This window comes from Taudactylus pleione, unplaced genomic scaffold (genome assembly GCF_031769625.1).
Source record: "Taudactylus pleione unplaced genomic scaffold, aTauple2 ptg000079l, whole genome shotgun sequence".
In the NCBI taxonomy this organism is placed as follows: Eukaryota; Metazoa; Chordata; class Amphibia; order Anura; family Myobatrachidae; genus Taudactylus; species Taudactylus pleione.
The window spans coordinates 3,685,571-3,757,659 of record NW_028284481.1 but is presented as its reverse complement, the minus strand read 5'-3'; the positions used below and the strand labels follow the sequence as shown (position 1 = coordinate 3,757,659).

The following is a 72,089-nucleotide window of genomic DNA, read 5'->3' as shown; positions in this document are numbered from 1 at the left end:
TGGACCTGTGATGACATTTGGTCTTGGTGTCTCTCCGACCCAGGCACGGATAACAAGGAGGAACAAGGAAGACACTTGTACTGGGCCCTGAGATTTTGAGGGCCTTTGGCTACTTAGGAATCTCAGGAGTACAGTTCATGTATTCCCCTTGCCTGTGCTGCTACTGTATTCAGCAGGGCACAGGCAAAAAGAGGAGCCCGCCATCCAGAACAATCAAGTTTTTCTTGTGTCGGCACAGTGTGCGTGACATCATGACGTCACGCAGCTGGATCAGAAAAGACAGGAGTGGAGCCACCCACAAAGAGGAGCAGCAGACAGCAGGAAGTAAGAGTGGGAATAAAAGTGGGCTGGAGAGACAGGGCAGGTTAGGTCAGGGGGAGGGGGCTGGAGATGAAGTGACATAGAGTGGGGATACAGCTGAAGACACAGGGCTTGGGAGACACAAGGGGAAGTGCTGGACAGAAAGGATGATGGAGCTGAGATACACTGGGGATGATGTTGAATGAGACAGGGGGGAATGAGACTGCGAGACATGGGGAGGTGAGGCTAAGAGACATGGGGGCGGGAGGATGAGGCTGAGAGTCACAGGGTAGTGAGGCTGAGAGCCACAAAGGGGGAGGGGGTGAAGCTGATAGACAGGGGTAGGGATTAAGCTGAGAGACAAAGGGGAGGGAATGAGGCTAAGAGACACAGGGGGGATGAGGCTAAGAGAGACAGAGGAGTTGAGTGGACGGCTGGAGATGGAGATAAAGGGATGTGAGGCTGGAGAGACATGGCAGGGATGGTGCTGGAGGGACATAGACAAGGATGAGGCTGGAGAGAGAGGTGTTGAGGCTGGAGCAACACAGGAGGAATGAATCAATGGCTGACTGGCCTGTACCTACCAGGGAGGGATGATGAGCCCCAAAAACATGAGTGTTCCCAGACCCCAAGATTTCTGTTGCCATCTCTGCTCAGACCTGTGAGCATTTAGAGGGCTCCAGGAAGGCACCCTCTCCATTTTCTCTGAGAGTCCTGTGTCCTATGCTTCAGAGTCCCTTCTCTCTTGTTATGTGTCTCTGGTATTATGGACATCATTCAGAGTCGGTCGTAAGCAGCCGCTCGGTCGTACCCAGCGATGTTCGCATAACAGCGCATGCGTAAAATTCGCAATGCACGTGTGCAAACTAGCTATTGCAATCGGAAATTTGTCTCTCCTTCAACTTGGCCAGGTCGTTAGTTTGAGTGACAGGATGAGGCATTTGTGGGTGGTAACAGGGGAAGGTGCTTGTGAACGGTGGAGTGGAGATCCGAACGCAGGCATGCCTGACTATGCAAACGGCGTTTTATGGGAGTGCATAATTAACAAAGTAGTGTCATGGCACATGTGACATGGGAGGTTTTTACACTGACTTGATCGTAGTGCTTAAGAGAGGGTATGGTCAACCTTAAGCTCTACGACCAGCTCCGATGGTTCCCGATGGTCTCGATTAATCCTTATATGCCCGGAGATGATGAGTATTGCGAACGAGAAGGGGGCGTGTTTTTAGTCTTACGGCCGCATCCTCCCCTCGCTCATCCAGCTAACGATCCCATCTTAACGACGCAACTGGCGAGTGCTTCATTTGCATATCCGGCCCCTTTTCCCTTACGACCGAGCGGCCGCAACGACTGACTCTGAATGAGGTCCTATGTCCTCAGCAGCTGAATGCAGTCGCTGCAGGATTGTGATCTTAAAAGATTCATCTAAATGTTGATCAATAACATGAGCTGCAACAATAATAATTTTAATTATTTTCTGTTAATAAGGTTAAAGGGGAATTCAGTTCAGTATGATGTGATGCCAGACCGCACCGTGCTGTCTGGCAATGTTACAGTATGCAAACTTTGCTAACTTTCCTGTGCACCCCTATAGGATAAAAAGTTGAGCAAATGTGCAGATAACTCTAACAACGATCCATGTAGCACACAGAATGACATGTCGTTGAATGGTTTTACAGCCGCATACATCTCACTTAAGGTGCCCATCCACTAGACGATTAAATTGAGCGATTGAACAATATCGTTAATTAATCGTTCGCAAATCATTTAGAAAAGGTCTAAAACGACCAGCGATGCGCGCTCCTGCTGGTCGCTTAGACATCTATTATCGGGCAAACATGTTGGTCAATCTGACGATAACGTCAAGTTCAGCATGTTAGATGATTGATTGTGCCTACTCTGAACTACTGCTCGTTTAGTGTAGGCACATCACAGACTATCCAAGATTTTCCCAAGGATAAACCAATATGTTGGTTTATAATAATTTAAATCTATAAATTCTTTTTTGCTTCAATGCCAGATACACTACTAGTGCGGACTCACTCTTCCTCTTCTCTCTCATCACAGACTGACAAACGACTGCACGATTACAATGTCATAATCGTGCAGTCGTTTTCATGTCTTCTAGTGGATGGGCACCTTTACAAAGATCACCATGTCCACTCCAACCTTCTCTGGTCCTCCAGAAGCCATTGTAACTCATGTTGTTCTAGAAAAATGTTTTAAACAGCACAGACCAGACTTCAGCAGGCAGGCCAGGAAGCGAGGAAATGTCACTGATGGTCCTGTGCTCTGGTGTCTTATACCTGTCCATGTGATGTCATAATGGATGACCCGCACCTGACCATAGTGACATCACTGCAGCCGAGCTGGAGGAAATCAGCCACTGAGTATCCATATTTCCATGAATGGGGCTGACTATTGCTGTGGACTAGTCAGATATATAATTTGATCCAATTTTGCAAAAACACCCTCAAGGGTTTTGGTTTTTGATACAGATAAAAATCGACAAAAACAGCTAAAATGTCCTGATCCAAAACCCGTTCGGTTTTCAAATCCGAGTTCCGAACTGGAAACAGATCCGAACCGGGACTAGGTTCAAACCTGGTCATAGAAGTGAATCCGAACCTCAACCCTGAACTGCTCGGAACCCCTAAATTTGGGTGTGATTGGATTTCAGAAATCCGGACCTGCACATCTCTAATCCAAACTACAGTCACTACATATAGGCAATGAGGCACCGGAATCTCATAGGTGCATTTGTGACAAATAGGAGAAGCGCAGTTTTCATGCCCAAGATAAATGTGGCACATGCTGGGTGTCATTATATTACTCAGTCTCACATGCTGCTAAATATAAGTGACACAAACAGATGGGATAATTAATGACCCAGTATAAGAGATCAACTTGCCTGTTTATCATTAAAGAAATCCTGAAAACATGACCTGTTGATGGCACTTGAGGACTGGAGTTGTGATCCCCTGATGTAATCACTAGTCTCCGGCTCCAGTCCTAGGATTCTCAGACAGGCCAGGTATTAGGGAGATCCTGCATGAGCACAGGTGTGTCAGTCACATGGTCCCCTAATGATCCATGTATGACTATATAAAGGTGCTCCTAGAGCCCTGGTTATTGGTGCAGGCTGAGCTCTGTATTCTGTGGGCACTGAGTTAAGGAAGAGAGGTCACAGGATGGTTCTGTCAGACAGAGAGAAGGCTGCTATGGACTCTCTGTTTGAGAAGGTTGCCCTTAAATCTGAGGAGTTGGGGTGTGAGGCTATGGACAGGTGAGACATCTGTAGGGTTCTATGTCCTGGTTTTTAATCTTTGTTCCTCTCTTTTTAGCTAACATGTACTACTATCTTTTTATTATTATTTCAATGACTAAGGGGTCTTTTTAACTAACAGCAGAAAAGGGGGGAGACACTAAAGGCAATGAATTCCTGTACGTACCACTTCTCTATGTACTAAAGGGATTTTCTCTGCCTGCGAGTGCCAAGTGCAGGCTATGACATAACGTTGCACCTGGATCACTTAGTGCTGCCACAGATGCTTATAGCAGCGCTAAGTGTCCCAGGTGTTACTAAGGGGAGAGGTCACTTACTGTCGGGTGTTTTCTAAAGTGCTGGTTTTGACTCCTGTAGTTGCCGGTATCTGCTTCTCATTGTTTTCATGTTTGTTAAAGAGGTGTAGATAGTGAGTCACACAGGGCTGTCAGGGGAAAGGGGGTCTCGGCAGTTACCGCCAAGGGGGTGACTTAATGGTCACACTCCTTGGCAGGTCTAGTTTTATATTTATATATTTTTGCAACTGCTGTGGTAGCCTGCTCCTGATTTGCAGTGGTAATAGGTGAAGCAGGAGCTGCTGTTTCTCAGAGAAATGGGGATGCCTATCAGTGTAGTTACAACTGATGTCAATTTAGCAAGTGGCCATTGATGGTCACTAACTATGCAAAAGAGAACTGATTTCACCAACCGATGGTCATCCCTATCCTTTGAATTACTGGCCCATGAGCAATCAAATCCTGGGCCGGGGCTTCATGGGTGTTGGGGGGAAGAGCTATTTTCAATGTTCCTGCACCAAGAAAATCAGGATATGCTTTACCATTGATGTGAAACAATCAGGTTCTCACCTAACAATGGTAAAGGCATTCAACATCTGCCATAAACCATCGATGAATCGTTGATGGAAATCCCTACAAAGAAAAGCACCACCTTTAGTACATAGACCCCTAAGAGTAATAGTATCAGACTCTGGTCGTCTTACAGCTGTGCACAATTACATAAAATGTTCTCCATCTGGAGCAAGATGGGTCCTACAAATCTGTGTAGCCGGAAACCTGTCACCCAGAGAATAAGGGCCATAGTGTCCCCTGTATGTATAACCCATCACAAGTTCCTGCAGTCATATGGTGTCACTAACCTGTCTCTTCTGGGTGCCTCTCAGTCTATGTGGTGGGATCTCTCTATGGGCAGTAACTGGAACCTACACTCTGTAATCTGGGCATCTTCTACCTGTACTAGTTACATGTGACTGGCTCAGAAGTGTTAATTTAGCTAAGAACGAAGTTTTGGGAATGGTACAAGAATTTGGGGTCTATTTACTAAGCTTTGCTAGGCGATAAAGTGAACAGATAAGGGACCAGCCAATCGGATCCTAACTGAACAGATAAGGTACCAGCTGGTTGGCTGGTACCTTATCTCCTAACAAAGCTTAGTAGTTAGACCCCCTGGTCTCTAAAATTCTATTTAAAATATAAATATCTGCATGGGGTAAGTGATGACTATGATGTACATGCCCTATAACTTCTGATTTGCTAAACTCTTGCACATGTTGTAAATGGCTACATACTCTGTGATGTGGCTATAATATAGGGATGTGCGCCGGACCATTTTTGCCGGATTTGGATTTGGTTCTAATTCGTCGTCCGGATTTGGATTTGGATTTGCCAAACTGCGGTGACTGGCTTTGGATTTGGATTTGGATTTGGATTTTTTTACAAAAATTTACAAAAAAAGCTAAAATCACATAAATTGGTCTTTTTTTTCTTCCTAGAGTATTATTAACCTCAATAACATTAATTTCCAGTCAATTTAGACCATATCACAGCTTATAATATTGTTTTCAACATTATTGGCCAAAGGTTGCAGTGAGCTGACTGGTTACTAAGCGACAAAGCAGCGGCACAACGACACCACAGTATAAAGCACATCTATGACACATTGCCACACAGCAGTGGCAGAAATGAAAAGTAGTGCACACACCCAGTGGGGTACGGCCAGCAGAGTCACAGTACTTGTTTACAAAGTGGGCTACGGCCCTAGGAGTCACAGTGCACAATCTTATTAGCATTACACCGCACATAGGGCCTGATTCACATTACACCATAAAGTAGTGTCTCTTATTTATGTTACGACACACAGTAGTGCCCCTTTTACACAATGCCCACAGTAGTGACCCTTTTACACAATGCCCACAGTAGCGGTGTCCCTTACACAATGTCCCCCAGCAGTGGTGCCCCCTATGCAGTCCCCTTAGTAGTAGGGTCCACTATGCAGTGCCCCCATTAGAATGCCCCCCATTAGCAGGCCCCCCCCAGTAGTATGCCCCCCCCCAGTAGTATGCCCCCCCCCAGTAGTATGCCCCCCCCCCAGTAGTATGCGCCCCCCCCAGTAGTATGGCCCCCCCCCAGTAGTATGGCCCCCCCCCAGTAGTATGGCCCCCCCCCAGTAGTATGGCCCCCCCCCAGTAGTATGCCCCCCCCCCAGTAGTATGCCCCCCCCCCAGTAGTATGGCCCCCCCCCAGTAGTATGGCCCCCCCCCAGTAGTATGGCCCCCCCCAGTAGTATGGCCCCCCCCCAGTAGTATGGCCCCCCCCCAGTAGTATGGCCCCCCCCCCAGTAGTATGGCCCCCCCCCAGTAGTATGGCCCCCCCCCAGTAGTATGGCCCCCCCCCAGTAGTATGGCCCCCCCCCAGTAGTATGGCCCCCCCCCAGTAGTGCGGCCCCCCCCCAGTAGTATGCCCCCCCCCCAGTAGCAGGCCCCTCTGTAGTATGGCCCCCCCCAGTAGCAGACCCCCCCCAGTAGTGCAGACCCCCCCCAGTAGCACCCCCGGACCTTTGACAAGTAAAAAAATAAAAAAAATAACACTTACCTGATTCCCCGCTCCCGCGCCGTCCGCTCTGTCACACGCTGAGGAGGGAGCCGGAAGACGGAGCTCATGTGTGAGCTCCAGCCGGCTCCCTCCGTGCAGCAGCCAATGAGAGTCTGTGTGACTCTCATTGGCTGCTGTAACAAACACACAGCTGCCGCTGGCGGCTGTGTGTCTGTGTCTGTGTAGGGCAGAGCGCTATCACTGCGCTCTGCCCTACACGCGAGGAGACCTGATGTCGGATTCTCTAGTGAGAATCCGACATCAGGCGGCCACCGTTCGGCCCCGAACGGGGATCCGAGTCAGGCGGTGAACACCCGAACAGGGTTCGGGTGGACTCGGATCCCCAATGTTCGGAGCGGTTCGGATTCCACAGAATCCGAACCGCTCATCTCTACTATAATATGTCTATGGAATGTGCTGGTCTCTCCCATGACCTATTCAGTACAGCCAAGACTAGGAAGCCTTGGAGAAAGTACCAACCAATCAGTTACTAGCTGCCATGTTACAGGCTGTGGTTGAAAAATGACAGTTGGGAGCTGATCTCTCTACTTTATCCCTCTACAAGATTAGTACATCTACCTCTAGGTGTATTCAAGGGCTCCATGGAGGGGGAAACTGTAACCATGGTGATCGGTAACAGTGCACTTTGTATATTATCTTGATGTAGCCTCTATCTCTCCTGAATCTCCTACTTCCGCTAAGACATACTTGCCTAGTCTCCCAGGAGGCTCCAGATTTTTCGGGTAACCCCCTGCACCCAGGAGTAGTAGACAGATCTCCCACTTCCGAGTGACATGGGTGGATGTGGAGATTCCCCCAAGAAATGTGCGGGTCTGTAGGGAGGTGGCAGGGCTAAATGACGTAAATTTTAGCCATGCTCCCTCCGCAAAACACACCTGCGAATCCGGGGTTATCCTGTAAAGGGGGTGGGGCCTAATGATGGCTATAGTCTGACCCCCTCCCCCAAAAGAGTAGTTGATCCCCTCTGGCTGTAAGTATGATTATAGATCGTATCCAGGGTTTCCAAAGTCAACTCGTAAGTACCACCAGCAGGTCACAATGTAAGGGTTTCTCTATGGTTATATTGGTGATCTAGCAAAATATATATATATATATATTTTTTTTTTTTTGTAACCTGTGTATAATTTTAACAGATGACCTGTGGGTACTCAGATGGCTCTTAAATGCCTGATCTGATCACTAGTCTTATGCTCCAATCCTAGGAGTTCTCAGACAGGCCAGGTTGGAGGGATATCCTGCATGAGCCCAGTTGTTGGTCACATGGTCCCCCTAATAACCCATATGTGCTTGCATAAAGGTGTTCTAGGGTAACAGGATGGGTCTGTCAGTTACATGGACTCTGAGAATATGTCTGCTAACTCTTCGTAATTAGGGTGTGAGGCCATGGACAGGTGAGACCCCAATAGTGCTGTCATGGTTTCCACACTACAGCCCCACTTCCCTAGCTGTAATCTGTAACTGACAACTTCTCTCATGATCAGACGTTTAGTGCAGACAATACAATAACTGATAATGAGTTACTGCTGCACCTTTTACTTAATGACAAATTTGTAGCAGCGTTATGATGTTTAACCTATAAGTTGGAGTTTTAGTCATGATGATTTCTACTAAAAGAATAGACTCCAATGGATGTGCTATCCTGTCTGTAATGGGACTTCAACAGGCAGCTGCATTGTCTTATCCATAGAGAATGTAGATATATTGTACTCCCTTCCAGGTGATGGCAGCATCAGGGAGTCTCTCCCTTTTTGGGGTGTTTATTGCTTAGTGTACTTTCAAGTCTCGTGTGGTTTCAGCCTTTCATATTACACATTCTTAAGCAGCATACACACTTAATATGCTCCGTGAGCGATATCATTGAAGTGTTTTTTACTGAACTGCCGGCCTCAATGTTGGGAACGACATTGAGCATACACAATGAACGATATTGTTAATATCGTTCAGTGACTGCATCCTCCCTCATCCCCGAACATGCACAACCTGACCATATCATCAGGTGATGAAAGAAATCATTAACAATATCTTGCATACACACTGGACAATATTGAGCACTATTAACGATATTATTATTCAATTGATCGCTAGTGTGTATGAGCCTTTTTTTATCCAACTAGAATCGTTCAACCCAAAGTTTACTGAAATGTTCCATTTGTACAACCCATCCCTGATTCTCCAGGATGTGATGCATGACTTCTAACGATACATGACTAATCTGTATATTCTGTCTTTAATAGATTTAGTACATGGTGGTTTCACTTTTTAATATACTGTAATATTTTATCTGGGCCTCTTGTACAGTTTAGCTGTGATGGCACATGCATATATCTGCAGACTTTATCCCTGTATAATGGCATATGCCCATCTTATAATACATACAGTCCCCATCAGAGGTGACATATTGCTGAGGACACTGCACAGAATAGAATGACTAGTACAGCACCATGTGTGACAGTCATATATAATGTGTAATGGATCAGCTCTCATTTGGAGAACAGCATCATTACTCTATGTAAGAATAGGAGGTGCAGCACCTCACACCTCAGTCTTAGGCTGTCTCTTCCCATAAATCAGGGGCTGTAAGGATTTACATTCTGGCTTTATGTAACCTCTACAATGTAACTACTGATCTTCTCTCAGACTCTTCCAGAACCACCCTGAGACCAAGTCCCATTTCGGTGACAATGACCTGAGTCCTGGCTCCAAGTATCTACACACCCAAGGAGGGAAGATCATTGGTGCCTGTGTAGAAGCCCTGAAGAACCTGGGAGACCTTGCAGGGAACCTGTCCAGCCTCCGAGACATGCACACAAACAAGCTGAAACTGACTGTACATACAATCAAGGTGAGCATGTGACCTGTGTAATATGCAAAGGAAAGTTGCCTGTATAGGAAGCCTGATAGATGTGATTACCAGGTCTGCTACACATTCATATACTTATTACTGCACAGTGCAGCTTGGGGTTCTCATTAATATGCAACAGGAATTCTATCCCCCCCAATATGTACCTGGACCCAGTAAAGCTGTCAGCAACCCTGGCTTTTCCTAACTGGATATTGGTACTTTTAAGTGATTAGAAACTCAATACTTAATGCTCTGAATTCACTTTACCTCCATAAGGAGGCATCAGTGGTTCTGATGAGTATCTCAGTGAGCTCATGTGACCAGTCTGGTATGATACATTATATGGTAAACTATAGATGTGAATCGGCAATGAAAGCTTTAGTGTCTTATGCTGGTTACTTCCTACAGATCACTTTGCATCTGAGTGGGTACTTGCAATGTTACTTGCCCTACAAGCAGGTAAGTCGCTAAATATAGTGATCAAGTCTTCAATTAAACTCAGAGCCGCTTGTCCAGGCTTCATTGTAGGGGTTCAGTAGAGGGGACCTGTTGCCTTCAGAGCATGGAGACTGTTAGATTGGCATTAGTCTTCCACTAATATAGGTAATTTGTTGTCTTTAAGGTAGCAGACTTTTTACTTGTCAGAGGAATAAGTAAGCTTTGTCACATATGTCCCTGATCACTGGGGAGGTAAGCAGCTATGGTTAACACATTGGTTAATCTATGTGCTTTCATGATGGGCTATGTCCTATCCTGAATTGCTGCATTATCTGGATCATTCTGCCACCTTCCCCCCTCACCACAACATACTGTACACATGGCTTAAGGTATGGATAACAATGATACAGTAGGTGTCTTCATGCACAATGAAGACAATCATTGGTATGGGCCCCTTAGTCCAATTATTTGAACAGAATCACAATATTTCTGTATGTGCAGCACAATATGTTCATGGATGGCTTTATACTAAATGGAGCTAATACTCTTCTTCTCCCCAGCTGATGTGTGACTGCCTCCTAGAGGTCATTGTCAAACACTTCCCTGATGCAGACCGGGTGGCCTGTGACAAGTTCCTCAGTGCAGTTGCTGCTAACCTGATCTCCAGCTAGAGGGAAGAGGAGGAATGGTCTGCTGTATCCAGAATGTGAGGTCTTCAATAACATGGCTCCTGTCACCATGGTGTCTAACCACCTGCATGATGCTTGAAGCCGACACAAGGCTGAGCATTATGAAGATCATGTTTTGTACTGAAATGGTTACATGTGTCCTGGTAAATAAAAAAAATATCTAAGCTGCTGACCTCCTCCTTGTATAGATGTGACTATGAGAACTCCACAACACACTGATGCAACTAATTTGTTTTGGGCTAAGCGGCCAGATTACTTCTGGATTTACAATGTATGAATAGCGTAGACTCAGGAGCCTATTTATAACGGGCCCCTGGGTCCAGATTGGCTCACACCACACACCCTGCACCCGTACTTGCCTTTCCGAAGTCCCACATCGGGTGCCTCAGCCCTGCACAGGAAAATGGCAACCGCAACAATTTTCCTAGCATTTCGCACATGCGCAGGGAGGAAACCGCAGGTAGACTCTGGGCACAGACTAATGCCCACGGTCTACTGCTGCTGTGGTCAGTCTGCTGCTGGCCTCCAGGGGGAGTGGGAATGCACACAGGGCCCCTCTCAATACACCCATATAGACATACTGTATATGCTGATGCGATTATTGTTCTGACCCCACTGTCAGCCATGCTTTACAATGATCCACTCTTCAGATGGTACCAGTAACCTGTAGACTTTCAAGGACACTGCAGTCTCTTCGAAGTGCCCTGATCAGCTGCAGGTGTAATGCTGACAGATCTTACAGCTTTCCATCATACAGTATGTAGGGATGACTCTTCATGGAATTAATGTGGGGTGGGGGCCTCCTCTCTAGGCTTCACATAAGATACTTGAAGTTGCTATAAGCAAATTGTTTTTTTTTTTTTTTTACATTGAGTAATAAAGTACAAGTCTAAGAGGTCAATACTTACAAGCCAGCCTCTGCCACCATCCAAAACATGGGGGTTGGCGCACATCTTATAAAAGCTGAGGCTGCATGAACAAGGGTATTGGAACATTTTGTATGGAGTTAGGTAAAGGATGCTGGCAACACTTTGCCAATGAAGATTAAGGGGCCTACTTATCGAAGACCATATGGCCTCCGATTTTGCTGTGAGGGATACTTAAGTATCCAACTCACAGCGGGGGAAACGTGATACCGGAGCAATTCATCATTGCTCCAGTGAGGGGCCAACTGCTCCGAAAAGTGGTGTCCGTATGGTTAGTATCATCACTACTTCTGTAGCTACGTTACTTACCTGCTCCCTTTCGTCCCGGCTACATATGCGTGACCTCGGGCCACGCATGCACAAAGCTGCCGGGGAGGTAGTGAAGAGGCGGCTGAGGGATTCGCTCGGATCCCTCTTCGCATCCCTGGAACTCCTTCCCGTAGGAAGGAGCGGGGATCCGAGTCTTTGGAGTATGATGAATAGCCCGCTACCTTGAATATGCGGAAACTAGCATTTCCGCATGGTTATTACGGGACAATTTATTGTTTGAATAGGCCCAAAGCCTTTTTGGCTGCTTAATACATCTCCATTTCATTTAATGTGGCTATCAAGCCTTGAATAGAGATAGTGGAGAAGTTGCTGAAAATAATCAATGGCATAGGACTCACTTCAAAGATTGTGCTAAGTAAATGACCCAAGCTGATTGCTTTGGGCAACTTCTCTTTATATCTCCAAGTCTTGATGCAACTCCCCCATATTGAGAAGTGCTGATTAGAATTAAGAGCGCTAGCATTAACCAACATGTCTATAGTGACATAACTGTCCTGGCTAACCATAATGTGAATTGGGGATACTGTGTGGGATGTGTACTGGCAGCCATGCAAAGGGTACTGCTTTGTCTCATAAACTAAAACAGGAAATTACTATGGGCCATAACGTGAGCTAGGGCACTACTATGGTACAGAAAATGAACGAGTGCATTAGTATGGGACATAAATTGAACAACTGCTGGGGAGAGTTATCTCTAGAAGCATTGGGACCCACAAAGGTAAGGCTATGTTCCTGGCCACATTTATAATTGAATAAATAGGCCCCTTGGTCCTACTGTGTGTGTATATAGGGATCAAATTTATTATGTCAGGTCCACTTTATATTGTAGGTATAATACAATGGAAGTATCAAGCAAAAGGATAGAATATTGCTGCTAAAGCGAATTGTGCAAGGCCAGAGGTTCCCAGATGAGGTACTGTACTAATTAAGTAACTTGTGGTCAAGGATATCCATAAAACCTTGGCTGTTGGAGTCTTGAAAACAGAGTTTGACAACCTCAGAGTTCTGTCACCCTGTAGTCTACCTATGTGATAAACATATAATGCAGTGACCCATACAATATATAGAGCATTAGTGTCTGCTACCTAATGCAGAGGGCACCAGTGACCACTCTATAATATAGAAGGCATCAGTATGTTCTACACTTTCCTGTGTACTTGGCTATAAAGATGCTGAAATATAGCACAAAAATATTGAAATTGCTGCCTGCCCTAAATGCAGAAATATAGCGCTACTCAATTAAAATAAATTGGACCAATGGCGCTAGATCATAGAGGCCAGAGGTTCCCAAACTGTCCCCAAGACACCCTAATGGTTCAGGTTTTAAGGATATCCATAGTTGAGTACAGATGGTTAAATCAAGACTGAGGTACTAATTGTCACCTGTGCCCAAGCATGGCTATCCTTAAAACCTGGACCAGTAGGGTGCTTGAGGACAGAGTTTGGGAAACTCTGATGGAGGCAAAAAGATAACAATTTACATTTATTAAAGTCCCATATAATGTATAACTGTTTGAACTTGACAATGTACTTGTAGGATGCTGTGTCACTAGACACCATACTGTATGCAGCAATGATAAAGTAGAGGTACAGTAATCCCAATGTTAAAACAATCTGTAGCATAGCCAGTAATCCAAGCACCAATATACTGTATTCATATTAAAGTAAGATGCAGTGAGCTATACAAAGGGGTGTAACTATACCTAGGGGGTTCCATAGCAAAATTTTCACAGGCCTTCCTAGGTCCCTTTTCCACCTTGGTCCGTGGCCCCACCCTCCTCTTCTCGACTTGCCTGCTCCGTGGCCACGCTGCGCAGGGCAGCCAGACCACCTCGCCCGGGCGGCTCCATCTCTCCTCCCTGATGCTGGAAGGAGGTGGCCACGGAGCGGCTAGGAAGTAAAACTGCTTTTATACCTAAAGTCCGGGTCTGATCTGGAGGTTGGAACAGGGTTCCAAACCGGACCAGACCCAGAATTCAGCCAGTGACGACCCAGGATACTCCGGAGTCGGCGCCGTTTACACCGGAGCCAGGTCTGCAGTGACCCTGTTCTTCCGGAGTGGAAGTGGATGCTTGGCGATGACGTCCTCGCCGAACGCCACTGAAGCTGGCCAATTGGCAGGCATGTGGCGCGCTCCAGGTAATCATGACCTGGATTGCGCCGTTTACACTGAAACCAACCAAATAAACCTCCCAAACTAATCTACCTAGCAACAGTTAACCAAAATTCTAACCAATTACAAAAAACTAAGGACTCTTAAATAGTCTTAAGCTTATTCAGCTCTCGTCTAAACATGCTCATAATATCGTTATCGATGCCCGAGTGACCTTGAATGCTCAATCAGAATCGGTTCAGTAGTTCCGGAGACGATCATCATCCTCCACTATTTGTACCAGCCGCTGACCAACCACAAATAATGTCTTTCTAAGTCTGAGTCTTTCTCCTCGGTCTGCATGTGTTCACACTTGACTAAACATGTCCTCTACACAGTATACACGTACTTTCCTGCTCTCTCTGAGAGAGTCCCCTACACTCCTAGAAGAGTAGGCACTCCTACTGCATCCTGCACACTTCCTAGTGAAGTGGGGAGAATAACACCAGGTAGGTGTGAGGAGGGGGTAAGGCCTAGTGACACCATTGTATGATAATGATGTCATTTAGAACTGTCCCCTATTAAAATTTGTGCCATTTGACGCCAGGGGAAGGAACCTAAAGATGCGTATAGTCCTTTGCCCCCATCACCGCCCACCTGCATCTCCTCCCCCGGGCTTCTCCCAGAGAGGAAACTACAAAAGTAAGCAATTATGGGCATACATAATATTCCCCCTTATATCCCTGTTCACCTCCATACATTCACATATATATATATATATATATATATATATATGACCAAACGTGCCTACTCTCCCGGGACTGTTGGAAGCCTCCCGAAAATCGTGTGCCACTCCCGACACCCCGCAAGAGTAGTCAAGTCCCCCAAAATGGCCGCTGGCCCCCCCCCCTGTGAAAGTGGGGGGTCCGGGGATGCGATGACGTGAGTTGCGCTGAATCGTGTCACTGTAGTCCCGCCCCTTGCTTTTTAATGCCGGTAATATTGGCATTATAAAGCGGAGCCACAATGACGCAATTGCGCTGACATGCCCCCCGCTCCGCCTACTTAAACTGCCCCCACCCTTTCTGGCAGCCCTCTCCCGGATGGGGAGTCCAGAGAGTGGGTAAGTATGAATGACTGAGTATAGGACCTGATACAGGGATGTACGTAATGACGATATTTACGCAGTTGTGCGAGTATTGTGTGTCTAAGTGGCACTGCACTTGCGTCACGGTACATTGCCATAGTCGCAGGCAACAACTTTATACTTGCAGTGTGATTGGCAGTCGAGAAGCGTTTTGGGGGAGGTAGCGGAGAGTGGCAGCAAAGAACGCAGTCACATGCTGCATCTGCGATCCCGTACGCAGTAAAAGTGGCTCCAGCATCTCATTTTGCGCCGCCATTCTGAGCAGCCATTGGGTTACTCAGAGCTGCGATAATCGAAGGATCTGTGAGTGATGCTGCGTCTGTGTACGCAGTTGCTTGGATTTGCAAAGACGCCTGCGGGCATCTCAGTACAATACTCGGCATCTGCAACAATTGCATTTCTTTGCACAGCCGCTGCGTTGGCATTAGCGCCCATCCCTGAATCAGGCCCATAGTGAAAATTAGTACAGGAGCAAATCTTTCCTGTAGCTCGGTAATAAACGCTGGTCCTGATTCCGAGCCACATGCAGCGCACAGTTGGCCGATGTCTTAAGTCTGCGTTTGCGTCCCGATTGTTAGAGCTCAGAGATGCAGAACAGAATTGGACGCACGATCTGTGGAATTCAGTGGGCGTTCCTGGAAGGTGGCTAGGCAGATGCGGGCACATGGTAGGTACTGTATGTCGCTGTAAGTGGCTGCGTCATAAGATGCACAGCCGCTCACACAGGAGGCCATGGTGCAAGTTTTCGATGGAGCCTCCGATGGTGCGTCTAAAGACACACCTAGACGCGCCACCGCAAGATGCTGCAAGTGGGTGTCTCGGGATGTATAAAATCGGCTGCGGCACCAGCATAAAGACTCAGCCACATCTGTGCTACTCAGTCACAGCCCCTAAGTGTTTTCTATGTGGACAAAGCCCTGCATGTATAATGTAGGATCAGCTCTGGCACATGACCGCTGCCGCATATGAAAAGCTGGAATTAGTCACATAAGCCGAATACCCAAAGTATTTATACTAAAAAAAAAGAACAACACGAGCAGCCAAACTGTACAACAGCACTTTCCTATATAATACTGTATACCAGCAGCTCTATCATAATTGACGACTGGGGCCGATTCAGCACCAGACCCAGTCAATTGATTTTGGGACTGTGCATCTGCCGGTGCCACGGTGAGCATGTCTAGAGATGGGGCTGCGGCTCCGATGGCAATGCCCTGCTAGCTGCAGCTTCATTGACAGACTGCAGTCATTTTGGGGCGCAGATGGGGAGAGTTTCAAAAAACGGGGAGTGTGTCAGTCTTATTTTCTGGGTGTGCTGAAGCCAGTGGCTGCGTCCTCGGACGCAGTTTCCGTGGCCCCGGCAGTGTGGTTTTGCCGGACATCCTGAGTAAACTGAGGGTTACCAAGAGGTTCAATGCTTCGGGCCCACGATCGCAATGTCAATCCGATGCTTCTCTGATCCACTGCTGTGTCTTCAGACATAGCAGTGTATCAGAGAGGCCGGCAGGAGGAGACTTTGAACACAAAATGCCTCCTACGGCTTTTGCATAATTTTGCACGTGGCATTTGCCTCCCCCTCTAAATCAGGTCCTCCATCAATGTCCCTGGGAGGTCTTCAAGATGGGTGGTGCAAGGGAACTGGGGAGAACTTTGGTGCAACAATGTCGCGATTCACCATGAATGACGTCATCAACCCCCCGTGATTGTGCATGCTCCAGGTGACAGGTCTACTAAATTGGATTAGTCGTCCCGGCATTCCAGCAGGGCAGGCAAGTACAGTTCTATTGAAGCCTGCAAACTTTCCTTCCACCAATTGTAGCTGACTGTAATGATCAGGAAAAGTTTCATATTGTCCACATTCGCGACTGCCCCTTCCTCCGCCATCCCTCGGCAACATAAACTGAAATCCAAACTTCTTTTCTCCTGCTTTACTGGGCCACCCGGCAGTGATATAGCGGCCTCCGACTGCCGACATCACATGATCTTGAGCCCCACAGCGCTGTGACATTGTCATTATGGATGGTATGTGAAACTGAAATATAATGAACCACTAAAAGGGGGAAAGAAGAGAAGTTAATGTTACTGGTGGGGATCTGTTGGTTGGGGGGGTGTCAAAGAGGTTAATTTTGAGGCTAATACTGTGGAATCTATAGTCCATAAGGGGTGGGAGCTAAAGCAACAATGGGCACATGAAAAAGACCACTTTTTGGGCTGTGCTTGGATGCAGAGAGGTTGACCAATCAGCTTCTTGCTTGTATTAGCCTCATTAGTCAGGGTCCTTATCATTGATCTTGTTGCCAGACCTCTTAGTAATCTAGCTGTGATATTGGTCCCCTTCCCGGGCTCCCCTCTGGGACGATCAGATTTAAGTCCCGGAAGTTCTTGTGTTAAACGAAGAAATGGCGGTTTCTGTAGAGTTTTTGAAGCCGGTCCTGGCATTGTGGTCTGCATGTGTGTATATGAACATTTGTGCATGCATGTGGCACCTGGCGTGACCACTGCAATGTTCCCAGGTGGTGGACCGGGTAGGCCTTGTATAACAGCTACACAGAGACTGACAATTTGTGCCTGATTCCGAGGTGGATGCAGTTGCAGCCATTACTTTGTCTTTATGTCGCATTCGATCATCTTCCTACTGAGACGCCCACCGGCTCCTGTGCTCATCCGTCGCCATGTGTATTAACAGGCACCATCGGTCACTCCATTGGAGATTGCGCCAGCAGTATATGGAGGTGATCCTGCACATTTCACTTAGCAATATGTTTTTAGTGTGGGGATCTCCATCGGTCCTAGATTAAGTGTAAATTATCTCTTCAGACACTTTACATTGGCCTTCTGAATATATCCGGCCTGATACAGGACCATCTTAACGTACAGTATAGTACTCTAGGCAGCTACCAAGGGCCCCATGAGTCTAAGGGGCTTCAAGCGGGGAGGTGGGCAGGGCCGAGAGGCATCCACATGGAGTGTGTTCACTCCATCTATAGGGAGACAGGGAAACAAGCTCCCCAGCCACTCTGATTAAGGGGGGGAGGGGACACAGACTTCCTCTCCCAGGGAGACCCCATACTTTAATCACCGCTGCAGTGGGAGAGCGAGGTGGGGTCCATAATCCTCGCTTTACATCAGGTTGTTTTTTTTTATGTTTAAACATTTATTGGTACTTTAAACAAAATCAATCTAAAGGTTTAATTGTATTGACCATTTACATTGCTATGAATGGGTGGGTAGGGTGCAATGCTCCGCCCAGGGCCTACAATGCTGTTAAGATGGCCGTGGCCTGGTATGCATGCATCTGGTGTGATTACTACAGTTAACGATGAGTCAGAGAATGATACATGTGTTTTATCCATATGAGTTCTGGTATATTATCAGCCTGCATTTAACCGATTCTCCGTTTCTTGTTACTTTGATACTTTTCCTTGATGCCATTGGTGTTTGTGACATTAGCTTATTCCTTATGTTGGCATCAGGTGTCTGAGGGAAGCGCTGTGAGGTTCTGCCAGCGGTGAACATACAGTATCATATGTTGTACTGTTGCAGTCTAATGTATAAACCCTAGCCGCCTGCGTGTGAATAGAATTTCCAGGCATGTTGCAATGTATGTGGACCTATTGCTGGGTGTATTACATGTGCACCAAAAGCTGCGCTACCATATTTGTCCGCCAGATACCAGCGGTCGGGATGCCGCTGGTCAGAGTACCGACAGCGGCATCTCGACACCCATAAGGAACAAGGTAAGCCTAACCCCTACCCTTAACCCAAACCCTCCCTCCCCGGTGCCTAAACCTAACCTCCCCCTCCCCGCACCCTAAACCTAACACTCCCCCCTAGTGCCTAACCCCAGCTCTTCCCCTAATGCCTAACTCTAACCCCGCACCCTAACCTTAAGCCTCCCCCTAACCCCCGATACTTACCTTCGAGATGCCAGCGGTCGGGATTCTGGTGCCGGGATCCCGACGCTGTCAGGATTTTGGAATCCGTGTTTTGCCCGTCGGCATGCCGGGATGCTGGCTACATCCCTTTGAAATGGCTGCAGAACAGGGGTGTGACCGGGAGGATCACTGAGACCCTGCAAATTAACGTCATCAGATACTTTTTGATCCTCCCACTCCCATTCCCTACAGTGGTCAGACAGTCCTGTGAGACTAAGCAGATGAAAGGGGTAGAGCTACAACATTCCGCTACTACATCCCTGGTTGGTGGCATTGCTGCTATAAACTGTATTTTTGGGCGTGTTAAATTCTCATCACTAATGGATATTTAATAATAGTATACTTAGGGCCCGATTCAGACCCACTCACAAGCGGGTCAATGGTTGGCCAGTGTGCACGCGCGGCATGCGCAATGCGCGTACACGAGTCCCGGAGCGAATGAGAACCGCACGCTACAGGGCTCACTACAAAACGGGACTGCTGTTGATGTTGATCGACAGCTCACCCCATTTTGTAGGCGGGGAGGGGGGGGTGGCTGGACAAACGGAGGCATTCCCGAAGGAACGCCTGCCGTTTGTGGGCGGCCCTACTGACATCTTTCGTGATGTTAGTAGTGAACTTCCTGCTCTATTAGAAGCTCACTGGGGCTTGTGGGAACCGAGACCCCACAGCTATGCGAGCGGCCTGGAAGCGGATTTAAAAAAAAAAAAAAAAAATCTGCCCTGATTCAGCAAATAGCGAGCGCCTATGAATCAGGCCCTTAGTCAGTATTGAAAGACGGATATTTCTAGGGAGTGATTTTTAAAACTGGGATCATCTCATCACATTTAGCAGCTATTGGTGATTTATAGGTTCTGTAAAATACTGAAATAGATTCACAAAGTTTGGATTAGATTATATCTCCAGTATCGGTCACCAGGGGAGATGTGAGGGGGGTGATGTGTACACAGTACCCTGACACATGCCAGTCGGAGGCCCCAGGCCTACCAGAGGAGAAGAGCTGGGCACGGCCATCTCAACATACCTTGGCCATGCTCCCCTATGTACCAGCTTTCTAAGTATCTCATGGCGGCTGTGTCAGAGATGAACTATAGTCCCTCAGCCTAGGTGAGTCTGGTGATTACTGCTGTAATATTATTGTCATCTAATGACCAATTGCGGGCCTGGTTAGTATTTGTAAACCCATCTGTTCCTCTCACGTTTTGGCTGCAAAACAGATTATGCACCTTAGTTGTCTGAAAGCATATCCCTGCTACCAAATGGCGGTGCACTGACCTAGCTTTTTTCAATGTTCCTCTGTTACTGAGTCTTACATGACCCTGACCTTGCGTTGGACTCATTGACTCAAGACCTTGAACCGGACTCCGAGAGTGAGCTGTCTGCTCTGACCTTGGTCAGTAACCACCTCTCTCTAGTCAGCAGTCCCCTGACCTCTGTGCATTGTGAGGAACAGGGTTCTCATTAGACATAGCACCCGGGCGCCAATTACTGGGGGCATAGTGGGTTCCCGTCTGGCATGTTCCCTAACAAAATTTTATTTCTTTCTCTCTACATGAATAATTGAACAGCCACATTGATCACTTGAACTATGATCCATTTAGTAACCTATCAGAAACTAGAGGGACCCAGGACTAGAAATGTATTGAAATAATAATTATTCATCATCATCAATGGGCACTTGTACCTTCATATACAGGATACAAACAAATACACGTGGAACAGGGCCGGCTCGAGGCATGTTCAACCAATGCGTAGTCAGGGCCGAAACTAGGATATCTGTCACCCAGTGCAAGGCAGCAATTTTGCGCCCTCTCCCTTCCTGTACCTGAAGTTTGTCCTTGCTCGTCCATGCGGACGGCTGGCATAAACTCACTGTCAATGAGCATAAAACCCCCTGGCCAGTAAGGACCTCTAGCATTTGTCTCCTCTTTGGCGGTGGCCATTTTTGGATGGAGCCCCCAAGCCACCTTGAGTCAACTTTTTTCACCCCCTGCAATCTGGCACCCGGTGCACATGCACCTCTAGCCCCCCCCTAGTTGCGGCCCTGGCGTAGTGCACCCCTCCCAACCATTCCCAATTTCAGCGGGACAGTCCAGTTTCCGGGCACTGCCCACCTGTTCCACCTGTTTGGCACCTCCACCGCTGCAGCTGTGTGGCGGTGACAGCCCCGAAGAAGAGGAATGGATACCACGAGCATGCGCACAGCATCCATTCAGTGCAGGAAGAGGGCTGGGGGCAGCCCAGCTACTGACGTAGTGCTGGGCTCGCCCTCAGCCTGATGTTAACGGGAGACAAGCCATACGGGCACGCCCCCAAATAACGTAATTTAGGGGGTGTGGCCTATGGTAATTAGGTCACCCCCCCATTTTTGGTCGCGCACAGCTTTGCGACAAGGTACCGTCCTGCACAGGGCACGGCTCCCCCTAGAGCCGGCCCTGACCTGGAAATGGGCATATTAAAGCATACGCCTAACTCTGTATAGTCCGTACTTCTCCAATAGACCAGCAATAAAATCTAAATACTACATGATAATAAAAATCCAATCATATTTAGATTTTAAATATCTTTGCAAATATATGCAACAAAGATCTCTGGATTTCTGTTATCATGTAGTTTTCAAATTTTATTGCTGATCTATTGCAGTGTACTGGGGGAGTCTAGATTATTATATCACAGGCTGTGTTTGAAAAATGACAGTTAGGAGCTGATTGGCTGGTATCTTATCACCGTTCACTTTATCTCCTAACACAGCTTAGTAAAAGACCCCTAGGTAATGTATATGACAAACGTAGACAAGTATTAAAAATCAGCCAATATCCACATTACATATAGGTAGAACAGAATAGTCCAAGAGGCCCTTTTGAATTTTGGTCTATTCTACCATATATGTTATTGATCACTTGTCCTAAAACTCTATGGCCTTCTTCAGCTAAAGCCAATAATGCATTGTGTCCATACGGCCTTGAAGTGCCATCCTGGAGCGGTCTATTTCCATGTACAAGACCCTGTGGTGAGGTGTACGTGGTCCGAGTAGCGTTCTCGTTCAGTATTTCCGGGATCAGTTGAGTGATAAAACAGATTAGCAGTCATTTGTGATACAGACAACAATCAGAAATGGGCATTACATACTTGGCATTCCAACTGGTGATTTTAGATTTCAGCTACTTATACCTCATGACCAATTAACATAATAATGGCTGAAAGTAAGACCCAGCATGGATTTGGCACGTATTCCCAGTGATCATTAACCAAAGTAAATAGCATTTAGCCCCAATCCAGACCAGATTATAAGGATCTCACTTAATGAGGTCTTGCGTCACTCACAAAGTTTAGCTTGCCCGGTGCTATATATAAGGACCTGACTGCCAGTTAGATCGAGAAACTGCTGCAAGGGACAGAGACTTCAGACTTCCAGAAAACAAGATGGTGCTTTCTGACAGTGAGAAGTCCGCCATCACTTCCCTGTGGGGGAAGATCGCTCCAGAAGCCAATAAACTGGGGGCAGAGGCTATGGAAAGGTAATAACAGGAGTACCGTATGGGGGCAGATAACCAACTGGGACTGAGGTTATGGGCAGATGGTAAACCAGGCAAGGAACTAATTGGACCTTAAAGACTATGGGCAGATAATGGGGCATGTTGTCCATGGCAACCAGTCAGTTTATAGCTATCATTTTATATCTACAAGCTGATTGATTGCTAAGGGCATCTTCTTCACTTGTCCTCTTACGCAGGTTTGATACACCTACAGTACCCCACGTTACTTATAGTGAAGTTAAATAGACTAGTAGGGGGTTTGTTAGTGTTATCGGCAGGTGAAAATAGAGGTACTTAAGCTACAGATGTGGCCGCGCTCATCTATTCTGCGATGCCATGACTAGCGTGCCATAAACTTCAATGACTTTAAGCACCATAAACTTCAATGAGATAATCGCCGACTGCAAGTGCTCGGAGCCTGGCGAATGCTGCGCTTTGCTGCAATGCGTGCGCACCTGCGGGTGCATTGCAGCAAAGATGAGGCTGGCTAAATCTCTATGCGTTTAATTTGAATGGAATGCAATGAAATATTTTATTTTTCACATATTACTGTTACAATATTATAGTAAAAAATAAGTAATTGCTTATTAAGTTATTTATATAGTGCACACATATTAATTATATTTCAAAAGAAAAACCTGAACTAGATATTTTTCAGCTTATCCACTTTGCTCCTTACGGGGTCTATTTACTAAGCCTTGAAAGGAGATAAAGTGAACGGAAATAAAGTACCAGCCAATCGGCTCCTAACTGAGATGTCACAGGCTGTGGCCCGTATTCAATTAGAAATGAAAAGCCGAGATCCGCGACTTTTTTTGCATGTCGAAAAAGTATCGCCATATTCAATCCCATTCGATTTTCGCATACGTGGAAACGAATAGGTGGAGAAAAGAAGTGCAAAATTTTTGTTTGGGGGTGCAAAGGTGGGGAAACCACTCAGAAGCCTTGGAACAGCCCCCCAAAGGACAACTGTGTAAAAAGAGTACTTTCAATTTGGGGGCGAAAAAGTGCAAATGAGGTTCTGGGGGTGCACTAAGAACGGGTCAAGTGTTTTGGGGATTACAGGTGCATTTTGGGGGGAACAATTTCACTATTTAAAAGGTCACTTTAGAGACATTTAAAGATGCTTGCACCCATTTTCAGGTACCCCAAATTTGACAGGACTACTTATTTTTACCCAAAATACAGCTTTATGCTATTCTTCACCACTTGTGCAAATACGCTAAATAGTGGCAATTGTGCGAACTCAAGTACCCCAATCAGTTTTATTAGGGCTAATCGGGCACTACTACACTGTTCCCCAAAAGTTTCTGCAGCTTATTGGGGGATTTAGGCTGATTTCCCCAATCCTGACACCACTTTTCACGTCTTTTGACTTCACGTGTCTCCGTTTTTTCCGTACTTTGGAATTAAATACGGCGAATATCGGAGGTGCGCACGATAAGTTTCCGCAGCTAAAGTAGGAGAAAACTCCGGCAGGCGAAATTGTATCGCGGGGGTGCGAACCTAATTGAATACCGCCCTGTGTTTGAAAAAAATGTCAGTTAGGAGCTGGTTGGTTGGTACTTTATACTTTATCTCCATCCAAGGCTTAGTAAATAGACCCCATGTATCAACCAGTAAAAAGCCTGGAGAAGTGGACCAGGGGAAAAGTTGCCCATAGCAACCAATCAGCTTTGAAGTAATATTTATCAAGTACAGTCTATAAAATAATATGCAAGAGCTGTTTGGTTGCTATGGGCAACTTCTCCACGCTTTGCACTGCTAGATACATAAACCCCTTATTGCCCTTTTCCACCTTCCTTCTTTATTGCACTAAATTCAAAACAAAAAAGATTATTGTTACTTATTGGTTACAATGAAGCGGTTGCTTGAACTGATTCTAGCAATTCTGCAGTTCCCCGGCATGGCGCTAGCAGTGAATGTGTCATCAGGCCCCTCATACTATAAAGGAGGCCGTTCCTCTTAAACATTAGCTGCATGTTCCCGAACTATGTAGTATGAAATGTCTGTGGCTCATTTCATCATGTTTGTCAGGCTGTTGTGGCGTTTGCAACCTTGCGACTCTTTCAACCTTGCAGTCAGGGGCGTCTTAAGAGAGGAGGGGGTCCGTGTGCACTCCCCGTGCGGGTCCCCCTCCTCTCTCCCCAGTGGCCGGCAGCCGACTGATGCGGCTGGCCAGCCACTGGAGCATTAGTAGACTCCAGGCACTAGAGTGTACACTGAGCCTACTGCGCATGTGCAGAACACCGGAAAAAATGGCCGCGGCGGCCTTTTTCCGGTGAGCTGAGCAGCGCTGACACCCAACGCGGGACCACAGACCGGTAAGTTTAAAAGTAATATGGGTGCAGGGTGTGCGGTGCGGGGGCCCCTGTGCCCCACACACACTGCACCCATTATAGATACGCCACTGCTTGCAGTATGTGAAATCTGTCCTGACCTTAGGAAGTCACGATCTATGGACAGTGGTTATGATCAGCCCATTTTTTTTAAAGAGGCAATAATTTAAAAGGCAAAACTAACGTGGTTTTGCCTTTCCCAATGAGTGCTGGAATCCTGCCCGTGGCGGCAAGTTATTACATATTGCCCCATATGTTCTGTTTCCATGTATGATTTAACTTTTTTTTTACAGCACTGAGGTTGTGAGTTCGATTCCCACTACGGCTCTGTGTGTAGTTTGTATATACTCTCCCTGTGTTTGCGTGGGTTTCCTCCCACACTCCAAAAATACACTGATAGGTGAATTGTCTCCCAACAAAAATTAACCCTAGTATGTGCGTGTACACGTGGACCTCTTTGTCAGACTGTATTCTGGGCCTGATGCAAAGGTGGACGCAATTGGCCGATGTTTTCAGTCTGCGCATGAGTCCAAGACACAGATCACATGGAGAGAGGCAATTTCGGTGGGTGTTTCTGGGTTCCATCTCCCATAAAGACAGTCGCAGTTGCGAAATTTGCCTGAAATGCTTTCACTTCTCAATCTCCTGATAAGACAGTTATTTCTGTAACTGGAATTGGAAGTGACCCACTGTATGTGTTAATCCAAGGCTCTTCCAGAACCATCCAGAGACAAAGTCTTTCTTCAGCCGCTTTGATCTGACTCCTGGCTCTAACGATATCTTGACTCAAGGAGGAAAAATCATCAATGGCGTTGGAGAAGCCGCCAAGAACCTTGACAACCTGTCCAAGTACCAAGACCTCCACACCAACAAGCTGAAGGTCAACATGAACCACATGAAGGTGAGGGACAAACATTTCCCAGCACTATTCTTCTGTGCAAATGTCAGATATCTAGCGAAGAGCAGTGACGTCCCTCCTAACCAGTGAATCACTGACACCATTGTGCATCTAATGATCATTGATAAATAGAGCTGGACATGTCCGGTCTTCTGTGACAAGTCCAGTCTATGCGCGTGACCGAGCTTTTTTCATACACCCACATACAAAGCAAGATTTCATTTTGCCAGACAAGAGTATTTAATTTAGATTTTAATGGTGGATATGGAAAATGTAGGTGTGTCCTCTGTTTAATAAGTGGACACAGTAGTTTTTCCCCCACAAATAGATTTTACTTAATGGGGCACAGGGCCGCAACTAGGGTAGTGCGACCAGTGCCATGGCAGTGATATTTTCATTTTTCATTAAATTATCCCGGTTATGTATAATGAGGAACTCGCAGGGACAGCGGTTGCGGTAACCGCTGTCCCTGCGAGTTATATCCCCGGCATTTAGGAGAAGACTTTCACAGTAGTAAAAGACTTCTCCATGGGAAGCTGTCACTGCGCATGCGCACAGCGTCAGCTTCCGGAGCCGACCGTGGGCTGTGGGGGAGAGATCGAAAGATCTCTCTCTTGTTCCTGGAGCCCCCATAGACTTACAGTAGCTTACACTATCTGAAGATGGTGTATACTACAGTACCAGGGCTAAACTCCGAAAAACTTTGCTTTTTGGAGTTTAGTACAAATGGATCAGATCGTAGTCCCCAGTGAAATCTCCTGCATTGTGCTTTTAGTACATGGGAACAATACAGAGGCCCCCATTTATCAATGATATTAAACACCAGTGCAATTTTTCGTTTAGTATCACGGTGATACTAATGAAAAATGTACTGGTATTTACCAATACTTACCCCTCTGGCGACGTCCAGCGAAGTCCTCATCATCGGCGAGGTCCTCTGCTGGGCTGCTGGCTGCCTAATGCTGCCAGCGACGGGGCTCCGGTGTTATGCGCGTGCGCGACGGTCCATCTACGCATGTCCATGACACGGGGACCTGGCAGTGCCTGACAGCTGGAAAGGCACCGCCGGGTCTCTATTGCAGGCTATGGGGCCCGCATCGCTCTCACCATGTAAAAGATGGCGAGCGCGATGCTTGACAAACCGCTGTTTGTGAAATCCAGAAACCTGGCATAACCCCTTTAGCGAGCGCTAAAGGGGTTAGGCATCGTTGATAAATGGGGGCCACAAAATTATGTAGAAACTGCAGTTTCTGCATAATTTTATGTAAAAAGTAGCTTGATACATATGCCCCTTAGTCATAATCATGCAGAAACTCCATGTATAATGGGGCAGAGGCTAAATAAGCCCCTCACTTATGTATATTATTTATATCACTAACATAGTCTTTGAAATATACAGTATAGAGGCCTTATTAGATCTTTGAGATTTTAAGGTCACATCAATACCTATGCTTATCATGACAATACCGATTTTAGTAATGACCCAGTTCACCTACAGTATCTGAGATTCCTTTCATAGCCCCATGAAAACCCTGTACCTACTGTATGCCAGGGCTTTCTCTACCAGTCTGGCGCTGCCAGCTTTGTAAAATGTGTATGTGCACAGTTCTTTTACCCAGCGGGTGCAAAGAAGAACCCCTCCATTGCCGGGTACAGGTAACATTGCCAGTTGTTAAAGTACACAATACCGCAGTCCCCATCCCAGGCTATGAAGATGCAGTAAATTATGGGAATACAGGAACTGCAGTGATCTCTCGCTCTCATGTCCCTATTGTTAAATAAGCAAAGGAAGCGAGGAACCATTTTCTCAGCAAAAGTAGCCATATATAGGGGCCTATTCATCATACCTAAAATATCGAGGGAGGAAATTAGGTTTAGAACTCGCATGGAGTTCTACCTAATTACCGGGGGAATTAATCATTCCTCCTCCCTATAACTATCTATTCCGAAAAGCTGTCATTTTTGCGATGACCGCTTTTCAGGAAATAGATAGTTATCCCTGCCTACACTAACTTACCGCAGCTGGAAACAGTGCTGCGCATGCGCTGTTACATCTGTAAAACCAGTGCATGCACAGCACTGCCTACACATGCGGTAAGTTTGTGTGCGCCCCCCGTCTCGCACGTACCTTGCCCGCTGCAGCGCCTCCAGCTCCGTCCTGCTGGTCTGTCATGTGGTCTCCCAGCAGCACACAGTGCAGTTTAGAAAAAAAATAAATAAATAATTTCTAAACTTTATTGTGTTCTGCTGGTAGAACACAATGTCAGCATTGCAGACGGAGCCAGAGGACACATCAGAGCGCCGGAGGAAGACGCCGTGGGACCTGCACAGCTGGAAGCAGGTAAGTCTGTCCTGCTATTCGCCACCTCACAGTGGCGAATAGTAACTCCATCAAATTCCAAAAATACATAATTTTCGGAGTTTGATGAATACCATAATTTCCATATCCCCATACTAATGTACTAATGTATGGGGAGTGTGGAAATTAACGCAGGGGAGCTTAGCAAGGAGATATCAGTGTTATCTCCTGTGCTAAGTGGCTTCATGAATACTAAAATAACGTTATTTAAGGAAAATGTCCTTAAAAACGTTATTTTAGTGTTGATGAATAGGCCCCATAGTGTTATCAGTGCTCCGTAAATAGACCCTCGGGATTTTAAGATCTACTGGGCCTGATTTAGGGGTACACACGGTCGCCGCTGCGGCTGAATCTTTTTGCGGACCTGCAGTGGGGATAATATGCAAATTTAAAACTTCCCCTCATGTGCTAGCGTGGATTAAAACGTGGAAGCGGTGAGACGCCCATTTTTAGCGTTGCTGCACGGTGTAACACCCCCGATGATTCAAGACACTCCACCATTGGTGCACCATCAACATTTGCACCGGTTCTATACAGGCGCCGTGCCTCCTAATGAACATGGCCCTCTGCGCTTGTGCTTCTGGGAATGCAGCCGATGTCACCGACGAGCGCGCAATACTCCCATAACACGCCCATGCGCTGGATTTTTCTTTTGGTGTTTACTTCAGGCCACCTCCCAGTTGCCGCCCATGGTTTCCCCTCGCCATTTCTGATACCAGCGGTCCCCGTAAGCAACAGCGCAGTTGTGCGCTGTAGGAGGGGTTGCCAGAATATTTGGCGCATGCGCAGTATCAGGTAATCGCTCAACTACGAGAACACTGGTATTGCGTGCACCCTTGAAATCTGCCTACTGGCAGGTAAGTGGCAGACACTCACACACTTTTTTTTTATTTGACCTTATGGTATATTTGCCAGTCTGCCTGTTGATAGAATCATGTTGTATTGAGCGCGCCATGCCATGCTGTCAGGTGTGATGGGTACTCCCCTCTGTCTGCTCCTCTCCCCAGCTGATGAGCGTCTGCATCCAGGAGGTCTTAGCCGCGCACTTCCCTGGTGAATTCGTGCAGCCTGCGTGGGAGAAATTCCTGGGCGAGGTTGGTGCCGTCCTGACGTCTTCCTAATGGCTGAAGAGCAGAAGCTGACTGCCATGTGCCCCCATGTGAACGTAGCTCCCGTATCTCCAGTATGACTCTCGCAACCTGCTCAGGAATGGTGATCCTACAGCGTGACCCCCCGCCTGGGGCAGTTCGAAGACTCTGGGGCCCCTGAGCAAAAAATATGTGGGGCCCCATCTAGCACTGTCACTAAAGGACATTTTCTCTGTACATTGCAGAAATTGAAATAACATGCATGAGAATATATATTTCTTTAAACGGTAAAATTATATACATACTGTATAACCATCCAGTAATATAGTGTTTTAAAAAAAAAGTAAATGAATTGCATTCAAATAGAATGGACGTTACAGGTGACACATTTGAGGTTATAAATAAGGTATATATTTAATTATATGGGTATATGGGTATAGTAGAAGAATAATGTACTCAAGAGAAGGAACGTAGGTCTCACTTACATTCAATGAGGGCACCAGCAGCACTCCCCAGTCTATCCCTTGTCACTAGCAGTCAGCCTGTATCCAGCTTGTGACCGGAGTTTATTCCTAGCATTAGACATATATAATATATTAATTTATTGTAACTTTAAGAATAGCATTGGACAATGTCTAAAGTAACCTGAAATAAAATGTTCAGATTTCATTTTCTGTTGCTTGGGGTCCAGTCACTGCCTTGTGTGGTTGGTTCAGGTTCCTTCTTAGAGAACGTCAGGTTCAAAAGAGTTTTCAGCCAAATCCTGATGCTAAAGCCACATACTGTAAGTATCACAGGCAATTGGTGGGTGTGGTCCTGTAAACTAGCGTAAGGGGTTAAGCCAGGTGTCAGGGGCAACAAGCAAACAATCCAACATTGTGTCTTTGCCCCGTGACTTGAGGGTCTATTTACTAAGCCGTGAACGGAGATAAAGTACCAACCAATCAGCTCTTAACTGCCATGTCATGGCACTGTACAGTCAGTGCCAGAGTTGCATGAGAGAAAGGAGGGAGGAGCTGCTGCAGACAGTGTGCCTGTATGCATAGGCGTAGCTACAGTAGATGCAGTGGGTGCGGTTGCCATGGGGCCCAGTTCACCTTAAGGGCCAGGTCCTCCCTCTGCATCCAGTTATGCAGACAGCCACACACTCACCTCCTGATCCCCATAGGTGGCTTTTACTTTCTTAGCAGTGTGCTGCTGCACTGCAGGCACGTCTTCGCTCCCAGCCAGTCCGCATTGCCTCACTAATGCTGGGAGGAGGCATGGCAATGCTGAGCCTGCTGGAACATCCCCAGACTACGACCACGCCTCCTCTCAGCATCATTAAGTGAGGAGCGCCGAAGCCAACCAAGAGAGCAGATGTGCCTGCATCAACATGGGGATAAGGAGGTGAGTGTCAGAGAGAGGGGCATGGAAATTTTGCTATGGGGCACCCCTAGGTCTAATTATGCCTCAGTCTGTATGTGTGTGACTGTATGTATGTATAAGTGTATGACTGTGTGTGTGCGCAGGGCTGTAGGGTGCTGTGCCAGGCCCTAGTACTTTTTTTTTTTATGGGGGGGGGCCTACAGCTGGCGTGACTACAGCTCCTTAAGGGAAAAAAAAAAGTTGCCTGGCATGAAGACACAATCACATTGAGGTACAACTGAATGCAAATGACAAAATTATGTATTTTCAGTATTATCAGAATGCATGTTTTTTCCAAAACAGCTACAAGGATAGACAGATAGCAACAAGGTGCGTGTATGAGGTATAATATGTCCCTCTAACCCCAGAATAGTCAAGTGAGTAACGATAGTTGGAGAGTGTTCTTTCTTACTAATGCAAGGAGGAGCAGAAAATGAGCAAAACCACCTGGGACTGTGTGACTGTATACTGACCACCTCAACAGATTCTGAGGGAGCAGGAAAATCCACAGCGGACTAGCACTGCTGGCACTTAATAGCTGACCACTATCTGAGGCTGTCCCACAGAGCCACTGGCTAGCGGCCAGTGTATCTTCCATAGGTGTCCTGGGGTGGGGCAGGGTGTCCTGGTAAGTTCATGTGAACTTCTCATTGGTGGAAACTAATATAAGCGCAGCTGCAAAGTTTTGTGGAGTCACAGAGGCAGTAAGATGCAAACGCTCACTTCATCCTACCCCTTGTGCACTGGCACACGTCCGACTGCGCAAGGCTTGAGAAGCCCACTTTCAATTCTCATGGACAGTGCAACTCTGCCAGAGGTTGTAAACACTCCACCATTGGTGCACCATCACATTCACCATCAACATTACAGCTGGCGCAGTTGTCTCCTTCTGAAAATCCCCTAAACATGGCTGCTGTGGTTGTAGAGCTGCATATGCATTCATTGACACACCCATTAAATGCCCATGACTTTGCATTTTACATGTGTTCATTTCAGGACATGTCCCAGGAACGCCAATGGGTCCGTTGTTATTCAATGTCACTGATAATTTCATTATGTTACCCTAGTATACAGATGTGAGCGTCCTTATGTCAAGCTGTGATCGCAATGCAAATGCAATCATTTATATGTCACCGCTGGTATTGCAGGCATATAAGCAGAATAGCGATCCATGCTGAATCAGGTCCACTGTTCCCAAAATGTGCAGCCATGACTTTGCCTTAATGCTAAAGCCGCAGCCTACAAGATTTGCATAGATTTGCCCACCTGGCTGCAAAGCGAATCTGCCTCTAAGTATTTAGACGCACCATCAAACATAGCACAAGCCCTGTGGAGGCGCAGAATGTCCATCTAACCATGGCTGCTGAAATCAGTGCAACTGCGGGAAAAAAAAAAGTCAGTCTGACTGCGACGCACCAGCATCTGACTAGACACTCCCTGTTACTACCCAGGAAACACTTACTAAAGTGGTCTCCGCTTCCAAATTCGTTCTGCTTTCCCCGGCAGAAACCCATCTGGACCCAAGCACCAGGGGTTAAAGTGGGTCAGAACTGCGTTCCGTCACTTCTATTTGGAGATGAAACCAGCTCCGCCTCCTCTGACCCACCTCAGCCCGGCAACGCAGGTAGGCTCCATTTGCCGGGCACCCTCTGAGATTTTGGTTACCAGCAAGTGCCTGGCTCCCTCCCCGCAGCACCAGCCGGAAGTTGGAGCTCACTCCTGGAGTTCCGGCTTCCGCAGTGTGCTGTGCACTATGGGAGACGTCATGACGTCTCTCCCACAGTTCAGAGGAGCAGCCAGGCGGACCAGACGGCAGCGGGGCTTAAGGCATTAGGTGGTTTTTTGTGTGTGTTGGCGGCACTACTACCTGGGGGGCTCTGCATAGGGGGCACTACTGCTGTGGGCATTGTCTAAGGGGTACTGCTGTCATACATGACTAAGGGACACTACTATGTGGTGTAATGTGAATCAAGATTGTGCTACTGCGTGGCGTAATTTGAATTGTGTGACCACGCCCCTTTCTTTTGAAAGCACACCCTTTTTTTGAACGCTGTCCCTTTATTGAAAAAGGAGGATGGTAAGTTCCACCACTTCTCTAGGACCACTTTAAGCCCACTGCGACTTGGACACACGTGCAGACTGAGAACATAGTCCACTCGCGTCCGACATAGACACTGAGTCGACCTCAGATTCAAGCCCTCAGGGAACAGCGGTTGACTTGTGTGAGCACATCCCAGAAAGCAGCATGAGTTCTGGCCAAAATGTCTGCTCCCTTCCCTATAAATGGCAGTGGCAAAACTGGGAGAGGAATAACCCACCACACTTCTAAATGCCGGAGAAAGAAAAGAAGGATTTCCAAGATTCAAGGAATGTTCCAGACTTTAAAAACATCTATCTTGGGATGTGTGAGTGTTACAGTACTCTGCAGATGCAAGTCAGTAACAGGTGTGGGAAAGTGTTGTGCAGGTACAGGCCGGGATGTACTAACCTTGCAGTACTGAGGTGAGGAGGGGCCGGCGGGGAGATGTGCTGGGTGACGGTGAAGCGGCAGGGAGCATGATGCGGTAAGAAGCCCATAGGCTTCTATAGGGTAACACCAGGAAAACCTGGAGTAACCCTCCGCATCAAAAATTGGACAGCCGGGGGGGCGTGGCCTGGACAGACTGGATGTATAGGAGGCTATCTCCATAGCTCCTAGGCCTCAGTATCCTGAATACCTATCCTTATTACCCTGCCTGGTTCCTGGCACTAGTTACCTGCTGCATACTTACCTTTGCAGGCTCTGGGAGTCCTCCGGCTCGGCTGTGCTCTCAGTCTATTGCGCTGAAGAACTCCTCTCTGCAATCTCTCGTGGTCGCGGGCGCCATTTGGATTTTGCATCAGAGTCTCCTGTGGCTCCTGTTCCCGGTGATTGCTCCAGCTAGCTTCTGACTGGTCTTCTGGGCAGGTGGGGAGGTGAAGGACACTGCCCATGTCATATTGGTGTCTTTTGAAGACCTCTGAGGACCCGCGATTCCCGCCAGCCGCCATCTTGGATTTGCTTCATGCGACCCTTGGCTCCAGAGTTGTAGTTTTTGCCTGCAGGTCAGTCTCCTGGATAGTTTGGGGATGATGACCCTTTTTCAATAAATGTACTGGGGATCGCTGGGGGTCCTGTGCGAATTTCTGTGGTCACCATGGAGAGGCTTCTCCAGGCTATCCTTGACTCAGAACAGATTATTACATTTAAAGTGACCGAGCTACACTCTGAATTGATTTCTGTTTGTCAGGATATAAGCCGTGCTACTGTCAATACAGCTGCTTCACCTGTGATAGCACAGGGGACTACATCTGCGCAGATCCTGCAAATCCTGGAATCCTGGCTGACACCTGCCTTTGCAATTGGTTCATTTCCTATTCAGTCTATTACTGCCTGGGTCTGCTATACACCTATGCAACCCCTTTGTCCGGAACTTTTCCTGAAAAAAAGTAGCGTAAAAACTCCAGATTACAAGAATCCTGATGCTGTTTATAGCCTGCCTCAAATGGTCCAGTTGGCATTTCGTGTCGAAAGATAACAGGCTCTTCGGTTGTTTATGTGGTGGTCCAAAAATCCTTTTTCCAATTATTACAAATACAAAGGCAGTTTCGTGATCCCCAGGTCTTCGTTTTCATTTCACCTATTTGCGCCTGGATGATCTTGGTGGGTCGTTTCCATTTTGTGGACTTTTCCCGGGATGTCTTGGCATGGCTTTGTTTGCAACTCCTGAAGAATGATGATCCGACTTAACTGTCTAAACTATTATTGGATTATTTTTCTTCTAAAGCTCCTTATTTCATTTTAATGTTGATCTATTTTGTGTATGTTTTTTGTTATTTAATTATTGCTATATCCTGTATATGTGATTCTTTCTTTAACTAGTATTCTGCTATAACCAGGTCTGTTGCGTAGCTGGCTAACTGCTGTGCACACTCATCTGTTAATATGGGAGGTCTATTGTGCTGGTTTCTTATTTTTGGGATGGATATTTCCTGTAGGTTTATGAGTATAGATGCTCCTCATTTTATTATGTAGTTTCATCTGCCCAAGTTTATTATGTTGGTTTTCAGCCCATTATATCCGAATGCTATTGTGCAACTCACTATTTTATGGGAGTTGTTTCTGAAGAAGCTGGACATACAATTGCCAGCGAAACGCGTTAAGCCTCATTTTCACTGCTTATCGTTTGGGGACAACACCAATCTACCATCTGGGATATTTTGGACACATGATTATCGGTACAACGACCATTATCACCAAAGGGAAGCAGCTACAAGTGAGTCCTATCCAGTCTACACTCTGTGATCAACCAACAGGATTTGACACAGGAGCTACCATCTGGACTGAGTAATCAGGACAATTCACTTGGTAAATATTTGCTGGACCCTGCCTGTTGAATTTTACAACAGTCCCAACGATAGTGTCCTACCCATGGATTTATTAGTCCCCTATTAGCGATATATTGGACATTGAATTTATTGCTCCCAAACTATAGGGTACACTCTATCTATGGTATTTTAATTATTTTTTATGTTAATAGGTATATGATGAAATAAATGTGATCAATTGCACACTTGTCTATGTTTTAACTAAATACAGCAACTTCAATTTAGCGCCGGTATACATCTTTGTATATATTATATATTTTGTCGGGACTGACAACCCCTACTGGCTGCTTCAAATAACAGTGCATTGGAGAATACATTTTTTTATATTTTATGGGAGGGGCCCCTTGTGTCCAGTTCATGGCCATTTCTTTTTTTGGCACAGACATATCCATTATGTACTCCTTACTATTTTTCTTTTGTATTAAGGGGGGTGGGGGGGGAGGGGATTTAGGTATCTAGATAGGTTCGATTATTTAGTTATGGATTAGGGAACAGGGGATCCAAGTATACCTAGTTTGGGGTTAGGTCATATAGGGTGGGGGGGGGTTTAGGGGAGGTTTGATATGGGTTTTTCTGGGGGGGGGGGGAAGGGGGGAGCGGCGCTTATATATTATTTAAATTTATATGTTGGCAGGCATGGAATTGATTTTTTTTCTTAAAGTTTACTTTATCCTGATGTGATATAATTGAAGACTACAAACTGTCTCGATTGCATGTTTGATTATATAGCCTGTCCTATATAGTTTTAGATCACGTGGGCTCAGATGGCGCCTATGAGTCCGCGATATATTATCCGTATGGTTTTGTGATAGCTATGGTCTATATTTTTGGTATTCATTATGACTTGTTATTTACATGTATACCATTTCATTTGATTACCTGATTTATATCTTATGCCTGCTGATATTATCGTATTGTAATCTCTGCTATTTTGTTTGGGTGTGTTTCAAAAACTCAATAAAAGTGATAAGATTAAACAAAAAAAAAAAATTAAAAAAAATTGGACAGCCGGAGCTTAGTACATAAGAAAAGGTGTTAAAAACTCTAAACTGGGTTTTTACTGCATTTTTCCTTTAGTACATACTGGCAATAGTGGAAGTAGAGAGTACCTGTTTACGTAGAGGCAAACATGAACCTGCACTCATAAAGTGTACTTACCTCTGCACCACAGAAATCACTGCATGCAAAGTAGGGAAACCCCTGACAAAATGGCGCTGGTGCCATTCTCAAAGATTTCTGCAGGCTCAGTAGAATCTGGGCCAGATTCAGTACTGTACACAACTGCGCATGCAATAGCAATTATGCGCACGCAGTTCAACTGCGATAGTATGCTAATTAGGGATGTGCAGGCTCAGATAGGTTCGAGTTTGCATGTTGAGTTCGGATTTTTCCCTCCAAAAAAATGGAACTCAGAAAGAGGCTAAACATCATCTTGCATGGACGAACATCATTCCTGGACAAAAGTCCAGGAATGATGATGTTTGTCCATGCAAGATGACGTTTTTAAGGGACACTACTATGTGGTGTAATGTGAATCAAGATTGTGCTACTGCATGGCGTAATTTGAATTGTGTGACCACGCCCCTTTCTTTTGAAAGCACACCCTTTTTTTGAACGCTGTCCCTTTATTGAAAAAGGAGGATGGTAAGTTCCACCACTTCTCTAGGACCACTTTAAGCCCACTGCGACTTGGACACACGTGCAGACTGAGAACATAGTCCACTCGCGTCCGACATAGACACTGAGTCGACCTCAGATTCAAGCCCTCAGGGAACAGCGGTTGACTTGTGTGAGCACATCCCAGAAAGCAGCATGAGTTCTGGCCAAAATGTCTGCTCCCTTCCCTATAAATGGCAGTGGCAAAACTGGGAGAGGAATAACCCACCACACTTCTAAATGCCGGAGAAAGAAAAGAAGGATTTCCAAGATTCAAGGAATGTTCCAGACTTTAAAAACATCTATCTTGGGATGTGTGAGTGTTACAGTACTCTGCAGATGCAAGTCAGTAACAGGTGTGGGAAAGTGTTGTGCAGGTACAGGCCGGGATGTACTAACCTTGCAGTACTGAGGTGAGGAGGGGCCGGCGGGGAGATGTGCTGGGTGACGGTGAAGCGGCAGGGAGCATGATGCGGTAAGAAGCCCATAGGCTTCTATAGGGTAACACCAGGAAAACCTGGAGTAACCCTCCGCATCAAAAATTGGACAGCCGGGGGGGCGTGGCCTGGACAGACTGGATGTATAGGAGGCTATCTCCATAGCTCCTAGGCCTCAGTATCCTGAATACCTATCCTTATTACCCTGCCTGGTTCCTGGCACTAGTTACCTGCTGCATACTTACCTTTGCAGGCTCTGGGAGTCCTCCGGCTCGGCTGTGCTCTCAGTCTATTGCGCTGAAGAACTCCTCTCTGCAATCTCTCGTGGTCGCGGGCGCCATTTGGATTTTGCATCAGAGTCTCCTGTGGCTCCTGTTCCCGGTGATTGCTCCAGCTAGCTTCTGACTGGTCTTCTGGGCAGGTGGGGAGGTGAAGGACACTGCCCATGTCATATTGGTGTCTTTTGAAGACCTCTGAGGACCCGCGATTCCCGCCAGCCGCCATCTTGGATTTGCTTCATGCGACCCTTGGCTCCAGAGTTGTAGTTTTTGCCTGCAGGTCAGTCTCCTGGATAGTTTGGGGATGATGACCCTTTTTCAATAAATGTACTGGGGATCGCTGGGGGTCCTGTGCGAATTTCTGTGGTCACCATGGAGAGGCTTCTCCAGGCTATCCTTGACTCAGAACAGATTATTACATTTAAAGTGACCGAGCTACACTCTGAATTGATTTCTGTTTGTCAGGATATAAGCCGTGCTACTGTCAATACAGCTGCTTCACCTGTGATAGCACAGGGGACTACATCTGCGCAGATCCTGCAAATCCTGGAATCCTGGCTGACACCTGCCTTTGCAATTGGTTCATTTCCTATTCAGTCTATTACTGCCTGGGTCTGCTATACACCTATGCAACCCCTTTGTCCGGAACTTTTCCTGAAAAAAAGTAGCGTAAAAACTCCAGATTACAAGAATCCTGATGCTGTTTATAGCCTGCCTCAAATGGTCCAGTTGGCATTTCGTGTCGAAAGATAACAGGCTCTTCGGTTGTTTATGTGGTGGTCCAAAAATCCTTTTTCCAATTATTACAAATACAAAGGCAGTTTCGTGATCCCCAGGTCTTCGTTTTCATTTCACCTATTTGCGCCTGGATGATCTTGGTGGGTCGTTTCCATTTTGTGGACTTTTCCCGGGATGTCTTGGCATGGCTTTGTTTGCAACTCCTGAAGAATGATGATCCGACTTAACTGTCTAAACTATTATTGGATTATTTTTCTTCTAAAGCTCCTTATTTCATTTTAATGTTGATCTATTTTGTGTATGTTTTTTGTTATTTAATTATTGCTATATCCTGTATATGTGATTCTTTCTTTAACTAGTATTCTGCTATAACCAGGTCTGTTGCGTAGCTGGCTAACTGCTGTGCACACTCATCTGTTAATATGGGAGGTCTATTGTGCTGGTTTCTTATTTTTGGGATGGATATTTCCTGTAGGTTTATGAGTATAGATGCTCCTCATTTTATTATGTAGTTTCATCTGCCCAAGTTTATTATGTTGGTTTTCAGCCCATTATATCCGAATGCTATTGTGCAACTCACTATTTTATGGGAGTTGTTTCTGAAGAAGCTGGACATACAATTGCCAGCGAAACGCGTTAAGCCTCATTTTCACTGCTTATCGTTTGGGGACAACACCAATCTACCATCTGGGATATTTTGGACACATGATTATCGGTACAACGACCATTATCACCAAAGGGAAGCAGCTACAAGTGAGTCCTATCCAGTCTACACTCTGTGATCAACCAACAGGATTTGACACAGGAGCTACCATCTGGACTGAGTAATCAGGACAATTCACTTGGTAAATATTTGCTGGACCCTGCCTGTTGAATTTTACAACAGTCCCAACGATAGTGTCCTACCCATGGATTTATTAGTCCCCTATTAGCGATATATTGGACATTGAATTTATTGCTCCCAAACTATAGGGTACACTCTATCTATGGTATTTTAATTATTTTTTATGTTAATAGGTATATGATGAAATAAATGTGATCAATTGCACACTTGTCTATGTTTTAACTAAATACAGCAACTTCAATTTAGCGCCGGTATACATCTTTGTATATATTATATATTTTGTCGGGACTGACAACCCCTACTGGCTGCTTCAAATAACAGTGCATTGGAGAATACATTTTTTTATATTTTATGGGAGGGGCCCCTTGTGTCCAGTTCATGGCCATTTCTTTTTTTGGCACAGACATATCCATTATGTACTCCTTACTATTTTTCTTTTGTATTAAGGGGGGTGGGGGGGGGAGGGGATTTAGGTATCTAGATAGGTTCGATTATTTAGTTATGGATTAGGGAACAGGGGATCCAAGTATACCTAGTTTGGGGTTAGGTCATATAGGGTGGGGGGGGGTTTAGGGGAGGTTTGATATGGGTTTTTCTGGGGGGGGGGGGGGGGGGGGGAAGGGGGGAGCGGCGCTTATATATTATTTAAATTTATATGTTGGCAGGCATGGAATTGATTTTTTTTCTTAAAGTTTACTTTATCCTGATGTGATATAATTGAAGACTACAAACTGTCTCGATTGCATGTTTGATTATATAGCCTGTCCTATATAGTTTTAGATCACGTGGGCTCAGATGGCGCCTATGAGTCCGCGATATATTATCCGTATGGTTTTGTGATAGCTATGGTCTATATTTTTGGTATTCATTATGACTTGTTATTTACATGTATACCATTTCATTTGATTACCTGATTTATATCTTATGCCTGCTGATATTATCGTATTGTAATCTCTGCTATTTTGTTTGGGTGTGTTTCAAAAACTCAATAAAAGTGATAAGATTAAACAAAAAAAAAAAATTAAAAAAAATTGGACAGCCGGAGCTTAGTACATAAGAAAAGGTGTTAAAAACTCTAAACTGGGTTTTTACTGCATTTTTCCTTTAGTACATACTGGCAATAGTGGAAGTAGAGAGTACCTGTTTACGTAGAGGCAAACATGAACCTGCACTCATAAAGTGTACTTAGCTCTGCACCACAGAAATCACTGCATGCAAAGTAGGGAAACCCCTGACAAAATGGTGCTGGTGCCATTCTCAAAGATTTCTGCAGGCTCAGTAGAATCTGGGCCAGATTCAGTACTGTACACAACTGCGCATGCAATAGCAATTATGCGCACGCAGTTCAACTGCGATAGTATGCTAATTAGGGATGTGCATGCTCAGATAGGTTCGAGTTTGCATGTTGAGTTCGGATTTTTCCCTCCAAAAAAATGGAACTCAGAAAGAGGCTAAACATTATCTTGCATGGACGAACATCATTCCTGGACAAAAGTCCAGGAATGATGATGTTTGTCCATGCAAGATGACGTTTTTGCCTCTTTCTGAGTTCCATTTTTTTGGAGGGAAAAAATCCGAACTCAACGTGCAAACTCGAACCTATCCGAGCCTGCACATCCCTAATGCTAATACAGTACATTGCCATCGCAGCACTGCCCAAGGATCCCTCTTTACTCAGCAAGACTGCAAAACCATCGGTAACAGAGTACCATCGCAGCCTCACACACAAACCCTGACCTTACTCAGAAATTACTAACTTCATTGCACGGTATCAAGCTGCATAAGCCATTGCAATGGATAATTTATGCAATTATATAATGACCACTACAGTAAATATACCATAATTCCAAATCAGACTCCATAAAAGGTCCTCCCCCCCCCCCAGACATCCCTATGGCTACACATCAGTAATGGGGTAATAAATTATGTCTACCTATTCCCAAACAGCTACAGGTGTAACAAATAACTAATCAAGGGCAGTGGAGAGTTCAATGCTATATTGGTGGGAATGGGCAAGATGACCCTTCAATGTCTCAAACTGAGAAACTATAACAGTGATCAGACACCACCCTAATCAATAGGCCAAACCCATTGTGCCTCAACCTGGGTATTTCAATAGAAGAATGAATCATGAAAGTTTTAGAATACAAATAGAAAAAGTGGTAGAGGCTGGCTTATAAGTCTAGACCTCCGACTTGTACTCAAGAACATTAAAAAAAGGTTATACAAGTATTCGGTTAGATAAGTCATCCCAGCATTTCCCATTAAACATGGTTGCTTATAGAAACTTCAAGTATCTTATGTGAAGCCTAGAGGGGAGACCCCCACCCCACATTAATTCCATGAAGAGTCATGCCTAAATATGACAAAGTTGTGAGATCTGTCATTACAAGGGGAACTAAGCAGAGACTGCAGTGTCCTTGAAAGTGTGTACAAGTTACTGGGACCATCTGAAGAGTGGATCATTGTAGAGCATCTGACAGTGGGGTCAGAATGATAATCGCATCAGTATATACAGGGGTCTTGTGTGCATTCCCAGTCCGGGCCCCCTCCACTCTCCCTGGTGGGCCAGCAGCAGACTCTGGGCATTAGTCTGGCCAGAGTCTACTGCCAGTGAGCAAAACGCCAGGATAATGGGGGTGGTGCGCATTTTCCAGCTTTCTGTGCAGGGCTGAGACACCCGATGTGGGACCTCGGGGAGGCAAGTATTAGAAAATGTGGGTGCAGGCTGTGCGGTGTGAGTCCCCTAGACCAATGTACAGCACACCCACTATAAATAGGCTCCTGAGGCTACACTATAAATCCAGAAGTGATCTGGCTGCTAAGCCCAAAACAAATTAGCTGCATCAGTGTGTTGTGGAGTTGCCATAGGCACAGATGTACAAGGAGGGGGTCAGCAGTTCAGATAAGTTTTATTTAACATTGTGTTGGTCTTGAAGCATCATGCAGGTGGTTAGACACCAAGGTGACAGGAGCCATGTTATTGAAGACCTCACATTCTGGGTACAGCAGACCATTCCTCCTCTTCCCTCTAGCTGGAGATCAGGTTAGCAGCAACTGCACTGAGGAACTTGTCACAGGCCGCCCGGTCTGCATCAGGGAAGTGCTTGACAATGACCTCTAGGAGGCAGTCACACATCAGCTGGGGAGAAGAAGAGTATTAGCTCCATTTAGTATAAAAGCCATCCATGTAGTCATTGTGCGGCACACAGAAATCTTGTGCGAGATTCTGTTTGCGATAGAAATAATTGGACTAAGGTGTCCATACCAATGATGATCTTCAAACATTCTACAGGATGTTTTTCCCCCATTGTGTGTGATGCCATCTATAATTTTTCTTCATGGTTTAAGGCATGAGGTTTTTTTTGTGGAGGGAGGGGGTGACAGGATGATCCAGATAATGCAGCAATTCAGGATAGGAGGTAGCCCATCATGGAAGCAAATTACCCAATGGGTTAACCATAGCTGCTGACCTCCCCAGTGATCAGGGACATGTGTGACAAAGCTTACTTATTCCTCTGACACAAGTAAGAAGTCTGCTACCTTAAAGACAACAAATTACCTATATTGGTGGAAGACTAATGCCAATATATAGTTTCAATATAACAGTCTCCATGCTCTGAAGGCAACAGGTCCCCTCTGCTGAACTCCTACAATGAAGCCTGGAGAAGCTGGTCTAACAAGAGGCTCTGAGTTTAATTGAAGACTTGATCACTATATTTAGCCGCTTACCCGCTGGTAGAGCAAGTACCCACTCAGATGCAAAGTGATCTGTAGGAAGTAACCAGCATAAGACACTAAAGCTTTCATTGCCGATTCACATCTATAGTTTACCATATAATGTAGCATACCAGCCTGGTCACATTATCTCACCAAGATACTCATCAGAACCACTGATTCCTTCTTGTGGAGGTAAAGTGATTACAGAGCATTAAGTATGGAGTTTCTAATCAGTTAAAAGTACCAAAATCCAGTTGGGAATAGCCAGAGCTGCTGACAGCTTTACCAAACCCAGGTACAGGGAGGGGGTGTGGCCAACCCAGGGAGGTGCAGCCAAACCCCCTCCATCAAAAGTTAAAGAAAATATATAACATCTCGCAGCCTCGCACTCCGCAGTCACTCACATCCTTGCTTATATAGCCAGGAGAGAAGGAACTGACTGCTGCTGTAGCCTCGCTCCCTAGCCCAGAACACAGCAGTGTGCTGGGCTGAGAGGCTGGTGCAGCAGCCAGTCCTCTTCCTGCTCAAATTAAGTAGTGGCAGAGAGGGAGGGGGCAGGCTGCAAGACCCAGACCTCCACTTTTCCCCTCCAACAGACCCAGGTAATTATTAGATCATTCCCCCCCCCCCCCACTTGGCACAGCACTTGTTTGTGTGGGCCTTGGCACCTGATTATGTAGCTGCTATGATGGCAGTCTAGGGGCACTGTATATTGGGTCATTGGAGTTACACTAAGAAAGGCCGTAGGACAATTAACCAAGTCCAACAGCTGCCTAAGGGAAGTGCTATCTCAATAGCCAGCTGGCAGTACTTGGCCCTCAAATAGTCAAAAGGCAGAGTCTACAGTACTTTTACATTGAACTATCAGCCAAAGCCCACAAGGTTGATTGAGGTCTTTATATTGGGAGATAAGGTTGACTACAACATAGGAAACAGATGTTCTTTATGCACGGTCTGATGGCACCAGTCTATCTATGGGGCCTATTCATCAAACTATGAATGGCCCAGTAACCATGCAGAAGTTTTTGTTTCTGCATATTTAAGCTACTGGGCCATTCATCAGATAGGACCCCCTTGGTATTCTGGGGATGTAAAGAGGGATCTGAGTGGATCCCTCTGCCATCTCCACACTACCTCCCAGCGGCTTTGCGCATGCAAGACCCGAAGGACAGAAGTAGCTGCGATACTAGCCACGGGGACAACTGGTTTTTGGAACAGTTGTCCACTCACCAGAGTAATGATGCAATTGCTCCAGTGTCACGTTTTCCTGGCTTTGAGTTGGATACTTAACTATCCCTCACAGAGAGTCCAATACTTTATATTGGCCCCTCAGTGACATAACCCAGTTCCATGACTGCAGAAGGTCATCCACAGCACCACATGTTTGTTACTCCCTTCTAATATATTTGGGCAATCAGCAGGTTATGATCAGCTCCGTAAGCACTGGTTTGGTTTTGTAGGAATTAGAATGAGAACCCCAAGCTGCACTGTGCAGTAATAAGTATATGAATCTGTAACAGAGACCTGGTAATCACATCTATCAGGCTTCCTATGCAGGTAACGTTCCTTTGCATATTACACAGGTCACATGCTCACCTTGATTGTATGTACAGTCAGTTTCAGCTTGTTTGTGTGCATGTCTCGGAGGCTGGACAGGTTCCCTGCAAGGTCTCCCAGGTTCTTCAGGGCTTCTACACAGGCACTAATGATCTTCCCTCCCTGGGTGTGTAGATACTTGGAGCCAGGACTCAGGTCATTGTCACCGAAATGGGACTTGGTCTCAGGGTGGTTCTGGAAGAGTGAGAGAAGATCAGTAGTTACATTGTAGAGGTTACATAAAGCCAGAATGTAAATCCTTACAGCCCCTGATTTATGGGAAGAGACAGCCTAAGACTGAGGTGTGGGGCGCTGCACCTCCTATTCTTACATAGAGTAATGATACTGTTCCCCAAATGAGAGCTGATCCATTACACATTATATATGACTGTCACACATGGTGCTGTACTAGTCATTCTATTCTGTGCAGTGTCCCCAGCAATAGGTCAACTCTGATGGGGACTGCATGTATTATAAGATGGGCATATGCCATTATACAGGGCTCCAGTCTGGAATTATATTTATGTGCCATCACAACTAAACTGTAAAAGAGGCCCATATATTATATGGTATATTAACAGTGAAACCACCATGTACTAAATATTTTATTAAGAGACACAGAATATACAGGTTAGCCATGTATCATTAGAAGTCAGGCATCACAGCCTGAGGAATCAGGGATGGGTTGTACAAATGGAACATTTCAATAAACTTTGGGTTAAACGATTCCAGCTGGATACTAAAGGCTCATACACACTAGTGATAAATTGAATGATATTGATAATAGTGCTCAATATCATCCAGTATGTATACAAGATATAGTTAACAACGTCTTTCGTCACCTGAACTAGCAGGTCAAACCAACGATATGGTCAGGTTGTGCATGTTCAGGGATGAGGGAGGATGCAGTCACTGAACGATATAGTTAATGATATATTTCAGTGTGTATGCTCAATGTCATTCCCAACATTGAGGCCGGCAGTTCAGGGAAAACACTTAGGGGTCTATTTACTGAGCAGTGATGAGAGTGAAAAGTGATAAGGTGCCAGCCAATCAGCTCCCAACTGTCATTTTTCAAACAGCCTGTGAGATGGCAGTTGGAAGTTGATTGGCTGGCACCTTATCACTGCTTAAAGATGTTTGGCCCAGGAGTCACATGCCTCCCTATCCCCGCTTCCCAAACCCAGTCCACACATGCTGCAGGCACAGCAGACCCTCCACCATCATCCTGCACTGTCTTCCACCACTACCATCCTCCTGCCCTGTGCCCCTCCACTATCATCCTCATAACACCCCCCTCTGCAGGGTTATACATACAGCGCAGGGGGAGACTTTTGCCCATATTCTCTGGGTGACAGGTTTCTGTCTACACAGAGTTGTAGGGCCCATCATGCTCCAGATAGACCATTTTATGTAATTGTGCACAGCTGTCTATGTACTGAAGTGGTTCTTTTCTTTGTAGGGATGGCCATCAACTATTCATAATCATCGATGGTTTATGGCCAATCTCAAATGCTTTTACCATTGGTTGGGGGAGAACCTGATAGTTTCACTCCATCGATGGTAAAGCATAACTATATTTCTTTGTGCAAGGTACAGGAACATGGTGCATAGCTCTTCCCAGAACACCCATGAATCCCCGGCTCAAGATTTGATTTACCCACGGGCCAGTAAGCCAAAGACTAGAGATGACCATCGGTTAGTGAAACCATCAATGGTCATCTTTTGCATAGGGGTGACCTGCCAAGGTGAGTGACTGTTAAGTCACCCCCTTGACAGTAACTGCTAAGACCCCATTCCCCTAATGCCCATGTGACTCACCATCTCCAAGTCTTTAACAAACATGAAAACAATGGGAGGCAGATACCGGCAACTATAGGAGGCAAGGCCAGCACTGGAGAAGACACCCAACGGTAAGTGTCTTCTCCCTTTAGGAACACCTGGAACACTTAGCGCTGCTATAGGAGTCTATGGCAGCGCTAAGTAACCCAGGTGCAGCATGATGTTGTAACCTGCGCTGGCAGGCACAGAGAATCCCTTTAGTACATACAGAGAAGTGGTAGGTACAGAAATTAATTGCCTTCAGGGTTTACCCCCTTTTCTCCTGTTAGTTACATAGACCCCTTAATCATTGGAATATAAAAAGAAAAAAAAAATAGTAACACATTTTAGCTGAAAAGAGAAGAACCAAGATTAAAAACCAGGACACAGAACCCTATAGACGTCTCACCTGTCCATAACCTCACACCCCAACTCCTCAGATTTAAGGGCAACCTTCTCAAACAGAGCATCCATAGCAGCCGTCTCACTGTCTGACAGAACCATCCTGTGACCTCTCTTCCTTAGCTCAGTGCCCACAGAATACAGAACTCAGCCTGCACTAATAACCAGGGCTCTAGGAACACCTTTATATAGGCACACATGGGTCATTAGGGGACCATGTGACTGACACACCTGTGCTCATGTAGGATCTCCCTAATACCTGGCCTGTCTGAGAATCCTAGGACTGGAGCCTGAGACTAGTGATTACATCAGGGGATCATAACTCCAATCCTAAAGTGTCATGTTTTCAGGATTTCTTTAATGATAAACAGGGGCCTTAATCTATTATACTGGGTCAGTAATTAATTAGCCCAGTTGTTCTCTAACTCCGTCCTCATGACCCCACACAGGTCACATTTTTCAGGTCACCCAGCAGGTGCACAGCTGTATTCATTATTCACTGACACATTTTAAAAGATCCACAGGTGGAGCTTTGTGATTCTGTGAGGAGACTTGGAAAACATGCACTGTTTGGTGTCCTGAGGACCGAGTTTGAGAACCTGTGAATTATCCCATCTGTTTCCACATGCAGAAATCCTGAAAGCATGCCCTGCTGATGGTACCTGATGATGTCACACTTATTGTACCCATGGCTGGTTTATTGCATACATTACACATCTCTTGTCCTACAGCAGTGTTGGCTAACCTTGACACTCCAGCTGTTGTGGAACTATATATCCCAGCATGCCCTGCCATAGTTTTAGCATGCCCTAATAGCAAAACTGTAGCAGTGCATGCTGGGTTATGTAGTTCCATAACAGCTGGAGTGTCAAGGTTAGCCAACACTGTCCTACAGTATTTGCTGATAAGTGTCCCTTATATTTAGCAGCATGTGAGACTGAGTAATATAATGACACCCAGCATGTGCCACATTTATCCTGTGCATGAAAACTGCGCTTCTCCTATTGTCACAAATACACCTATCAGTGTCCGGTGCCTCATTGCCTATAGCAGGGGTTCCCAACCACGATCCTCAAGGCACACTAACAGTCCAAGTTTTAAGGATAGCCACACTTGAGCACAGGTGACTTAATTAGTACCTTAGTTATTTTGATTTAACCACCTGTGTTCAAGCATGGATATCACTAAAACCAGGACTGTTGGTGTGCCTTGAGGACCAAGGTTGGGAATTACTGGCCTATAGGTAGTGACTGTAGTTTGGATTAGAGATGTGCAGGTATTTCTTAAATAGGGACATAAAATAGTGCATCTGAAAAAAGGGCCATGGCTTCATGGGGAAAGGCCAGGTAAGAAATAGTGGAGGCCAGGAGATGCTGGGGAGGCTGGGGATAAAAGAAGAGGAAGCTACAAGATAGAATGATAATAAACAGGAAAATTGACAGGCCCAAACAGCGCCCCCTGCCCTGTGGTGCCCTGTGCCATGGCACTGGTCGCACTACCCTAGTTACGGCCCTGATAACTACAGCTGCAGCTCTGGGTGCTGGTGGCTCCGCCCACTTATGTGCGACACCATTACATCATACAAAAATGGGGTAGGGCCAGCACAGGGTGCTCAGACTCCTTGTTATGGCTCTGGGCAAGCTTATGCATAATTGACTCTTCAAACCAGGATGTTATGCTACTTACTATGAGTTTGATGGACAGAGACTTGCCATTTTGTTTTATTATTACAAGAGATGTACACTGACCCCCGTGTTTTGGTTTTGGATATGGATCTCCCCTGGTTTTGGACGTGGATTTTTTCTTAAAAAATCATGAAATCAGCTAAAATCACATAAAATGGGCCTTTTTTTTGTTCCTACAGTATTATTAACCTCAATAACATTTATTTCCACTCGTTTCCAGTAAATTTTGACCACCTCACAGCTCACAATATTGTTTTCATCCAGTTTAGGCCCAAAATTTGCACCAAGCTAGCTGTCTGACTAAGCTAAGCGGCAGCAGTGAGCGGCACAAACACATGGCAGTTTAACTTCAAACATGGCACATCAGGAAACACTTTTATTATTCAAGAGAGTCCTGAGGGAGTTGGAGTATGTATGTAGTTGAAGGCAGGGCAGGGACAGGAAGGGTTGATTGGTAGCATTTAATTTTTTTATTCTGAAGAAAATTTATGAGGGGGGGAGGGGAGGAGGCATTTATAAAAAAAAATTTATACATTCACATCAGTCCTTGCCACAGAATAATCCTTGAGCATGGCTGCTGCTGCTACTGTGGATTTTCTCATCCAAGAAGGGGACCAGGAAGAGTGCTTTCCAAAAACAAACAATTGACTTAAATAATCCTTTGCAAACCTTCTGTGAAGGCATTTCTCAACCTGTACAGGGACATTAAAAAAACAGAGTTTTTAGTGACCTCAAGTGTAAGATCTATGATTTAAGGCAGGGGTAGCCAACCATGGGAGCTACCAACAGTGCATGTTTTCCATTCTCCTCACAGAATAATAACTGTAATAATTAACTCCACATGTGAATCTTTCCAAATGAATTGATGAGTAATGAATACACCTGTGCACCAGCTAGGTGGTCTGGAAAACATGAACTGTTAGTTGCTCTCGAGGACCGAGGTTGGCTATCCCCGATTTACTGTAGGCCTTAACTTTGTGTATTTCTTGAGAATCCTGGGCCTGCTTCTGTGTCTAGGAGTGGATTTTCATCCCAGAAGGGGACCAGGAAGAGTGCTTCCAAAAACAATTGACTTAAATAATCCTTTGGATTAGCTGAAGTAAAGGCATTTCCCAACCTGGGACATTAAAAAACAGTTAGTTTTAGTGGCCTTAGTTCAAACTGCCGTTGTTCCCACTGTCCACTTAACCCTATCAGATACTGTATGTGAACAAGCGGAACAGAGCATTAAATGCAACATTTCAGATTTAATGTTTAAGTCTTACGTTGTGTCTTTCTTGGGAATTCTTAAGCGCCATGCCTGCTTGCTGGGAGTGGATTTTTTTCATCCCAAAAGGGGATCAGGAAGCATGCTTTCCAAAAAGAAATAAACATTTGACTTAAATAATCCTTTGCAAACCTTCTGTAGAGGAGTTTCCCAACCTGTAGAGGGACAGGCTCGCTCTGAATCAGGGCCGTCCCTCTTACTTTTTGGAGTGGCCTCCTGGCCGCTCGCATAGCTGTGGGTGATCACCCACAGCTATAGCGAGCGGCCAAAATGATGGTCGCGATGGTCAAGACCATCGCGACCATTGGGCTTGCGACGATAATCTTGTGGTAGGGTCTCATCTGCCGCAAGCCCTGGAGTGCTTTTGGCACTCCCACTGACATCTGGGCAGCCACGCCTCCAGCACGCCCACCAAAGGGGGCATGCTGTCAATCACCATCGACAGCACGCCCCCTTTGGTGCGAGACCCATAACGACGGCTTGGCCGTCGTTATTCAGGTCTTGCGCATGCGCACAATAGAGCCGCCTCCGTCGTTTGCATGCACACTTGGGCAACAATTACCCGCTTGTGAGCGCTCAGCGCTCGCGAGCAGGTCTGAATCAGGCCCAGAGTTAGTTAGTGGCCTTCAAATTGCCATTGTTCCCATTGTCCACTTAACCATATTACTTAGATATGTGAACAAGCAGAACAGAGCATTCAATGCAACATTTCAGTTTAAGGTTTAAGTTTTACGTTGTGTCTGGAGATCATTGAGAAAGCAGAAAAAGAGCTCCACCACAAGCGGCAGATGACTAAACTCCCACACAAAGGTTTAATAGAAATAGATACCACACCAGATCAGATATTTACCCTGGAGGATCTGTCTGATTCATCATGGTGCCCCCAAGATTGTGCAAATTCTGCCAAAAGAGAGACTGACACCACGGCTAAACATAAGAGTCACCTTCTGGATGTGAATTGTCTCATTTGCATGGGGAAAACCCATCACTTAGATGAGATGGATCTCAGCCAGTGGATAACATTGAAATCACCATTAAAAAGTCACAAAGGAAGACTACAGTGTTGAGAATCTTTCTTCACAGTCAGGAGAGGCCCCAGAGAACATGAAAAAAGATGCTCTAGGTGCTGAACTTCAAGTAATTTCTCCATCATGTTCTGCAGTGTGGAAAGGTTTCATTCACATGTTTTCTATAAAGCAGTTCAAAGTTACAGCCTGCAAAGTGTCTGGCTTTAACACCCACCTTTGCCAGGAATTACCAAAGATTATCACAAGCAAAGGATTCATCTGTCCAGAATCTGTCTGGGAATTCATGGATTGTATCTGGCCTGAATGCACTAAGACATCCAGTGATTCTGTGTTCTGTAGCTGACATTATTCCTACCTGAATCGCAAACTGCAATAAGGACATGGAGGCCTTTGTTTTCCACTGCCTGCATGCCAACCAATACCTCCCAGACTACACCATTGGGGGGACCAGGTCTTGATAATGATCATCCCCATCTGTTGCTAGGCCTTCTTCTTCCAAACCATCCATCCTGGACTTCCTGTCCAAAAAGGGTGAACAGGGTACAGAAAGAGGAGCTAGATGTCCCCGATTCCATTTTTTTTCATCTATAATAGATGATGTGGAGAGAGAAGAGCTTCAGATGTTGGAACAAGGGCTCCCACCTATATGGCTTCCCTCCAGAGAGCAGAGCTCTGTTCCTCAGGAAGTGTCTATGCCTGAGTTGATAGGTAGTCTCAGTCTGTTGGTAAACACCCTTCAGGAGATGGCAACCCAGAATATCAACAACTATAATAATGTGTCCACTGATAAACAGCCTGATCCCTTAACAGTAACATACCCCACATGGCCAACTCATAACATGACTCCCATTTTCCAGCCTCCTCTTCCTTATGACACTAATCCAGTCGCCATGATTGATCAGTCATGTGTGGTCCACCCAATGTTTGGCTTTCTACATTCTAACATCATAATAACACACTATAACACACTATACTTATAATCTTTGCTCTTGTTTATGTTTTTGAATAGAACAGTTTAAGAATTTAGTATGTCCACTCTATAGTCTATATAGGTTTGTAAATATAGGCTTCAGTTTTTTAGAGCATATAACTTTATAAGCTGTTAGGATAACATTTCTGCTATATTTAAGATTAAAATAAACAACTTTTTGTAACCAAATAACTTAAAAAAAAGTTATCATTGCACTATTCATGTTTGTTTTTTTTAAAAAAGATTATTTTTATTACTGGTTTTGTTTACAAAATGCAATAAAAATATTTATCAAAATTAAAAAAAAAATTGTTTTTATTTTTCCACTGACACACACACAAAAAAACTGTTTATTTATTGTCGAAGCCGGATGATTGGCTGAGACCAGATCCTAGAATTAATATCTGCACAACGCCATTTTGCGTTGTCCGCATGCTGCCATTTTGCATTGCCTACACGATACCCCGTGTACAGCGCTATATTATGATCATTAGCATCGTGCGTCTGCCACTGATCTAGGTTAAAAGTCCTCATTATACAAATATGTACATTTATTAATATACATAATATGAATAACCCCGCAAAGCACGTACCATGTTGTACTCCACAAATACGTAGAAGCACAACGCATACTAGCGTCTTTTCTTAATATCTCCACACTGACACATTGCATACTTACACAAAAGGTTCCCTAGCATTAAGGTTAATATTAAAGGTTTTATTCGTTATCAAGTCTATTGTGAAATACATATATTTGGTATCTAAGGTTTAGTACATGATAAGCAGACCATGTTTGGTGCCATTCTAAACCACTGTTTATTTGCAGATTTCCGGTTCTATCGGCAAGGAAATCGCGACATGCGTCTGCAAGTTATGGATCATAGAGAGATAGGCATTGAAATGTACTCTGTAATGTAATGTTTATTAGCCAGTTTAGACTTGTTCTTCGGCGGGAAAATGCACACAAAGAGCCGTTGGAGGGCTGAACTATTACAATACAAACTGACCTATGAACTGTATCATAACAGAAGAACCAATGGGATTATGCCAACTCGTTCTATTGTTTTGCCTATCTCTGTAAGGGTATATATTAGGGGTGTGCACCGGCCACTTTTCGTGTTTTGTGTTTTGGTTTTGGATCTGGATCTTTCTCCGTGTTTTGGATCTGGATTGGTTTTGCCAAAACCACCCTTCCGTGTTTTGGGTTCTGGGTTTTGTGTTTTGGATCTGTATTTTTTTTAAAAAAGCATAAAAACAGCTAAAATCACAGAATTTGTAGGTTTTTCTGCTCCTATGCTATTATTAACCTCAATAACCTTAATTTCCACTCATTTCCAGTCTATTCTGAATACCTCACACCTCACAATAGTGTTTTTATGTCCAAAAGGTTGCACCGAGGTAGCTGGATGACTATGCTAAGCGACACGAGTGGGCGGCACAAACACGTGACCCATCTAGGCATGAAACTGCAGTGGCAGACAGGATGGCATTGAAAAACTAGGCCCCAAACTGTACATAATGCAAAGAAAAAAAAGAGGTGCAAGATGGAATTGTCCTTGGGCCCTCCCACCCACCCTTATGTTGTATAAACAGGACATGCACACTTTAACAAACCAATCATTTCAGCGCCAGGGTCTGCCACACAACTGTGGCTGAAATGATTGGTTCGTTTGGGCCCCCACAAAACAAGCTGGCAATTTATCTGTCCCTGCACAAACTGGCTCTACGGAGGCAAGATGTCATCCTCATCCTCCACATCCACCGATTCCTCACCCTCTTCAGTGTGTACATCCTCATCCTCACAGAGTATTAATTCGTCCCTGCAGGAACCACAGGTCCCTCTGTACGTTCTGGAGGCTGGTCTCCCTGGAAGAGTTGATAATTCATTTTATGAACATCATCTTCTCCACATTTTGTGGAAGCAACCTCCTACGCCTTTCGCTGACAAGGTTCCCGGCTGCACTAAACACTCTTTCGGAGTACACACTGGAGGGGGGGCAACTCAGGTAAAATAGAGCCAGTTTGTACAGGGACCTCCAAATTGCTTCTTTTTCCTGCCAGTACAGGTACGGACTGTCTGACATGCCTACTTGGATTCTGTCACTGATGTAATCCTTTAACAGACAGACGCACGCTTGTCGCTGCTGCTTTGAGGATTCAAGTGCGGCTACAGCCCACACAATTCACAAAGACAGAAAAAAAAAAAGAATATTTTTATTGTTTGTGGAGCACACTTTGAGGGTTACACCACCCTTTAACAGTCAGACGCACGCTTGTCGCTGCTGCTTTGAGGATGCAAGTGCGGCTACAGCCCACACAATTCACAAAGACAGAAAAAAGAAGAAGAATATTTTAATTGTTTGTGTAGCACACTTTGAGGGTGTCACCACCCTTTAACAGACAGACGCACGCTTGTCGCTGCTGCTTTAAGGATGCAGGTGCGGCTACAGCCCACACAATTCACAAAGACAGAAAAAAGAAGAATATTTTTATTGTTTGTGTAGCACACTTTGAGGGTGTCACCACCCTTTAACAGACAGACGCACGCTTGTCGCTGCTGCTTTGAGGATGCAAGTGCGGCTACATCGCACACAAGTCACAAACACATTAAAAAAATAGTTTTTTATTTTTTGGAGCACTTTGAGAGTTACACCACCCTTTAACAGACAGACGCACGCTTGTCGCTGCTGCTTTAAGGATGCAGGTGCGGCTACAGCCCACACATTTCACAAAGACCGAAAAAAAAAGAACAATATTTTAATTGTTTCTGTAGAACACTTTGAGGTGTCACCACCCTTTAACAGACAGACGCACGCTTGTCGCTGCTGCTTTAAGGATGCAGGTGCGGCTACAGCCCACACAATTCACAAAGACAGAAAAAAGAAGAATATTTTTATTGTTTGTGTAGCACACTTTGAGGGTGTCACCACCCTTTAACAGACAGACGCACGCTTGTCGCTGCTGCTTTGAGGATGCAAGTGCGGCTACATCGCACACAAGTCACAAACACATTAAAAAAATAGTTTTTTATTTTTTGGAGCACTTTGAGAGTTACACCACCCTTTAACAGACAGACGCACGCTTGTCGCTGCTGCTTTAAGGATGCAGGTGTGGCTACAGCCCACACATTTCACAAAGACCGAAAAAAAAAGAACAATATTTTAATTGTTTCTGTAGAACACTTTGAGGTGTCACCACCCTTTAACAGACAGACGCACGCTTGTCGCTGCTGCTTTAAGGATGCAGGTGCGGCTACAGCCCACACAATTCACAAAGACAGAAAAAAGAAGAATATTTTTATTGTTTGTGTAGCACACTTTGACGGTGTCACCACCCTTTAACAGACAGACGCACGCTTGTCGCTGCTGCTTTGAGGATGCAAGTGCGGCTACATCGCACACAAGTCACAAACACATTAAAAAAATAGTTTTTTATTTTTCGGAGCACTTTGAGAGTTACACCACCCTTTAACAGACAGACGCACGCTTGTCGCTGCTGCTTTAAGGATGCAGGTGCGGCTACAGCCCACACATTTCACAAAGACCGAAAAAAAAAGAACAATATTTTAATTGTTTCTGTAGAACACTTTGAGGTGTCACCACCCTTTAACAGACAGACGCACGCTTGTCGCTGCTGCTTTAAGGATGCAGGTGCGGCTACAGCCCACACAATTCACAAAGACAGAAAAAAGAAGAATATTTTTATTGTTTGTGTAGCACACTTTGAGGGTGTCACCACCCTTTAACAGACAGACGCACGCTTGTCGCTGCTGCTTTGAGGATGCAAGTGCGGCTACATCGCACACAAGTCACAAACACATTAAAAAAATAGTTTTTTATTTTTCGGAGCACTTTGAGAGTTACACCACCCTTTAACAGACAGACGCACGCTTGTCGCTGCTGCTTTAAGGATGCAGGTGCGGCTACAGCCCACACATTTCACAAAGACCGAAAAAAAAAGAACAATATTTTAATTGTTTCTGTAGAACACTTTGAGGTGTCACCACCCTTTAACAGACAGACGCACGCTTGTCGCTGCTGCTTTAAGGATGCAGGTGCGGCTACAGCCCACACAATTCACAAAGACAGAAAAAAAAAGAACAATATTTTAATTGTTTGTGTAGCACACTTTGAGGGTGTCACCACCCTTTAACAGACAGACGCATGCTTGTCGCTGCTGCTTTGAGGATGCAGGTGGAATCTAGACGGGATTTGGAACCGAGGACACACTACCTCCATCAATTGTCTAAATCCCACTGCACTAATGTCGGATACCGGACGCACGTCTAACACCAACATAGCAGTCAAGGCCTCAGTTATACGTTTTGCTTCAGGATGACTGCTGTCGTATTTCATCCTCATCGCTAGGGACTGTTGGAGGGTCAATTGTTTAGTAAAAGTAGTGATGTTCCTACTTCCTCTCTGGGATGATGAACAACTCCCAGCAGCAGCAACAGCACTAGGAGGAAGTGGTTCTTGATCTTTCCCTATTTTATTTTTATCGGAGAAAGTTTGGTCCTCCATTTATGTTATATTGATATATATACGTGCGGCTAAAGCGCACACAAACACAGAAAATATTTTTTTATTTTTGCTGGAGAGTAGTGCACTTTGTGGGTTACACCACCCTTTAAGAAATGAGCCAGCCGGCTCTTTACTTATGGGACACAGGCGCACGCTTGGCGCTGCTCCTTTGTTGATGCACGTGCAGCCACAGTGCACACAAGTCACAAACACAGAAAATATATATTTTTTTGGTTTGGAGTGTACTTTGGGGGTTACAGCACCCTTAACGGTCAAGCCAGCCAGCCCTTTACTTATGACACAGGCGCACGCTTGGCACTACTTTGTTGATGCACATGCGGCTACTGCGCACACAATTCACAAACACAGAAAATAATTTTTTTTTTGGTTTGGACTGGAGTGTACTTTCGGGGGTTACAGCACCCTTAACGGTCAAGCCAGCCGGCCCTTTACTTATGACACAGGCGCACGCTTGGCACTACTTTGTTGATGAACGTGCGGCTACTGCGCACACAATTCACAAACACAGAAAATAATTTGTTTTTTGGTTTGGACTGGAGTGTACTTTGGGGGTTACAGCACCCTTTAATGGTCAAGCCAGCCGGTCCTTTACTTATGACACAGGCGCACGCTTGGCACTACTTTGTTGATGCATATGCGGCTACTGCGCACACAATTCACAAACACAGAAAATAATTTTTTTTTTGGTTTGGACTGGAGTGTACTTTCGGGGGTTACAGCACCCTTAACGGTCAAGCCAGCCGGCCCTTTACTTATGACACAGGCGCACGCTTGGCACTACTTTGTTGATGAACGTGCGGCTACTGCGCACACAATTCACAAACACAGAAAATATTTTTTTTTTTGGTTTGGACTGGAGTGTACTTTGGGGGTTACAGCACCCTTTAATGGTCAAGCCAGCCGGCCCTTTACTTATGACACAGGCGCACGCTTGGCACTACTTTGTTGATGCATATGCGGCTATTGCGCACACAATTCACAAACACAGAAAATAATTTTTTTTTTGGTTTGGACTGGAGTGTACTTTCGGGGGTTACAGCACCCTTAACGGTCAAGCCAGCCGGGACTTTACTTATGACACAGGCGCACGCTTGGCACTACTTTGTTGATGCACGTGCGGCTACTGCGCACACAATTCACAAACACAGAAAATAATTTTTTTTTTGGTTTGGACTGGAGTGTACTTTCGGGGGTTACAGCACCCTTAACGGTCAAGCCAGCCGGCCCTTTACTTATGACACAGGCGCACGCTTGGCACTACTTTGTTGATGCATATGCGGCTACTGCGCACACAATTCACAAACACAGAAAATAATTTTTTTTTTGGTTTGGACTGGAGTGTACTTTCGGGGGTTACAGCACCCTTAACGGTCAAGCCAGCCGGCCCTTTACTTATGACACAGGCGCACGCTTGGCACTACTTTGTTGATGCACGTGCGGCTACTGCGCACACAATTCACAAACACAGAAAATAATTTTTTTTTTGGTTTGGACTGGAGTGTACTTTCGGGGGTTACAGCACCCTTAACGGTCAAGCCAGCCGGCCCTTTACTTATGACACAGGCGCACGCTTGGCACTACTTTGTTGATGCACGTGCGGCTACTGCGCACACAATTCACAAACACAGAAAATAATTTTTTTTTTGGTTTGGACTGGAGTGTACTTTCGGGGGTTACAGCACCCTTAACGGTCAAGCCAGCCGGCCCTTTACTTATGACACAGGCGCACGCTTGGCACTACTTTGTTGATGCACGTGCGGCTACTGCGCACACAATTCACAAACACAGAAAATATATTATTTTTTTAGCACTTGGGGGGAGCACCCCTGATGGACAGAGCACCCCCTGGACAACACTTCAGCACCCCTTTACGACTGGGACACTGCACAGGACTTTGGAGTGGACACAGCCCCTATGGAGAACTGACTGCACAACACAGTCCAGCCAGCCCCTATGGACTTTGAAGTAGTGGACACAGCCCCTATTAACAACAGCAGCACAGCACAACACAGCCAGCCCCTATGGACTTTGAAGTAGTGGACAACAGCAGCACTACACTACACTACACTACACAGCCCTAACTCCCACCCTCCCTCTTCACTGTCCACAGCCGAGTGAGAAAATGGCGCCGACGTGTGTACCTTATATAGGATCCAAAACCCGCGAGACTCGGAAGGCGGGAAGATGACGTTTTGCCTCGATTTCAGATCCGAGTCAGGCGGGAAAAGTCGAGCCTGACTCGGATCGGACTCGGATCGGGGGTGCTCGGGGGGGTTCGGATTTCAGAAATCCGAACCCGCTCACCCCTAGTATATATGCAAGCTCTCTATTTCTGGTAGTTAGTCATCATCTTCTGGTAGTTAGTCATCATCTTTTTGCTGTTGGCGGAGGCTTCATTGTTGATGCCGGGAAATCTGGATCCAGAGTGCTTGCGTATGTCACGACTGTACCTTGTATAACCTTTGCGCTAATTGTATTATAGATCAAGGCGTGTAACTATATGCTTTTATGTGAATAATATTTTTTTTGTGCTTTGGAACCACAATCAAATTCTGGAAAGCAATTATTTCTTGTGCGACTTACAACGCTAAATAGAGAGATATGGGTATAAAGAGTATTAGGAATTCATAGTATTTTTTGGGCAGCAGCCCTTTGACAGACAGCAACACTGCACTCCTGTGCAGCTATGCCGGTGACAGTGACAGCCAGGTGTGGCTAACACGCACACAAAAAATTGTTTATTTATTTTTTGGGCAGCAGCCCTTGACAGACAGCAGCACAGCACCCCTGCGCAGCTACGCTGATGACAGGTGTGGCTAAAAAAAAGTTTAGGAGCAGCATAGTATTTATGAGCTAAATACAGAGTTGTCTACCCTCCCGCATTTCGTGGGAGTCTCCCGAATTAAAGGTGGGAGCTCCCGCCACCCCGCAAAGTAGGCTGAATCCCCCGCATTTCTACAGCTGACACAAGAAAACCTTGATTGTTCTGGATGGCGGTCTCCTCTTTTTGCCTGTGCTCTGCTGAATACAGTAGCAGCACAGGCAAGGGGAACACATGAACTGAACTCCCGAGATTCCTAAGTAGTCGAGGGCACTTAAAATCTCGGGTCCCAGTACAAGTGTCTTCCTTGTTCCCCCTTCTCATCCAGGCCTGGGTCAGAGACACCAAGACCAAATGTCATCACAGGTCCAAGACAATCTCCTGGTCAGCAACTAGTTTTCATCCTGATAAGACAAAGAGACAGATTGCCATGTTGCCTTTACACAGCAGGTGAAACAACAGGCTTCTGCGTTATCTGCAACATGGGTTATGAAAATTGGAATGAAGTCTCTCAGCTACCCTGTCCACATCTTCCATTCCTGGCACAGTTTATACAGAGAAACCCTAAATGCCCTCTGTCCCACAGCCCATGGTTTCCACCATGGACAGAGGAACCCAGCTATCCAGTATCATGAGTATGTTCCACTGAGCATATGGGGATCTGGCTATCTAATTCCCCAAGTGTTTTCCACCATGCACATGGGGACCTGGCTGTTCTATCTCCTGAGTACTTCCACCATAATCATGGGGACATGACTTTCCTTTTTCCTGAGTACTTCCATCATGCACATGGGGTCCTGGCTGTTCTACCTCCTGAGAGCTTTCATCGTGCACATGGGGACCTGGTTATCCTCTCTCTGGGCGCTTCCAGCATGCACATGGGGACCTGGCTGTCCTATCTCCTGGGTGGTTCTGCCCCGCACATGAAAGACCAAACCTGGCTGTTTCATCTCCCGAGGCTTTCCTATCTCCTCAGTGCTTTCCACCATGCACATGGAAACCTGGCTGTCCTATTTCCTAAGTGCTTTCCAACACACACATAGGGACCTGGCTCTCCTATCTCCTGAGTGCATCTAGCACACACATGGGGACCTGGCTGTCCTATCTAAAAGTGTTTTCCAGCACACACATAGGGACCTGGCTCTCCTATCTCCTGAGTGCATCTAGCACACACATGGGGACCTGGCTGTCCTATCTACTAAGTGTTTTCCAGCACACACATAGGGACCTGGCTCTCCTATCTCCTGAGTGCATCTAGCACACACATGGGTAATCAGCTGTCCTATCTCCTGAGTTCTTGAGATAAATTGAGCAGTAATAGTCATTCTCCCACCAGACTGATATCCATAGAGGAGCTTTATGACAAATGTACAATTAGGGGTAACTTTACTAAGATTCGTGTTGGTCAAGATTTGTCCCATGTTTCAATTTGGATAGGATCGATAGTTTTGTTTGATGGTGTATATAATAGATCCTGTCCGTGTTGAAGCCCCAAGTTCGCTGCCCGACTTTCTCTCCCGAACAAGCAGCCTGCACACATCAGTGATATATGTGCAGGCTGCTTGTTTTTTATTATTTTTACCAGTCCTGGTTCCTAAAATTAAGGGGAACAAACCTAGTAGGGTTCCACCGTAATTCAAGAACCAGCACCTGGCTCCAGGGCCAGTGCTGGTTTTAAATATGGGGGGGGAAATGCATAGGGGTCCCCCTATATTTAAAACCGTCACCAGACCCAAACCAACAGGGGTGTAATGCGACAGCCAGGAGACCCTAATACCTAATCTCCATGGCCAAAGCATTAACACCCCAAGCTGGTCAGGCAAAGCCGGGGATCTCAGGGGAGGTGAGAACCCCAAAAAAGGGGTCCCCCCTCTCCCAAAACCCCAGACTTGGTCTGAAGCCCGGGGCTCTTCCCCACCCCTGTAGTGGTGGGTACGGGGATAATAAAGTGTTAAATAGTATTAAACTATTGTATTTTACAGTGGAACTACTGCCCTTTGGCACTTGTGGAACTACAAGTCCCAGCAGGCCGCCGGCACCCGTAGCCCCACTGTAAAATAAATACAGTAGTTAAAAAAAAAGACACACCATACACACTGTAGATAGTATAAATTTATTACACACCTACCTAAAACACAATTTGCTGTGGTTCCAGTCTTTTCAGTGCTGTAACGTCAGGATGTCAGGTACGCCAGTTCACTAAAAAAAACTTTATTGCACACCTGCAGCATTCGGAGACAGTGCGTCGGTAGAGTGCCTGTCACTCACTTTTATTGTGCAGTGCGGGGTACTAGCGGGTCGGGCATTGCCCTAGTAGGAATAGGGCTCCCTATCACTTTTAATCAAAGGGGTGGTAGCTAGCGCCGGTAGTGGCAGGAGCGGATGGGCCTCCTCTCTCTGTCTGTATGTCCAGACGCAAGTCCCGACAGTCCCCCTCTGATGGCGGCCCTGGGTGGAATTATTTATTATTGAATGTATTGAATTTTTTTATCGCGATCGTCTAATCACCAAAATCCAACATGTTGGATTTCTGCGATCCCGCGATGCCGGGTTGCAGCATTGCGGCACTCAGTCACAGATGTATGGGGCCCATAACACCTGGACTGTTGGGGAGCCATGAGGAGCGCGTTTAGGAACCTCTGGGTTATTCTTATTAAACTACTAACTTGCTTTAATCCTCCAAAGACTTTTTGTGCCTTTATCCATACATGCGGACCTAAGCTGTCTATAACCTATTCAGTGAGGCTTTTTATCCACTTAGTGACCACTATACCTAATAATCAGCATACTTATTTATATTCTTCATTTGTTGCAAATGTGCATCTTTTTAGCATAATAATTCCCTCATCAGTTTCTTTATCTGTTTAGTTTAATAGTTTATTAAACAGATATAGAACATATTAATTGTGTGCTGCTCGTTTTACCTACTACGGAGTCACTTATTTATACGTTTATGAGAATTAAAACCATTTACATTTTTATCCTACATATTAGTCCTTTTAATTGGGATAGATACAGGAGGTTGATAGTATGTAGACACTGACTATATCGTCACCACAACGCTAATGCTACTTAAAGCATTTTAACTGGGTTGGTATTAAAACTTTACACATGATGTGACAGCAGAATGTTTAAAGTTAGAATACCAACCCGGATGTTAAATGCTTTAAGTACTGTAGCATTATAACAACCGTATTGGCAAACTAGAGCCAGCATTGTGACATTGATCTACTCGGTTTCGATATAATGACTGTCAACAAACGGACCGCGTACTGTTTAATTCAGGTGTGTCAAATGTAGAGATGTGCGCCGACCCTCGTGTTTTGGTTTTGGATCTGTTTTGGTTTTGGATCATAAAAACAGCTAAAATAAAAAAAAATGGGCCTGTTTTTGTTCCTACAGTATAATTAACCTCAATAACATTTATTTCCAGCAATTTCCAATCAATTTTGACCACCTCACAATATTATTTGCTTCATCTAGTTGAGGCCAAAAGGTTGCATCCAGCTAGCTGGCTGGCTAAGAGTGACGCAGTGGGCGGCACTAACATGTAGCAGTTCAGTTTCTAAATTCCAACACGGATACAGGGCCTGATTCAGAGCCGGACGTTCTGAAAAAGCGCTCGCTCTGAATCAGGGCGTTTGTTGTTTTTTTTTGTGCAGCCTCCTGGCCGCTCGCATAGCTGTGGGGGTCCACCCACAGCAATAGCGAGCGGCCAGGTTGATGACCAAGACCATCGCGACCATCGGGCTTGCGCGTGACCCTTGTGGTAGGGTCTCGTAGCTGCAAGCCCCAGTGAGATTTCAGAACCAGAATCTCTCCACTGACATCACTCGTGGCAGAATGCCTCCATTTGGGCAGCCACCCCCCTCACTCAACATCGACAGCTCGCCCCCTTTGGTGCGAGACCCAGAGCGACGGATTGCCCGTCGCTAGCCAGGTCTCGCGCATGCGCACGACGGAGCCGGCTCCGTCGTGCACATGCGCTGTGGGCCACCATCGACCCGGTTGCGAGTGCTCAGCGTTTGCGACCAGGTCTGAATCAGGCCTACAGTGTGGGTTGGATACACCAATAGTGTACTTACTGTGACAGCAGTGTCGGCAGAGCGGGGTTGCTGACGGTGTCCTCAGTACATGGAATGGTAGTGCTGCGGTGCTGGCAGTGTCCTCAGTGAAGGGTACCGGTGATGTCAGCAGTGCGGGGGTGCCTGCGGTGTCTTTAGTGCAGGTTTGCTGGCTGTGTCGGCAGTGCGGAGTTGCCAGCGGTGTCTTTAGTGCAGGTTTGCTGGCTGTGTTGGCAGTGCGGGGGTGTCAGTGGTGTCTTTAGTGCAGGTTTGCTGGCTGTGTCGGCAGTGTGGGGGTTGCTGGCGGTGTCCTTAGTACATGGAATGGCAGTGATGCATTGTTGGCAGTGTTCTCAGTGAAGGGTACCGGCGGGTTCGGCAGAGCTGGGGTGCCAGCGGTGTCCTCATTGCAGGTTTTCTGACTGTGTCGGCAGTGCAGGGGTGTTCTCAATGCAGGGGGCCAGCGGTGTCGGGAAAGCGGGGGTGCCAGCGGTGTCCGCAGTGCATGTGTGCTGACAGTTTCGGCAGTGTGGGGATGCTGATGGTGTCCTCAGTGTGGGAGTTTCGGCAGTGTGGGGGTCGCTGACAGTGTCTTCAGTACGTTGGGCAGCAGTGTAGGAGTGTCGGCAGTGGGGGATGCTGGCAGTGGGGGTGTCGGCAGCGGGGGGTGCCAGCAGTGGAGGGGTGCCGGCGATGTGAGGTGGCGGGTGCCATCTTCTTTTTCTCCTTTGTGCTGTTTTCAATGGGCTTAGCGCTGATTGGCTGAGAGCCGTGACAGACGCTCTCTCAGCCAATCAGCTTTAAGCCACTGAAAACAAAACCTTGCGAGGTTTTGCCTCGGGTGAGTGATCCAGGGCAGGTAGGGAGATTGCTTCGCTCGGATCGCCGCGGATCCCCGGAATGAGGTGTGCGTTCAGATCTCTGAGATCTGAACCCGCTCATCTCTGGTAAAATTGTCACCTAAGTTTGTCTCACTTAGCAGTGTTTAAGATGCTTTTTATTTGGGGGGGGGTGGGAGGGAAGCCCATCTATATATGTATTAGCATGGCATGGACATCAGCCTGGCGGATGAAATACAGACGCTGGAAGGCCGGCAGATGGAGATCCCGACAAGATAAGTATAGAAGCTATCCCTAACCCTGCCTTAGGGGTGCCTAACCCTAACCCCCCCCCCTCCCTGCACCCTAAACCTAATCCTTCCGGGGGCCTAACCTCCCCTCCGGTGGGGCCTAACCCTCCTAGGGGGATGCCTAACCCTAAGTCCCCTCGGGAGACCCTAACCTCCCTACACACACTGCCGAGTGTAGGGATTTCGGTGTGGGGCTAATGATAGGCATCGGTATTTAGACGCCTATCATTAGTCCCATGCTAGGATTTCACTGTCGGGAAGCCGGCGTTCAGCATTTCAGCCGCCGGCTTCCTCACTACATAGTATCATACCGTCTAAAATATGTTACTGTGTCCTTGATAGTATTTTTAAATCGTGGTTGCAGAAATATTGGTACATAGGGCCTGATTCAGAGACGCTCGTAAGCGGCCGCTCGTCCGCTCCGAGCGATGTTCGCACATATGCGCATGCGTATAGGTCGTAATGCGCATGCGCCAACCAGTCATTGCGGTTGAAAATTGTGTGCTCGCAAAATAGCGAATGCTTGCTAATTTGAGTGACAGAATGAGGCGTTTGTGGGTGGTAACAGGGGAAGGTGCTTGAAAACGGGAAGTGGAGATCCGTACGCAGGCGTGCCAAACAGTCAAAACGGGCATTTTAAGGGTGTGCATAATTAACAAAGCAGCGTCATCAACCACGTCACTTGGTTGTCTCTTAGCCTGAACTGTTCGCATGACTGCGGTAGGAAAATCCTACCACAAGCACTGCGAGCAGTTCAGACGCCTTTCGATGTACTCGATTAATCTAATAAATAGCGGAGATGACGTAGGATGCGAGCAGCCAGGGGGTGTCTTTACAAAATATTGAACGCATGTTTCGTTCACTCGCTCAGACATAGAGGAGTCAACAGACCGCAAAGAGCGAGCGCTCAATTTAAATAGCCAGCCCCTTTTTCTGAACGAGCGAGCGCAAATAGCGTCCGGCTCTGAATCAGGCCCATAGTCACCTTCATATACAGCATCACGGGGCAGGGTCAGTGTTCAATTTGAGTTTCCACTTGTCTTACTTTTAGCGCATCAGTTTAATCTTGACATTTCATCGAGCCAAAGAGCATTATTGTGATAGTCACTGGAGAACTCTGTAACAGACTTTTTGTGTCGGATTCATTTCTGAGCTAAAAGGGCGTTTCCTTGTCACTTTTTTTCTATCTTCTTAGAGCTGCTCTGTTCTACAGAGACAAAAGTAACCCAATATCTAATGACAGACAGTAGATAATGTGATTCTGACATGGGGCACAGATCTCAGTCCGCTCAGATGGCAGAGCTGCTGTTTGCTTTCTGCAGAGGTGGGCAAAATGCTCAGAGATTAAGGTCATCCTGTAAATATGGATTCCACTCTGCTCAAAAGACTTACATGTACAGGGATAACAGCAATGTAATCAATGCAAATGATGAGTTCTATGTCCCGATACAAGGTGAGCACAGATTAATATGATAAGGGTCTATTTATTCTGCTTATCATGGCATTAGAGTACCATGACCTGGCATTGCAGAGGCATAAAGTAGCACTGCACCAGGAACTCAGTCTTGGGGGGGAAATGTAAGAGTGTGATTCCTGAAAAGGTATGAGTTTGCACTCGCTGAATGTAATAGAGTGCGACGTGTTAATTCACATGAAACTCGCATCATGTGTTTTTTTCGTCCCATACAAAGTCGCATCCAGACCATGTCAAACACAGAACTTGCGCAAAACCAGTAAAAAAAAAAAACATGCACAATAATAGACTTGCTTCAGGCTAGAGACCAGCAGCGTGAATAGCAGAAGCATACACAGATCAGCGAGTTCCATTTAGGCTTCTGTATGTAAAAAAGGAACAAAAGTTCTAAGATATAAGATTCCCGCTCCCCCCCTAAAGCACAACCTGCACTGGGCTGAGAGAGCCAGTCCTGGTTGTGAAAATACAGATATGCCCTCTTGCTTCCTTGCCGCTTGTACTGCAAACGTGCGCACGCATTGCATCATGTGACTTGCTGCAGCTGCATGTGCTACACACGCACTCCATGAAATCCAGTGGACCATTCGTACAAACGAAGCGCGCAGGCTCTGATCTCGTCCTGGAAATATAAAGCTTCACAGGGTCCCCCAGCTGCTGCATTACACCCCCGCTAGTTAGAGCCCAGTGCTGGTTTTGAATACAGGGGACCCCCTACTCATTTTGTCCCCCATATTTCCTCAAACACGCCTGGTTCACAGAGCCTGGTGCTGGTTGACGAAAATACAGGGGACTTCAGATACAGGCCTGTTTTCAATTAGAAGCAAAAAGCAGAGATTTGCGAAAAAGTATCGTCGGTTGCGACTTTATCAGTCGGAAAGTTATCTCCGTATTCAATTCCAAATACTTTCCGCGTACGCGGAAATGCAATGTAGTAGGCAAAAAAGATTTGCCTCTGAATAGCAGGAGAAAAGTGAATTTTTTTGCAAATTGCAAATCCCACAGCAAGAAATTAGCACACCCACTATGTCTTAGCGTGCGATCGCAGGGTGTATTTAGATGCCCACCAGCCTGTCATAAGATGCCCGCTGTCCCCCGTCATTTCCAGGAAGTGTATGCAACAATCGGTATCATCAAGTACCATCGCAAGCCAACGCAGCACATGTGGTTGACCATACGCTACCGCAAGCACTGCGAGTGCTTCAGTGTGTAAAACAACCATGCGACGTGTACTATGACGCTGTCTTAATTATGCACACCCCTGAAAACGGCGATAAGATGCCTAGACACGGCTGCGTTTGCACCACCACACCCCCGTTTCCATCAACCATCCCGTCACCACCCACAAACACCTTGTCCTGTCACTCATTCTAATCGAGCTATCTGTGTGCGAATGCTTCCCGATTGCATGGACTAGCTTGCACACAGCGATGCATACGCAAACATCAGCAGGTTGTGTACGAATGCAGCCTAGCGAGCGGGTCTGAATCGGGCCCTAAAGGCCCCCATACATCAGAGATGGATTGCAGCAATCGTGCAATTTGCAATCGATTGTGTATAAAAATCTGCAATGTATGGGCTTCACAGATCGCAGATTGCAACCAAAAAGTGATTGGAATTGTTTAATCAGATTGTCCAACATGTTGGATTTCACAGATCGATTGGGGCTGTAGATTGCTAGTGTATGGACATGATCAGAAGATTTGCAGACCGTTTCTAGCAAAATGATGGGCCTTTCAAGATTGCCAGATCTGTGTTTGCTGCAATCGATCTGCAAATCACTGAAAAAGATTTGTAGTGTATGGGCGCAGATTGCTCGATTGGGAAATCCTAAGATCGGGCAATAAATCTTCAAATTGTTCAATTGTGGTTTTCAGATTGCTGATGTATGGAGGCCTTAAGTTCTTTGTCATGGCAAAGAGGGACTTTGCAATTCATCTGATCACTCTTCATGACTTTCTGGAGTATATGCAAATTACCATCATAAAAACTGAAGCAGCAGATTTTGTGAAAACCAATAATTGTGTCGTCATTTTCAAAACTTTTGGCCATGGCTGTACCTCCACTAATATTCAGTAAGAACGCCATACAATATACATTGAATAAATGGGATAGTTAAACAATACTTTTTTTTTTTTTCAAGACAGGGGCCGGGATGTAGTAAGGTTGCGGTGACCATTCCGTCAGTCACCGCAACTTTACTAATCGCATATGTACTAACATATGCGATTAGTATCGCAAAGGACAGCTCTTGCGATAAGAGCTGCCATTTGTAAAGCAGCCAACGCCGGGGTCTCCGTGGGACTCCGCCCCCTCCGAGCCCTGGGAGCCTCCTGCTGGTCACCTATGGAAGCCCGGAGGAGGCGGAGGACCCAGGAGAAGGCCAGTGACCACGGAGAGCTGGGCGATGGCGGGGCAGCATCAGTAGCGGGGTGCGGTAAGAAGCCCATAGGCTTACACCAGGTTTTTCTGGCGTTACCCTCTGCACTGATAAAAGGGTGGCCGGGGCTTAGTACATATGGAAATGCGGTAAAAACCCCAAAAAACAGTGTTACCGCATTTTTCCTTTAGTACATCCCGCCCAGGGGATTTTCCGCACAAGTCTTGGGTCTGACCAGAGATTTGGAACAGTTTTAAAACAAGTCAGACCCCTTTCCACTGTGGCACCAAACTGGGTTATTCCTGGATCAGCATCAGACACGGATGCAGTGTAAACACTTCTCCCGGTGTTTGGAGATATCAAGTGCCGAGAAACCCGAAGTCCCAATGCTGTGAACGGGACCCGGGTCGGATCACCTGGGTTACCCATTTACACTGGTCATTCCTGTGTTAAACCGTGTAAGCTATACCCAGGTTGGATTGCCAGGTCACTCGACACGGGAATCCAACCTTTTCCCCTTTTACACCTAGCAGCAACCCCGTTTAACCCTGCAAGAACCTGAGTTCTAGCTGAGGTGTAAAAGGTATTAGATGCCAAGGCCCCATAAAATGAATTCACAAAAAGATATTTTAATATGGGATGTAGTCACCATCCCGGGGTGTGTGATGCCGATGGTCAAAATACCGGCACAGAAGTCCTGACAGTCAGCATCCCGGCACCAGAATCCCTAAGGTTAAGTATCAGGGGTTAGACTTAGGCACTGGCAGGTCAGGGTTAGGCACTAATGAGTGAGTGTTAGGCACTATGGGGGTGGGGAAGGTTAGGGTTAGCCTTACCCTACCCAAGGGTTTTGGGATTTCGCTGTCAGTATTCAGTATTCTGACCAGCAGCATCCCAACCAGGGGGGGGGGGTCCCATACCCAACAAGGAGTTATGTTATATTTAAAATGGACCAGTACAAGAACTGTGGAGGAGATGCATCAAGCCTTGGAGAAAGTTGCCCAAAATCACCAGCTTCTGTGATCTAGGACAATCTTTGAAATGATAGATGATTACTTGCTTTGGGCAACTCCATGGCTTTATACAGCTTTAATGTGGATATTAGTCAAAATAAAAAAATTTTGTCCCCATTCAATATATTCCAAAACCCAGGAACATGGGATCCAGTATGTTCGTGGGGTTCAAATCCCGACAGCGGCGTCCCGACAGCAGTGAAAATCCAGATCGTTGAGAGGTAAGTATTGACTAGCCTATTCTCCCCCCAACCTCCCATAGAGGTGCCTAACCCTAAAGCCCCCCTCTTAGTGCCTAAACCTAACCCCTCCTTCCCCACCACCTAAAGCAAAGTCTCCCGGGGGGGGCGTGCCTGACCCTGTCCTCCCCCTGGGGCTGCCTAACTTCCCCCCTTGGGCTGCCCAACCCTAACCTCCCCTTCCCCTAGCCTAACCCTACCCTCCCGGGGGGGCCTAACCCTAAGTCTCCCCCAGGAGCGGAATGGGTATGATATACCGCCGGCGGTTCGATTCCCGTCAGCGGCAGCCTGACAGGAGCAGAGTGCGACGCAGCGGAAGCCCGACAGTGCTGGAAATCCCGATCATGGATAGGTAAGTATCCACTAACCTAACAACCCTAACCCTCCTTAGGGGTGCCTAACCTTAACTTACCCCCCCAAGTGCCTAACCCTAATCCCCCCTCTAAGTGCCTAACCCTAACCACCCCCTTCCCCGCTGCCTACACCTAAGTCCCCCGGGGGGGTGCCTAACCCTAAGTCCCCCCCGGGGGTGCCTAACCCTTCCTCCCCCTAGCCTAACCCTAACCCTCCCGGGGGGTGCCTAACCCCAAGTCCCCCCCGGGAGCCCTAAACCTAGAAGGCTGTCCGCTCACTGCGCCCGGCATCACTACGATCGTGATGCCGGGCGCCGGTCTCCCGGCATCGGGGAAATGCGGGCGTCTACATCTAGATGCCCGGCATTTCACCCTTGCCGGGATAAGACAGTCGGGAAGCCGGCTGCCGGTATATAGGCAGTCGGCTTCCCGATTGCTTCCCCCAGGAGCCCCTAACCTAACCCTCCCCACCCCCTGCAGCTGTCCGCTCCCGGCTTACCTTCGATCAGTAAGCCGGATGTCGGGCTCTCAGCGTGGGTCTAATGACAGGTGTTGAGATTTCGACGCATGTCATTTATACCTTGCCAGGATTAAGCAGTCGGGAAACCGGTGGTCGGCATTGCGACCGCCGGCTTCCAGACTGCTCCCCCCCCAAACGACTATACAGATCGCGGGTCCCTATAGTAACTAGGCTAACCTGGTCGATATCGACCTTCGTTTGGGGGTTGGAAGGGCCCAAAAGCAGGACGATATGATAGTTATCGTTCTGTTTAATGGTACCATGTGTATGCACCATCAGTGTAGCTGGAGTGTAATTAATCGCATCATAGTTTTTTTTCCCCATTCTCCTTAGAGCATGAAATGGCAGTGAGACGCTTACTGGTTCTGCTCACGTGATGTATACAACCAACACGTGGACAGACCTGTACTGATTAGCGTGATTAGACACAGAATACCTAGAGAGAATCAAAATAAGTAAACGCGGGAAGTAAATCTCGCAATAGTAAGCCGCCATGTTGGAGATAATTAAACGGCATGGTAAGTTACGGTCTCATTCATGCGATGTAGACAAAGCATTGCATGGAACATTCACAACTAGCCAAATATCACTATAAAACCTTATACTTTTGTCAATTCCATAATCCATTAGTACAATTAAACAAACAGATATTCGTGTCGGATATAGATCGTTCAATATATACATATATATTGATGGATGGAGCCAATTTGGGAATCAATATAAACCACATGATTATAATCCAAATAAGCATTACCAAACATAGCCTGATAAAATTTTAAAATATAAAAAAATAAATGAAAGGCTACATAAACCATAGATCTTGTAAATATGAAGCAATTAAAAAAAGGTCACAGTGGAACATATAGTTATATTGAAAATTGAATACTTGCTATAAATACATAGTCTAAGGGGCGAGAGTTTGCTATATAGAGAATAGACCACTGGTGTTATAAACATGGTGACATGGGGTAAAGAAAGTGTGTAGACACCTCCAAATGGGTTTAGAGGATGGAATTAAGGCCCTGATTCATAGCCGGCATTTATTTTTTATTTGAGCCGGCCTCCTGGCCGCTCGCTAAGCTGTGAGTGACCAGCCACAGCTTTTGCGAGCAGCCAGGTGATGGTCGCGACCATCGCGGCTTGCGACGATGACCCTTGTGGTAGGAGCTCGCCCGTCGCAAGCCCCAGAGAGCTTCCTGCTCTAACAGCAGGAAGCTCTCCACTGACATCACTGTTGTCAGTGGTGCCTCCCACAAATGGCAGGTGTTCCTTCGGGAACGCCTCCCTTTATATAGCCACCGCCACTCCCCGCCTACAAAATGGGGTGAGCTGTCGATCAACATCGACAACCACCCCTTTCGTAGCGAGCCCCGAAGCAAGAGAAATTCTCTCGCTCTGGGGCTTGCGCATGCACAGTACCCCACCATCGACCCACTTGGGAGCGCTATGCGCTCGCAAGTGGGTCTGAATCAGGCCCTAAGTTCTAATGCTTCATTCAGGCCATAAGGATGGAGAGAGTTCATGAGGAATATCCAGTATGTTTGTTTGCAAAGTTGTCTGAATCGAACTCCTCATGGAGTATAGGGAACTCTCTCGAACCCTATGATTCAGAGACTCAACACTCCCATTGTTAACATCCAAAAAGTGTCAGTATTCTGTTCACAACATTCCTTCAATGTTCCATGAAGAGAGTCTTAAGGCTACGGGTAGTCCTCCCTACGTATCTCAACCCACATCCACAAAGCAGCATGTATATTACAAATTTAGAATTGCAATTAATAAACTCTTTGATGGAATAACTTTCCTTGTGTAGGGATATTTCTGGTTCCATTGAGTACATTGGTACATTTCTTACTTCCACACTTTAAGAAGAAACCAGCTGGTTTTGGAGGGAGCCAAATAAGCTCTTTCGGAAGTTCAGAGTTCTTCAGATAGCTGGGAGCTAAAATATTCTTAAGGGACTTGTTTCTTCTAAAGATACCTATGGGCTTGGGGGGGGGGAATCAAATCGCAGAGAATGTTGTCCTGCTTGCGAATATTATAGTTTTTAGCTAAAATATTCTTATTAATGTCTCTATATTGGCTGTTAAATGTAGATAAAAATGGGAGTTCTCTTTCAGTATTTAGCCTGACCTGTCCATCCTAATGGTTTGATAATGGATCTCTGTCCATATTAAGGGGAGGCAATTGGGAAGCCGACTGCCTA

The 72,089-nt window shown here is 46.1% G+C and overlaps 2 protein-coding genes and 1 long non-coding RNA gene across 3 annotated transcripts; 2 read left to right on the top strand and 1 right to left on the bottom strand.

Moving 5' to 3' along the window:
* Positions 1-3,441: 3,441 nt before the first annotated feature.
* LOC148532335 (hemoglobin heart muscle subunit alpha-type-like) lies at positions 3,442-10,607 on the top strand. Its single transcript, XM_088467973.1, has 3 exons — positions 3,442-3,586; positions 9,112-9,316; positions 10,315-10,607. The coding sequence occupies exons 1-3, from the start codon at positions 3,492-3,494 to the stop codon at positions 10,423-10,425; spliced, it is 411 nt and encodes a 136-aa protein (XP_088324099.1). The 5' UTR covers positions 3,442-3,491; the 3' UTR covers positions 10,426-10,607.
* An 11,663-nt stretch (positions 10,608-22,270) lies between these two features.
* Positions 22,271-29,762, top strand: LOC148532334 (hemoglobin heart muscle subunit alpha-type-like). The gene is made up of 3 exons (XM_088467972.1): positions 22,271-22,391; positions 25,457-25,649; positions 29,013-29,762. The coding sequence occupies exons 1-3, from the start codon at positions 22,297-22,299 to the stop codon at positions 29,124-29,126; spliced, it is 402 nt and encodes a 133-aa protein (XP_088324098.1). The 5' UTR covers positions 22,271-22,296; the 3' UTR covers positions 29,127-29,762.
* Positions 29,763-40,773: 11,011 nt separating this feature from the next.
* Positions 40,774-46,546, bottom strand: LOC148532333 (uncharacterized). Its single transcript, XR_015877735.1, has 3 exons — positions 46,407-46,546; positions 44,177-44,371; positions 40,774-42,002 (listed from the first exon to the last, which is right to left on the bottom strand). It is a non-coding gene; the product is annotated as an uncharacterized LOC148532333 (long non-coding RNA).
* Between the last annotated feature and the right edge of the window lie 25,543 nt (positions 46,547-72,089).

What these genes read in the sequence shown, in the direction of transcription:
- LOC148532335 (XM_088467973.1), top strand. Translation starts at nt 3,492, where the DNA reads ATGGTTCTGTCAGACAGAGAGAAGGCTGCTATGGACTCTCTGTTTGAG. An exon ending in GGGTGTGAGGCTATGGACAG is followed by an intron (nt 3,587 to 9,111) that starts GTGAGACATCTG and finishes ATCTTCTCTCAG; the next exon opens with ACTCTTCCAGAACCACCCTG. An exon ending in TGACTGTACATACAATCAAG is followed by an intron (nt 9,317 to 10,314) that starts GTGAGCATGTGA and finishes TCTTCTCCCCAG; the next exon opens with CTGATGTGTGACTGCCTCCT.
- LOC148532334 (XM_088467972.1), top strand. Translation starts at nt 22,297, where the DNA reads ATGGTGCTTTCTGACAGTGAGAAGTCCGCCATCACTTCCCTGTGGGGG. An exon ending in GGGGCAGAGGCTATGGAAAG is followed by an intron (nt 22,392 to 25,456) that starts GTAATAACAGGA and finishes TGTTAATCCAAG; the next exon opens with GCTCTTCCAGAACCATCCAG. An exon ending in TCAACATGAACCACATGAAG is followed by an intron (nt 25,650 to 29,012) that starts GTGAGGGACAAA and finishes TCCTCTCCCCAG; the next exon opens with CTGATGAGCGTCTGCATCCA.